This window comes from Chenopodium album, chromosome 18 (genome assembly GCF_948465745.1).
Source record: "Chenopodium album chromosome 18, dcCheAlbu1.1, whole genome shotgun sequence".
NCBI lineage: Eukaryota > Viridiplantae > Streptophyta > Magnoliopsida > Caryophyllales > Amaranthaceae > Chenopodium > Chenopodium album.
This window is the reverse complement of record NC_137851.1, coordinates 20,475,180-20,547,268: the sequence shown is the minus strand read 5'-3', so window position 1 is coordinate 20,547,268 and position 72,089 is coordinate 20,475,180. Positions and strand designations below refer to the sequence as shown.

General features: G+C 36.6%; 1 protein-coding gene and 1 long non-coding RNA gene across 2 annotated transcripts; both read right to left on the bottom strand.

The window, feature by feature from the left end:
* Nucleotides 1-39,905: 39,905 nt before the first annotated feature.
* On the bottom strand, nucleotides 39,906-41,511 carry LOC145590724 (uncharacterized). The gene is made up of 4 exons (XR_014102132.1): nucleotides 41,042-41,511; nucleotides 40,932-40,950; nucleotides 40,503-40,757; nucleotides 39,906-40,005 (listed from the first exon to the last, which is right to left on the bottom strand). It is a non-coding gene; the product is annotated as an uncharacterized LOC145590724 (long non-coding RNA).
* Nucleotides 41,512-61,868: 20,357 nt separating this feature from the next.
* On the bottom strand, nucleotides 61,869-69,281 carry LOC145591608 (putative serine/threonine-protein kinase At1g01540). The gene is made up of 7 exons (XM_081648118.1): nucleotides 68,378-69,281; nucleotides 65,181-65,285; nucleotides 64,852-64,974; nucleotides 64,592-64,762; nucleotides 64,356-64,485; nucleotides 63,361-63,570; nucleotides 61,869-62,278 (listed from the first exon to the last, which is right to left on the bottom strand). Exons 1-7 carry the CDS (start codon nucleotides 69,040-69,042, stop codon nucleotides 62,114-62,116), a joined length of 1,569 nt encoding a protein of 522 aa, XP_081504244.1. The 5' UTR covers nucleotides 69,043-69,281; the 3' UTR covers nucleotides 61,869-62,113.
* Between the last annotated feature and the right edge of the window lie 2,808 nt (nucleotides 69,282-72,089).

Here is a 72,089-nt window from a genome sequence, read left to right as displayed (position 1 = left end):
AATGAAAGTCAAAGACATTCAAACAAAGCTTTTTGAATCAAAGGAATGTCAAACACGTTAAAACAAAGCATTTTCAATCAAATTAAAGTCAAACACATTCAAATAAAGGTTTTTCAATCAAATGATAGTCAAACACATTCAAACAAAGTTTTGTAAACCAAACGAAAGTTAAATGCATTCAACAAAGCTAAATTAATCAAATGAAAGTCAAACACATTCAAACAAAGCTTTTGGAATCAAATGAAATCAAAACGCATTTAACAAAGCTAATTGAAACATATGAAAGGCATACATGTTCAAACAAAGTTTTTTAGATAAAATGAAAGTAAAAAACACATTCAAACAAATCTTTTCGAAACAAATGAAAGTCAAACACATTCAAACATGGCATTTTGAATCAAATGATAGTAAAACACATCAAATAAAGCTTTTTGAATTAAATTAAATTCAAATGCGTTCACCAAAGATCGATGAATCAAAAGAAGGTCAAAAACAATAATAGAAATATTTTTGAATAAAACGAAAGTCAAATGCAGTCAAGAAAGCTAATGGAATCAAATGAAAGTCAAACACATCCAATAAAGTTTTTAAATCAAATGAAAGTCAAACACATTCAATAATAGCCTTTTGAATTAAATGAAAGTTAACAAAGCTAATTAAATCAAATGAAAGTCAAACTCCTTCAAAAAAAGCTTTTTGATTCAAATTAAATCAAAATACATCCAACAACGCTAATTAAATCAAAACAAAGTCAAACACATTCAAATAAAACTTTTTGAATCAGTGAATATCAAATGAATTCAACAAAGCTAAATTAATCAAATGAAACTCAAACATATTCAAACAAAGCTTTTTGAATAACATGAAAGTCAAATGCATTCAACAAAACTAATAAAATCAAGTGAAAGTGATAAACATTTAAACATAGCCTTTTGAATCAAATGAGAGTTAAGCACATTCAAACAAACCATTTGTAAGTCAAACACGTTTAAATAATGTTTTGTGAATAAATTGAATGTCAAATGCATTCAACAAAGCTAATTAAATTAAATGAAAATTAAACACATTCAAACAAAGCTTTTTGAGTCAAATGAAAGTCAAACACATTCAAACAAACTTTTTGAATCAAATGAAAGTTAAATTCATTCAACAAAGCTAATTGAATCAAATGAAAGTCAAACACATTCAAACAAAGCCTTTGGAATCAAATAAGATCAAAATGCATTCAACAAATCTAATTGAATCATATGAAAGTCAAACACAGTCAAATTAAGTTTTACGAGTAAAATGAAAGTAAAACACATTCAAACAAAGCTTTTTGAATATAATGAATGTCAAAAACGTTGAAACAAAGCAATTGCAATCAAATTAAAGTCAAACACATTCAAATAAAGCATTTTGAATCAAATAAAAGTCAAACACATTCAAATAAAGCTTTTTAATTAAATTAAAGTCAAATGCATTAAACAAAGATAATTGTATTAAAATAAAATTAAACACATTAAAACAAAGGTTTTTGAATCATATGAAAGTCAAATGCATTCAACAAAGGGAAATGAATCAAATGAAAGTCAAACACATTCAAACAAAGCTTTAAATATCAAATCAAAGTCAAATGCATTCAACAAAGCTAATTGAATAAAATGAAAGTCAAACACATTCAAACATAGCCTTTTGAATCAAATGAAAGTTAAACACGTTCAAACAAACCAGTTGAAAGTTAATTACATTCAAATAACGTTTTTTGATGAAATGAAAGTCAAATGCGTTTAACAAAGCTAATTGAATGAAATGAAAGTTAAACACATTCAACCAAAGCTTTTTGAATCAAATGAAAGTCAAAGACATTCAAACATGCTATATGAATCAAATGAAAGTTAAATGCATTCAACAAAGCCAAATAAATCAAATGAAAGTCAAACACATTCAAACAAAGCTTTTGGAATCGAGTGAAATCAAAATACATTCAACAAAGCTAATTGAAACATATAAATGTCAAACACATTCAAATAAACCTTTTTAGATAAAACGAAAGTAAAACACATTCAAACAACGCTTTTCGAATAAAATGAAAGTCAAACACATTGAAACAAATCATTTTGAATCAAATGAAATTCAAACACATTCAAATAATGCTTTTTGAAGCAAATTGAAGTCAAATGCATTCAAAAAGCTAATTGAATCAAAGGAAAGTCAAACTCATTCAAACAAAGCCTTTTGATTCAAAAGAAATCAAAATGCATTCAACAAAGCTAATTAAATCAAAAGAAAGTCAAACACGTTCAAACAAAACTATTTGCATCAAATGGAAATCAAATGAACTCAACAAAACTAAATTAATCAAAAGAAAGTCAAACATATTGAAACAAAGCTTTTTGAATTAAATGAAATTTAAATGCATTCAACAAAGCTAATTGAATAAAGTGAAAGTCATACACATTTAAACATAGCCTTTTGAATCAAATGAAAGTTAAGCACATTCAAACAAACCATTTGTAAGTCAAACGCATTTAAATAAAGTTTTCTGAGTCAATTGAATGTCAAATGCCTTCAACAAAGCTAATTGAAGTAAATGAAAATAAAATATATTCAAACAAAGCTTTTTGAGTCAAATAAAAGTCAAACACATTTAAATAAAGCTTTATGAATCAAATGATAGTTAAATTCTTTCTACAAAGCTAATTGAATCAAATGAGAGTCAAAATACATTCAAAACAAAGCTTTTGGAACCAAATGAAATCAAAATGCATTCAACAAATCTAATTGAATCATATGAAATTCAAACACAGTCAATTAATTTTTTCGAATAAAATGAAAGTAAAACACATTCAAACAAAGTTTTTTGAATCAAAGGAATGTCAAACACGTTAAAACAAAGCATTTTCAATCAAATTAAAGTTAAAGACATACAAATAAAGGTTTTTCAATCAAATGATAGTCAAACACATTCAAACAAAGCTTTTTAAACCAAACGAAAGTTAAATGCATTCAACAAAGCTAAATTAATCAAATGAAGGTCAAAAACATTCAAACAAAGCTTTTGGAATAAAATGAAATCAAAAGGCATTTAACAAAGCTAATTAAAACATAAGAAAGGCAAACATATTCAAACAAAGGTTTTTAGATAAAATGAAAGTAAAACACATTCAAACAAAGCTTTTCGAATCTAATGAAAGTCAAACACATTGAAACATAGCATTTTGAATCAAATGATAGTCAAACACATCAAATAAAGCTTTTTGAATTAAATTAAAGTCAAATGCGTTCACCAAAGATCGATGAATCAAAAGAAGGTCAAACACAATAATAGAAAGATTTTTGAATAAAACGAAAGTCAAATGCATTCAACAAAGCTAATTGAATCAAATGAAAGTCAAACACATCCAATTAAAGCTTTTAAATCAAATGAAAGTAAAACACATTCAATAATTGCTTTTTGAATCAAATGAAAGTCAAATGCATTCAACAAAGTTAATTGAATAAAATGAAAGTCAAACTCCTTCAAACAAAGCTTTTAGATTCAAATTAAATCAAAATGCATCCAACAAATCTAATTAAATCAAAACAAAGTCAAACACATTCATAGAAAACTTTTTGAATCAAGTGAATATCAAATGAATTTAACAAAGCTAAATTAATCAAATGAAAGTCAAACATGTTCCAACAAAGCTTTTTGAATAAAATTAAAGTCAAATGCATTCAACAAAAATAATAAAATCAATTTAAAGTCATACACATTTAAGCATAGCCTTTTGAATCAAATGAAAGTTAAGCACATTCAAATAAACCATTTGTAAGTCAAACATATTTAAATAAAGTTTTTGAATCAATAAACAGGGAAATGCATTCAACAAAGCAAATTGAATTAAATGAAAATTAAACACATTCAAACAAAGCTTTTTGAGTCAAGTGAAAGTCAAACACATTCAAACAAAGCTTTTTGAGTCAAATGAAAGTCAAACACATTCAAAAAACCTTTTTGAATCAAATGAAAGTTAAATTCATTCAACAAAGCTAATTGAATCAAATGAAAGTCATACACATTCAATCAAATCCTTTGGATTCAAATGAGATCAAAATGCTTTCAACAAATCTAATTGAATCATATGAAAGTCAAACACAGTCAAATTAAGCTTTTCGAATAAAATGAAAGTAAAACATATTCAAACAAAGCTTTTTGAGTCAAATGAATGTCAAACATGTTAAAACAAAGCATTTTCAATCAAATTAAAGTCAAACACATTCAAATAAAGGTTTGTCAATCAAATGAAAGTCAAACACATTCAAACAAAGCTTTTTATACCAAACGAAAGTTAAATGCATTCAACAAAGCTAAATTATTCAAATGAAAGTCAAACACATTCAAACAAAGCTTTTGGAATCAAATGAAATCAAAACGCATTTAACAAAGCTAATTGAAACATATGAAAGGCATACATATTCAAACAAAGGTTTTTAGATAAAATGAAAGTAAAAAACACATTTAAACAAAGCTTTTTGAATCAAATGAAAGTCAAACACATTGAAACATAGCATTTTGAATCAAATGATAGTCAAACACATCAAATAAAGCTTTTTGAATTAAATTAAAGGCAAATGCGTTCAACAAAGATAGATGAATCAAAAGAAAGTCAAACACAATAATAGAAATATTTTTGAATTAAACGAAAGTCAAATGCATTCAACAAAGCTAATTGAATCAAATGAAAGTCAAACACATCCAATTAAAGCTTTTAAATCAAATGAATAACCCGTGTTTTCCAGCTTTCATTTTGTTTTCTTTTTAGAATAGATTTTCTCTTATGGAAATGTTTGTGTGCCTTTTGCTAGGTAAATGAATTTATATACTTTGGTGCATTTGTTTGAATTAAGAATCGAGGATGATTGACTCTTATTCTGCTAGCATATGGAAAATAAGATTCAATTTTAAAGGAACTTGGCTTTGAAAGGTTAAATTGGGTCATTTGCGGGTATTTACACCCACCAACATCCGGTAATATCTTTCCTTGCTCTTTCTCTAATGGTTGATGACTTTTTGGATGTGAGTTGGTTTGTTGGATTGATTACTTCCTTTTTCACCTCCCATGGATTATTTTATTTATGTTTGCGCATGTTATCTCATTCAAGCTTGGGAGAGGGTATTCTATCATGTTTGGTCGGATGTTCATTCATATATGCCATGCACATTTGTATATGCATTTCCGTGTACTTTTGTTTTGAAAAAATTCCAAAAAGATTTTTGTTTCTATCAAGGCAAATTTGCAATGTGTTTTATTTTGTTCTTGCTTTGGACATAATATTTTTGGACTTGTATAGTTGAATGCTTTTCTTCTTAAATGGTAATGGTGTGCATAGTTTGAGAGTATGTTTGGTTGATTCTAAGATAGAGTATGCTAAGGTAGTGTGTTTAGAACTTTTGGGACCTTGAAGCCGGATTCTAATTGTTTGTGGTACGAAGGTGTTGCTCCCTTTGGTGAATTTTAAACTAATAGTGAGTTATTGCTACAACCATGTGAGGTTTCATTCTTTTCTAGCCTTCTACATATTTTGCATGAGTGGAACATGGATCCTTGACTATTGCATGCTTTATCTAGAACTTGACTTATATCTCCCGAGATCGCGACTGAACCATTTAGGAAGGACAAAGGCATCTTTTCGAGGTGGTGATTTTTACTTTTCTAGGATAGATTTCATTTCTTTATTACATTTGCCTACTTTCTAACCATTTGAGCCATAACCTTCTTTTTAAGCAATATCTTTAGATTTTGAGCCTTTTGTTTCATTCTTGTTTCCATTCTTGGTTTTTGTGAAGCAATTTATCATTATTGTTGGAGATTTTGGTGGATGAGTTTGAGTATTGGTTCTTATAATGTAAGCAAGTTATTTTTGTGTATATTTTGTGAATAAAGGCAAATGCCAAGTTGAAAAAGTCGTCCATAGTTAAAAGAGGTAAGGACAATGCAATAAAGTGAAAAAAAAATGAAAAATGAAAAAATGAGAAAAGCAAAGCATATTCGAATGCTTTGTAAAAAGTGAAGAAATGAGAACAATGAAAGGCTCAAAAATATTTTGATGTAAGTGTATTTCTCCCTAGTTAGAGCATTGAGGACAATGCTCCATTTAAGCTTGGGGGGAAGCGTTCTTACGCTTTTTGTTTATATGTTTGTGATTTTGGCTTTGAATAAGCCTGGGGGTGTTGGTTTTTTTGTTTGGTGATTGCTTGATTATGGTGTTAAGGATTGATCACCCTTTGCTTCACAATTTAAGTATACCATCAAATTTCAAATTTTAGCCTACCTTCACCCTTTTCGCCCATACATTACAAGCCTTTCCAAGACCTTTCAACCTTTTTGGTTGAGTCACAAGTCGGTGGAGGGAGATGTGAGTCAAGCCTGTAGAGCGGTGTGCATAGTCAAGATGTCAAGTAGCCCTAAAATCTCTTCTTTTTCGGTTCCTTTGAGGTATCATTGAGATGCTCACTAGAGATCGATTTGAAACTAGTAGGGAGAACGTGCTAAGATTGTTTGAGATGAAGGTGAATTGTGTCTCATTAGTTCTCTATGCTTATCATATTTTGATGTTTCAATCAACCTTGGATAACTTAAAACGTGCACTCCCTTACTTGTTTAGAAAGAATTGCATTCCTTTGTGTTTGTTCATTTGCAAAAGTCCATTAATGAACATTTGTTTTCTTTTCTTTTCTTTTGGTTTCTTTTTCATGATTTTCCTTTTTAGTTTGGTTTGAGAGAGTTGTGGGTTAACCTCTTAGGAAACCGTCACGAGACCTCACTCGTCCTCATTGGCGACTTTGGGATTTTAAGGACTTGTTGTAGCTAAAAAAAATCTTGATTCTTACGAAAGTGAGTTAGTGTATATTCCTGTCTCCTCTCTTTTTCTTTTGTTTGTTTAAATAAGCTCATCATTTTTCCCTTGTTTTGGTTTTGCTCGAGGATGAGCAAAAGTTAAGCTTGGGGGCATTTGATGAGTATTTAGCTTGTTTTTACCTTATTTTCATAGATTTATTTCTTAATGAACGCTTATTTTTATGCATTTTCTCTTTATTTCCCTTTTCTCTCTTATTTTGTGTTTTTATGGTTTTCTTGTGTTTTCTCCTTTATTTCTCCTATTTTCGTGGTTATAGGTATTGTACGAGGTTCGGATCTCGATATTGGTGGTTTTCTAAGTTGGAAGATGCTTTTGGGGTAAGCTCATAGCATTGGGAAAGCCCAAGATGCAAGTGGATGCTCCAAGTTCTAGCTCTTGCGCTCTCAAGTCGTGCTCCCATGAAGATGAGGTGTTGAACCCACCGTGGAGATCCTTAGAAACTGTCACCCCCAACATGTATCAAGTGGAGCACATGAGACCCATTTGCGACCGCATGAAGCGGCGAAGAAGTCGAAGAAACCCAGAAGAGCGCAGGCGTGCTCCTCCCTGTTTTCGGCTTCGCTCGATTTCGTTTTCCGCACCTTTTATAAATACCTCTTTAACCCGATTTTTTTAGGGAAGTTTTAGACATAATTTTGATAATAATTTTAGGTTAGTTGAGAGTTTCTCTCTCTAGTTTTAGAAGTAGATTTAGAGAGAGAAAGTGAGAGATTTCATTGGGGATTTGAGAGATTGAAGATCCAAGGTGACAATTGTATTGAAGATCTCCATAATCAATCAGTGAGGGTTTCTAACTCTATCCCATTTTATTGCTTTGTTTAATTTCATGTTTGTTTAATTTTATTTTGATGTTTGATTCGTGATTAGTGTAATTGTTCTTCATATTTTGTTGATTCTTGATTTCTTTAGTTTCTTGTTGATTAGATAATGATTCTTAAGTATATGTTTTTCTAGGGATTGGGTGAAACCTGTATGATTGATTGATTGTGATTAATTTGGGAATTATGTTGATTAATTGTTGAGATTAAAGTGAGTAATGTAAGTTTGCATGTGTATAATTTGATTAGGCCTTAAGAATTATGCTAGATTGCATTGTGATTTCTAATGACACGACCCATTGATTTAGGAATTGCAATTATCGATTGGTTTGGATTGTGATTCTCCTAGTTTGTTATTCGTAGAGACCACTAGCTTAAGGTTAGGAGATAGCTCTTTGATTCCAATTGATAGCTTTTATCATTAGTCTTCGCAACCATTGATTGGCATGTTCTATCTTTAATATGATTGAAAATAAGAAAGTGATTGGAAGTCTCTATGATCAAAAGTTGATCAAAGGACATTATTCTTCATCTATTTCATGTAGAGTTAAATAGTTGATTAAACTCAAATATGAATAATGATTGAATAAGACTTAGCAAAATCATGAAATGTGCTCAAAGTAGTTAAGCAAAGCATCATTTTGAACCTAAGAGAAATGTTCTAAGTGGCTCAAATGGGAAAGGTTTAAGAATATATAAGGATTGCATTAAGAAGTTATAGGCCAAGAAATGCAAACAAGTTGTTCTTTCTCAAACCTAGAATTACTTACATGCTAAAAGTTGTTATGAACAACAAATGTTTCCAATTAAATGAACCAATTCCAATTAATTAGAAACAACCTTATACAGTTGGAAGGTAAAAGAATGGAAGTGTTCCAATTAAAGAAGTATATTATTAGAAATTGATTTAGCATATCACTACTTCTTAGACATGTGATGTCGTGTTTAGTTCACTCTCATTGAGAATGAGGTTGAACTAAATGAAGAAGTTACGAATAAGGGAGAAAATCTACAAGTTTATAAGCAAATGTTGCTACTTCACAAGTAGAATCTACAAGTCTAGAAGCAAAAGTTGCAGCTTTACAAGTAGAAGCTTATTTTCACCTTACCTAGTTATTGGCTAGAATTAAATAAATGTTATTTATTCTTGCCATTTTCGAATTACCACTCAATGTTAGTAATGACTAAGCATTGAAGACTCAAAAACATGGATTAAATGTTATTCTATGCTTTATTGAGTCACAATGTGTTTTGAAAAGCTAAATAGGTTTAAAGTTCTATATGATAGAAATAATTAAACCATTTCTATATATATGAATTGTCTCTATATGTCAAATGATTCGAATGAAAAATGAACATTGTATGCGGAAGATCCAAAAGGATGGACTTTTAATATCATTAGATTATGAATCTATTGATATATGTGAACTTCATTCTAATTTGAAAATTTTGACAAAGTCACCATTTAGGGAAATGATGATGCAAACTCGAGGTCGAATACATATTGACGTAAGAAAACCTGAGGTTCAAAGGCTGGAGACAGACTATGAAACTTCATTTGTGATATGATCACTGGTGCTTAGTTGAAGCTAAAGCGTAAAAGTTTTAAAAAGTTTAAAAGGTTCAGTATGAAGTTTAGTATCAACTTGACAAGATAATGATTACACTAAAATATGATTGTAATTGTGTCAGTTTAAGTCAAGATTTACTTGGCAATATATATTCAAAATATTGCGATATAATCGTAATAATGAGAATTTGAGCCAAAACCTTGATAAACATCCAAGAGTTGTGAAATCGTTTTACAACAAACTCCAAAGGAAAACCTTATGAAGTGTTTATGTAAAGGAGCTATTAATCTATATAAGATATATTTTGATAATGGATGAAAAATACCTATCTTCCAACCATTATTCAAGAGATATAATTTTAAGATAAGCTACAAAACTAAACAAAACTACATATGTCAAATCAAAATGTAGCAAAGACTTCTTATGATATGGATAAGAAAAGTTCTTATAAAGTCTTTCTATAAACCAAGGAATGAAAGATGTATTAAATCATTTAATGCACGTACAATTCCTATACAGAGCACGGGGTACTACTACACAACACATACTTAGCACAAAATGTTTGTTGCTCAAGTAGATGCCTTTATGGAAAACATGTCATTCCAAAAGGTCAAGTGGGAGTAGTATAAATCTCGAAGAGTTCGAGAAAAGCAATAAACAAACATGGTTCAAACCATGGTTGGTTCACCCTATGCTAAATGTGCCTCTTCAAAAGGCAAGTGGGAGTATATGAATCTCGAAAGAGTTCGAAAGTCTTAAAAGAGTTCAAGAAAAGTTAATTCGAAAATCTTGAAGAAATTCGAGAAATAATCGAATAAAAGCAACAATATGAGCATGGTTCACCTCATGTCAGAAATGACAACGCGTGGTCTCATTAAGTGTAATGGGAATAATAACCATGTGTCAAAGGTAGTACATTCCAAGTGCACATCCTCCATTGTCGTTTCTAATTGAAAACTAAGCAAAGCTGTTGTATAAGTTTCAATTGTTGTATCGAAACCCATTATGATGACTAGCATGTGTAAAACTTAGCCAAAGAAATATGATTTCATATTGACTAAGATTTCTAAAATAATTATTTTGGAACATGATGATTATGCAAGTAATAAAGATGATTTGACAAGTTATAACTCCAAGTGGTTTAAAAACCATGAAAATCTTAAATAGATTCTAAGTCTGCAAGTAAGTGTATCACACTTGATTTATTTGCCTATGTGGATAAGATTCATTATAAGCAAAACAGACAAGAAAGAAAAATGTTTTCTAACCAAAGCAAAGACTTATTAAAGGATTCAACTAATTCATAGTATGACTATGATTACGATGAAAACTCTATATTAGTTATGTTGCTAAGAACTATTAAAGATATTTTAGTGATTTCTACCTTATGGGATTTGGTAGATGGATTTCAAAACACTTCCTTGAAATTGTTCATGAAAGAAGATTTGTATAAGATACAATCACAATAGCTTTGAAAATCTAAAAATCCTAAGGATGTGTAAGAGGTTTATTTATGGATCAAAGTAAGCATCATGGAGTTAGAGTCTTCAGTTTAATGATTTAATCAAATCAATTGATATTCTCATAAAATGAAGATGTTATGTATACATGATGTTTAGTGGGAGCTATGAAGTCTTCTTGGTCTAGTATAAAGAGCAATTATTCATTGCTTTATGAGTCAAGTAATGGCTAATGCATTTTGTATAAAAACCCTTGAAGAGGAAGATGAGTGCAGTTGGGAGTCAAGATTATTGAGATAGTTTTTGAAGGATGTTTGAGTTTGGTTAAGAAGCTTATATTGATAAGGTTCTTATCAGGTTCAACATTATATTGAAAAGTGTTTCAATCCCATGTAACATGGCACATTGCTTAAAGATTCAATGCTTTGAGAAAGGTTGATAAAATTAAGGTTTTGAGTGATTCTCCTTATGCAATTTGCAAAGGAAGCATCATGCATTTCATGGATTGTACTCGTCTATTTGATTCACATGTTTTAAGAACAAGTGATGATAGATTTCAATCGAAATCCAATGTAACATTGGAATGCAACTAGAAATTTCTGATTCCTAGTAAAAGGATGAAGGAAAGTTCTTAGTGTATGGAGATGAATAATATTATTAAAATTTAGAAGTTGCAAAATTCATATTTATGAGAATGTCTCATGAATTATACCTACTAAACCCCTTCCATAACCAAGGTATGAGAGTCATATTAAGGTTCTTGGATTGAAGCAAGTTGTGTAATTTAAGTTGTGTATGTTTTGAGAAAGCATATTACATAAGTAATACATTAACTTGCAGAATTATGTTTATCAATTGAAACAAAGTTTCAATCTTATTTAATTATGGCTTTTGAAATTAAATAAAATGTCCAAAATAATTATGAATTGATGGGCTCATCAGGTTGATAACCTGGTGAATGAAACCCCACAGATGAACTGAAGTCATACATTATTTAAGTTCCTAGTTAGAAATCATTAAAGTGGACATAAATGATTTCAATGAATGGACTATCATGTAATATTGATTGGATATCGTAGTTTTATGGGCTATAGGGCCATAGTGATTCTCGGTCAATCACATGGATATGCATGAATGATGCATGATCGAACTATTGACCTACTTTGAAGTTCAAGTATAGAGCTTCCGGATATATTAGTGGATTCCTTTGACATGAGTGGAACATTGATCTCATTCAATGATTTGTTTGACTGTGGTGCACTCAAACGTCTACCCGTAACCGGAGATTATAAAGGGTGTTTCCTGGTTATTTAAATAGTTGAGTGGGAGCTTTGGTTGCCACAAGACTGGATTGAGTCTACCTATTTAATTAGGAGTGTGTCATCGCGACTTGAAGAGGGAGAATTCAGTAAATGCGTGGCTGCGCTCAAATGTATTACTCAGTAATCATTTCTTTTGTAATTCTAACTCAGTTTTCAAGAAAAGATTTGTAGATTAATATGATCACGACATGAGATGCAATCATATTATCAAATCGACACACATTGACTTAAGGAATTGAATATTGCACATTTGTCTCAGACAAGTGGGAGATTGAAGGATTTATGTCTTCGTCAAGTGCAATTACTAGATATATAATGGATCAAATTATGGAGATAATTAAGTTCGTTCTTTTAAGTCGTCATTATCTGTTGCTAGACGTGATCAATGATCTTTGGGCTAGTCAAATAGTCCAAAGCCCAATAGAATGGATCCTATAAGGTCACACAAAAGGGTGATGGATTGAACAAAAGAAAGAAACCCATTATTGGGCCTCATGGAGTGGCCAACCATATGGGATTGAAGAGGAAATATTGTGGGCTTGGTTTTGGGCTCTAATTATACATATGATGTACAAATAGAGGCCTTGCCTAGGGTTTGATAATACAACACAATTAGCAGCCAATTGAGAATAGACTTGCTAGCAACCAAACTCTAGCCTGACGCACATACTCTCTGCTCTTCCCTCATGACTGTACATGCCGGTGGTGCATGTGGTGCACGGTGGTGGTCGTGGTTGTTCGTGGCTCGGTTTTCTCCTCCCCTCTCCGTAGAAGGTGGCTTGAAGTGTTCGTGCCCAACTACTTAGCAGTAGTGGAGGTTCAATCCTATCCCGTGGACTAAGTAGAGGAGCAACGCTTGGGGCTCTCTATTATCTCCCTAATTGTCAGTCAATTGCTTGTGGAAATCACGTGTCAAAGGTATGTATTATGTGATTCTTTATGTGTTATGCTTGTAGATCCTGTTTAGGTGCAAACGAATATGATTTGTGAAATTCCGCATTAAAGTACCTAAAACCCTACATCTCCGTCCTCTTCCCATTTTTTCCTCTCCTCCACTTCACTGTCCTCAAGCGGGGAAAGGGGGCCATCGCTGCTATCTTCGGAGCTAGACCCAAAGGCGGTGCTTCCCTTGTCTCTCTCTCTTGAAAGATCTCAACACCACCAGACCTAGAGGCAGAGGCGGCCTATTCCCCGTCTCCATTTTCGGGCTCCATCTCTTAAGAGCTATCATTAGAGACGGCCTCTTTACCGTCTCTATTCTCGAACTCTACTAGGATCCCGCTACTTAGGGTACTAGGGATCCTAGAAGGGAAGCCATCCCCCTCAACTGGCGAGACCTCGTCAGACAGAACCTAGAATGTACCGTCTCTTCTTCGCCATCTGGTGGCTGTTTGTTTAGTTCGAGCCATTGTGTCCTACACAGACACAAAGACGGTCGGTTTTGGGGATGTACAAGGCTGCTCCATACACCTAGAGCCGGCACCCCTAGTCCTAGACTCAGCCGTACCAGGAGAACGGCTAACTACTAACCTAGGCTGTGCCGTGTGAGTTATTGAAGAATCCATTTATTGAATATAAATGCGCAAACAGAAAAAATATGAATGAGCTAAAAGGGGTAGAGAAGGTACCTTACGATTAAACTCTGAAGAGGGTCAAGCGTTGACCTGATAGGAATGGTGTCCTTCAAACAAGTGTATAATGCCGATAGAGGGTTCAGAATTATTAGAAAGCTAATCATTCAGTGAGGTCAAGTGATTGGAGTGCCTAGTTGGAAGCCGCTTTCGATTAGTAATATTAATTCATAATTAATATTACAGCTTAATTTTGACTTAACCCTTGGAGTCACACCCAAGCAACTAACGATCCGATACGACGAATTAATCTGGAAGGAATTAATGAGTCGCTCGAGTTTATATATTTAGACATCGAAAATCGAGCTAGGAGCGTCGAGATCGAGCGTCGCAAGTCGAGTCGAATTAATAGAAGACGAGACGATAAAATCAAATTAATTAATCAACAATTACAAAAACACCCCTAGCATCCGAATGCCCCGAGAAAACCGAGTGCTAGGGGCAAATGGTGCTAGCATGCGCACCGCACCAAGGAAATGGTGCTGGGTGCGCATGGCTACCATGCTACTGGGATATTGCTAGCAATGCTAGCAGCACCAGCCGCGCACAAGCAATAGCAACAGCCCTCATTGCATGCGTGGCTTGCTACGCGCATGTGCGAGCTGGTGCGAGGCTAGCACTGCTGGTGCCAAGCATGCAGCAACCCGCTAGCAAGCATGGCATGCTTGCTGGGCTGCGCTTGCTAGCATGAGCAGCACCAGGCCTTGGCCAGCAGCCCGCGTTTGCGCGTGGCTTGGTGGGCATAGGCAACATGCTTCCCCGCACTAAGGCAAGCACGGGCAGGCCCAGCCAAGCCCAAGGCCGCCAGCTGGGCGTGCCTTGGTGCCTAAGGCTGGAGCCACGTGGCGCGCGGGGATTGGCACGTGTGGCATGAGAAGGATGGCTATGGGGAAGCTTAGGGAGGAAGGAAATGGTCCTTTCCCCTTGTGGTCCTCACCTACCTTCTCCCTCCATGTTGCCACTTGTTGATTAATTATTTGTTTTGGATTTCTTTTTATTTTTGATTTAAAAATTAAATGAGAAAATTGATTTTACCAACTCTCCCACATTAATGGAGAATGGAATTCTCATATGACATTCTCTATAAATACCCTCCTTGGGAATTGGAGAAAATCACTTGAGTAGGAACTCAAAAAGGCATCTCCACTTGAGAGAAAACCTTTAAGTTCATATGATACTCGAGTAGTGTTTTGGTATGACTCGACTAAAATACGAGTAAGAGACCGATTGGGTCGAGTTGCGGGTGGATAACGTAGGAGGTCTTTGCACTTGAAAGACTTGGCTTTTCAAGTAAGAGCTCCGGGGTGTGAGCGAAGCACGCGACAAGGGTAAGATCATCTTTTCTCTCTTTCTTAATAATTATGTCATTTAGTTATATTAATTGTGAGCTAGTCTTGGGGTCAGGTTTTGTTTCGTGGAAAGTCGGACTTTCCAAAACCCAACAGTGGTATCGGAGCCTTGCTCATTTATTTTCAAGGTGTTGAAAATGGATTTAATTTTTGGTTTTTGTTCCTAATTAGATTAGTAGCTCGATTTTATTAATTTTAATCTCGGTTTATTTTGAATTTTAGCTCCAAAACCCAGATTTTCGCCAACACTAGTGAATTTTTGTGGAATCGATATTTTGGAAACAGTCTGATTCTTTCAGGGTTGCGAAAAAGCCAAATTCTGCCCATAAATGCCCGTTTCGAGGGATTTTTCGTTTTAAAGAAAAAATTTAAATTCTTTTAAACCTTTAATCTTAATGGCATATTAATTGTAATTATGCATTTGGTTATTTCCTTTATGCTTCTTCAATTTTAGACCACTTTTGAGCATAATTACTTGGTAGTAATTGGTGCTAAATAGTTGGCTCCAATTTTCACATAATTGCAAATAAATTGCTTTAAGTATGAAAAGTTTGTATCTTAAGGCTCTTAAGTACTAAAGATTTAATCTTTAATTATTTTAATGATTGGAACTTTGTGTAACAAAATTCCATGTATGTTTATTGAACTTATTTTATTTAATCATTTATTAAGTTGATTGGAATCATAAAGTTTCAAACTTGTGATAGAATTTTAATTAATCTTCATATTGGGGAATGTAATTTTTCAAGGATTCATAAGTTAAAGTTGGAATCTTTATTTGAATATTTATGTTCATAATTCCAACTCTCTTGTAATTTTTTCAAATGTCATAATTAATTTATGTTGGTTAAATTAATAGTGAGAATAACCCTTTTTCATTTTTGTTGCATTAAGTTGAACCAAATTTCAATAGAGAATAGTTCTTGTAATTAATTAGGTTTTTTGCACTTGAATGAATTTATTAAGTTGGACTTGTTATAATTTTCATTTTGATCATTAAATTGATTCTAAAATTGATTTAGAATTAATTACATAACTCACGTGCAAAATTCGAGAATTAATCCCGAGGCACTAGCACGCAATCCAAGGCAATAGCCACCCTCGGCTAGCCGGGCTGCATAACAGCCCGCATGTGGCTGCCGAGGTGTGTGGATGTGCGTTGGTGCGAGCACTGCACCATATGCATGGGCTGTGCGCGTAAGGCAGCACCATGGCGTAGTAGCAGCCTCAAGTTGTGCGTGCCATGCGTGCTGCGTGTGCGACTAAGGTGGGCTGTGTGTGTGCAATGTTTGGTGCGGCTGGGTGGGGTGTGTGTGTGTGTGCAGTGTGCTGTTGGAAGGCGGCATGGGGCGCGCACAACAGGAAGCCCAGGTGGCCTTCATTCCCATGATGTTGCGATCACGCCTCGTAGGGAGTGTAAGGAGGGTATTCCCATCGTAGGGGATCTTTCTCCTTAAATGCCCATGGCCCTTAAAAAGCCTAAGATTTTACACTTGTTAGGGAGCATTACGATTTGAATTCCTAACTTCTTGGGGGACCTTGAATTAGAAATGATCCTCTCATCACGCTTTTTTGTAAGAAACAAGTAGGAGTCGCCAATGAGGTTTAGGAAAACTCATAAACCTCATTCATGCGTTTCTCCCAAGTAGAGTTCAAGGGATAATTAGCACGAATCATAAGTTTACACATGCCCAAATTGATCTACGTGTACCAGAAATGAGTTCGGGAGCGAGGGTACTAAAATAACGTTCCTTTTAGGGAGGAATGGCAATTCTAGACCTAGTTATGGCCTCTACTAGCTTTCCTTTTTCACAATTTCATCACCAACCAATATATGCAACGCGATACCTAAAACTAAGTTAGTTGATTTTATTTACACGCATTGATCACGTAGGAATTACATTGCAAAGTCGTTATTCTTTATTTAATTCAAATTTGTGAAAATAACAAAATAAACAAGATTCGCCTTGGCTTATGTGATCAATCAACAATTAATTATTCAATTCTATTCTTATTTAACGGAAGATACTATGTGCAATTGATTAATTAGAAATCCGTTTAAATTGATCAAATAACACTAATTAATTAATTAATTAAAGTTGTTTTAAACAATAAAATAAAGGTGATTGGTCTAAGTGCTCGAGAATTTACCACTTCTCTTTGCTAGATCTTTGTTTAGAACACTTATGGACTCCTTCTTGCTCGGGAACCTCCACCGTAGTAACAAATATTAAAGGGGGGGAGTGTTTAGGACAAGAGGGTTTGGTAGCACACAAGTTCACAAATTTTCTGCTAGAGTTTTAGGTTACTTTTTGTCTATTTGAGCCTCGTATTAAGCCCCTATTTATAGGGAATGGGAACAATTAGGGTTTTAAGCATTCTGCCGCAGCAGGTGTCATGCGCATCTGAATGGGTTGCGTGCGACATCCTTGCGCAATTGAATTAGTTGCGCTGCTATAGGCAGCAGAACTGATTGTCTTGCTCGCTGTATTATGGTAAGATTCGATTTCATATTTTTATGAAATTCTGAATCTTTCGCAAGCGCATCACTGGCAGTTGCGCTGGGTGTTGTGCGCAACCTTGTGAGTTGCGTGCGCCAGACCAACGCAACCCATTAAGATGTGCGCGGATATATCCGCAGCAGCATTAATTTTAACCTAAGCGCCTCTAAATCCGTCATTTTTAGGGTTTAAGCTCGGGCTTAAGCCTAATTATGATCGGACTTAGTTGATTGGATCTTAATTCTTTTGTTTTTGGGTTAGGCTAGTTTTTTTTATGTTCTTGCAATTCAATCAGTTATCCATAAGTGTTCTTCACGTTAATCCGACACGAAGATGGTTTTATTTATCGCCGTTGCACTTCCTGTCGGGACAAGAGGCAAAAAGTAGATGTCTACAGTTAGCCCCCACTCTGATTGAGTCTAGAATAGACTAGGATCAAAGTAGTCAAGGAAATAGATCCGAGACTTTTTCTGCGAAGTCCTCAAAGAATAGAGAATCTTTCAGAAATGTTTAAGGATGTCGAAACGGTCCTTGATTCGCTAAGTGCTTGAGACAAATAGCTATTAAGGTCAGAAAAAAGTATTTTCTAGTCTTAACGCGCTAAATAATCTAGATTGATCCTTTGCAATTGTAGAACACTTTTACAAGTAAAGGTGTTCTGGATGATGTCACGTCATGAGAAGAAATTGGTTTAAAAAGGATTAAAGGGGATGATATCCTCTCAGTCATGTCATCGTTGGTCTAAAGTCCCTCGATATGTAATTGAAACTTTAGCCTAATTTTAACAAGTTGTAAAGATGATAAAAAGAGTGTTTCGGCTTTTGCAACCTAACATGTGAATAAAGCTCTTGACAATTCGCTTGTCAAAACGCAATACTCGGTGTCACAAGATAGAAATACATGTCTTAGGACTGGAGGCATATATACAAATCTAGTGAGAGAGAAGAAAATCGGCTACTCTCTCAGCAGTTTTGTCAACAAGATGAGAACACGTGTCTCAGGACTGGGCACACGTGCCTACATAGATGCGACATCGCATATCGCTCTTTATATAGGGGGCGGACGACATCCTAACTGTCCGGTAAGCCAGTAAGCTCACTAACTACCGTTTTTGCTTCCAATCAAGAAGTGTCTGTTCTCGAATGGTTTGGCGCGCCTGTCGACTCGTGAGCTAACACCTAAAGTAAAGAAATTCTATCTTTTAACTACGAGAGGTAGATCTTGTTAAGCTAAGAAGAGGTGAAATTTTACACAACACCTACGCCATATATTTTTACTCCGCATGAACGTCGTCCTTTTTGCTGTGCACTCCAAAAAGATAGAAAAGAATGTGACATTTCTAAAGTCAGTATCGTAAAATGACAAACCTGTCTATGGGAGCTTTTGCGTAAACCACCACTACAGAACGTCTTAAGACACTCTTACGAAAAACGTCCAAAACGTATGCTTGGGGAAGGCACAAAGCACGGTGTGTATGAAGGATGATGCAAAAAACTATCAAAGAAGAAAACAAATCACAAAATGCAAAGCAATTAAAAGAAATCTCGATAATTTGTGCACCATTACGTCTAACAACGAGAAAAAACCGTTAAAAGTTAATCAAACGGATCGAAATTCAAACACTGGTCTTTTAGGTGACCAGTATCCGCGCGCAACTCAGTGGGTCGCGTTTACCAAGTGCGCACATCGTTTTGAGTTGAGCTGGATTATCACGCGCAACTGATTCAATTGCGCGCGACATTTAAATCAGCAAAAAGAAATCGCGGAGCGCGATTTTCATTTTACTCTTTCTCTCTCCTTCCTTCGCCATTTTCGATCCTTTCTCTCTCTTAAAACCTAGGATTTTCTTGTTTTTCGAAGCTAAAGGAAGTAGATCTCGTCCTCTATTCACATTTGTCATAATCTAATGTAAGTTTTTTGCTAAATTTTGTTTATTTTTTGCTTAATTCGGACGATTTTTGAACCACAAAACCCCAAGTTTCGAATTCGGAGTTTTTTTATTCGGTCCATTATTCTTGAAATTGTTTGTTCCGTGTTATTATACTATGTTTAAGGAGTGTTCTACAACAAATTTCATGAAAAATAATTAAGTATTGAACCTTGTATGAGCATTTCCTCGTTTAAGTGCGTTCTTGCAATTTTCCTTCGAAATTTAGCTCGAATTTGTCGTTTTGCTTGCTCATTTTGGTTTAAATTGTTGATTATGAAATAAATTATAGGATTAGAACTAGTATTACTTTCATGAATCATGTTTTGAAAATTTTGAATCCGGAAAATGGCGCGAAGTATATTCTTAGCTTGTTTTTGCCATGTTCGAACTTCAAGATTGTTTGGTAGACGATAACTATGTTTGTGTTACTATTGTTCTCCTAAAAGTAGTTTATTCTTTGAGATTTAGGAATATAATCTCTTGAATGCTTTAGTTGAAACTAGTATAGGATGGCTCCTCCCAACTGGGACCCTCGGGTCCTTAAGTGGGACCCAGACCATCACGTTTCGATCAGGAGTTAGCGTGGCATAGTGAGTTCTTTTACGTCTCCGTTTTTTTGTTTCTCTCTCCTTAAAACAAGCCATAACCGTATTATTTTTCATATGTTTTTTTTAGAGTGAGCCTGACATGCGTTTGTACCGCTCGGGTGACTTAAGGGGCAATTTTGAGAGTTTACCCGACGTGGTAAAGGAGGTAGTGGAGCTTTTGGGGATCAGCCCCCAGCTGGCGGCTCTTCGGGATTTATCGAGTTAGCCTGCGTCGTCAGTTTTCCTTCCTGGGTTGCTGGAGTTTTAGTGGGATTCCACCAACACTTTCCACTTCCCATGGGGAGAGATGACGGTTACCCCTTACAATTTCTCTTTAATTACGGGCTTTCTTTTTGGAGGTGAGCCTGTAGCCATGGAAGTCATTAAAGGGTCAGACGAGAGACTGCGTGACCTTGTGGGGGACCGCCTTGCAGCAGCCCTCTACTTGTATGTGCAGTCTTGTCCGTACTCAGTTCTTGCCGACGAGTTGTCAGTTGATGAGGTTGATCGATAGTGTACACCTGAGAAGCTGGCTCGGATATACATGGCTCACGTTCTTTCTGTCCCTATCTTGAGTGATCGGGGGGAGCATTTCGCCATTAGGTTACTTCAGGTGGGCGGAGGTGTCGTATGTCTGTATGCTTACAGCTATGGGCAAGGCAACCCGAGTGATAGATTCTACGGCGGCTATTGAAGTGCCTCGGATCTCCATTTCATGGCATGGTCGTATCCTCGAGGTGCGTGTTTATTTTTTACTAGGTTATCTTTTTTAGTCACCATTTTCGCCTTTTGATCTCATTTTCTTTCTTTTAGGCTTGGGGTACTCGTACCTGCCTTTCTTAGCCCCTAGGATGCTTGAGGCGGCTCGCTTTCCTATCGGCCATCGTCTGGTCACGATTAAGAAAAAGCGAGCGACTTTCGCCAGAGGATTCTTTCGGCGACTCGTGCGTCGATGAGTATTTTAACAACACATGTATATATTTATTGTTATTGTTATATTTTTTGATGATTTTTCATGTGGTTGAGTAGATCGAGCTCCGTCCTTGGAGTTTAATCGTCGGAGTCCTTGAGGATGTCTGGTCTGGCATGGTTCATTGTCGTTTCCGGGCCCTTTATTAGGGACTTCCGGTGCTTCAGAGGACAGACGCTTGGTTTTTAAGCGAGCGTGTTCTCCGGCAGTCTTCGTCCGAGGAGCCTTTGGTTCCTGCGGACCCTCTGATCCGGATGCTGCGTCCGGACTTGCTGTCTACCGAGGATCGAGCTAAGGCAATCCTTGGTTATCCAGCTGAGCATCTTGTGCTGTCGGATGCATCTTACCTGACATTTGTTGTATCCAGGCTGACTCCTTTTTCAGCTTTTGTTCCGGGTAGTATTTTTACTATCTTTTTTTATTTTTTATTTTTTTTTATTTTCGGAACATTGACTCTTTAATTGTATTTTCAGCGAGCCGAGCTAGGCGGTTGGGTGCATCTACGGCGTAGATCACGTATACCGATGCTTTTGGGTCGGTAATTCGTGAGATTCTCCTAGCAGCGGAGGATGAGGACATACCGTTTGTTCCTGAGTCGGTATGTTTATTTTGTATATGTATTTATTATTTTTTCTTTCACATACATTTGTTTGATAACTATCCTTGTATTTAGGGAGTCGCCGAGCAGCCTGACTTCCTTTTGTATTTTTTTTTATTATGGAAAACAGATGTATATATATTATTTTTTTGTACATATGACACACATATTTTGTATATATATCATTTTTTTTTTTGAAAAGAAAAAATTTCCGAGGGAGGGAAAGGGTTCCCGACTTACCCCCCTCGAAAAAATAACAAAAAACCAAAAGAGAATGGAAAAAAGGAAAAGGAAAGGAAAAATATAGAGAAAGGAAAAAAGAAAGAGGAAAAGGAAAAAAGAAAGGTGAAAAGAGAAAAGGAAATAAAGAAAAATAAAAATAATAATAAAAAAAAAAAAAGTTATAAAGAAAATAATAAAAAAAAAAAAGACACAAAGAAAGAGGGAAAAGAAAAGGAAATAAATGTTAACAAAGTCAAGCGTATGATTAGTCATAAGATTTCGTTAATATTCCGATATTTTGTAGTTCAAAATACGGAAATAAGCCTAAGAACATGTCGCGCCAGTCAAATCGCGCGCAACTGGATGGGTTGCGAGCGGCTGTCGCGTACATGTGAATTAGATGCGCACGCAACTCATGAGATGCGCGCGCCGCCTACGGGTAAACTTTCCTTCGAGCGAAAATTGCCGAAAATTTGCCCTTCTTATGTCTATTTAAAAGTGGTTTCATATAGGCTTTTGATCATCTCGCATTCATTCGTTAGTAGTACTATAAAGAAAAAAAATTAATCTCTCTACTTTCTCTCTTTTTTGATTTGTTTTGAACAATGGTAAAAACCTTCAACGTTTGAAACAATGGGTCACTACCATTTCAATTGAGGATAAATTAGCTTTCAAAATATACCACCTTTACCCTCTATTGAACTTTATGCAATTAGTTATAAATTTTGACTTCCTTCATGCTATTGCTAATCATTGGGATTCGAATCACCATCTTTTCCTCTTAAAGGGGATGAAATTGTCCCATTACCTGGCGAGTTTGAGGCTCTACTAGGTTTCCCTGCAAATAATCTCCCCGTGACATATACTCCTAACTTGTCGGATTCCAAACCTATATTTCAAAGATTTTTTGGTTTAAATGACAATAATATGGCCAATATGGGAACTGAAGAAGGCGTGAATTTAGTTCAATTTATTGAACACATTGTCTCCCCTCGTGACAACTTGACTAAACCACGTTTTAAAATTCGTGCTTTATGTTTTTGTCTTGTTGTCAATTGTTTTCTTAGGACATGTAAAGAGTATGGAGATTATTCTATGGTGTCCATAATGGAGCAAATAGAGGGGTGTCACTCATTGGCCCCTTTGGCTCTAACAGAAACTTTTCTTTGCTTGAATCGCCTTAGAGGAGACCCTAACGAGAACAGTTTCACGGGAAGTCCACTCCTATTACACGTTTTTTTTTTCTTCGTGTTTTCAACGCAAGTAATAAAGTTGCGCTGGTCATACCAGCGCAATCTTCTGGGATGCGCGCGAGTGGTGCGCGCAACTAGATTTGATGCGCGCGCCACCTGCTTATGTAACGTCGCAATAATTTTTTCTCTTCTTTTTTTTCAGATTTAGCTCATGGAGCGTTTGTGAATCGTTGATCAGCCACAAAATCTTGAGGCTAACGGAGGGAGAACATTCCCCGGACGTCGAATTCTCTACAAGCATAAGAATGAAGAAGAATGGACGTCGTTTTTCTGTCATGGGGTTCCTGACATACACTTAGTGATTCCTTGGTGGAACATAAGTAGTATGATTGGGAATAGTTTCTATTATCCCTACATTAGGCTTTAAGCCTTTCTAGTACTACTTACATCTTTCCTTGCAGGGTGATGAGACAATATGGGATGAAACAGATTATTCCCCCACAAGATTGTGATGCCCCTAAGGATGTGATCTTTAAACCCAAACGAATTCCTCGTTGGATGGAATATTGGTCAATTCTTTCTAGTGGGTAGTGTAAAATCCCACAACGAGCATTGTACTATCTTCTTTTTACAAAGCTTGGATGAATGCGGTGGACATGGGAGAGCTAAATAAGGCTCGATCACAAAATTAAGCTGCTTTGTTCCACAATCAACCCAAGCCTTTGATGCATTCGACCACTACTACTACTTCTAATGGCCAAAACAAAGGAGTGAGAAGAAGGTTAGACTTCTCCTCATCACCTATGGCTCGTTCAAGGGAACCAAAAAGAAAGGCTCCTCCTAAACGTGCGCAAAAGGGTGTGAACATTAAGGAACCTTCACTAAATCCTCGAAAAAAGGCTCCAACGAATGACAAAGGAAAAGGGGAAAGAATTGAAAAATCTTTTATTCCAAGGTTGAAGAAGAACGTTTGGGTTAAGAAAAAGAGCGAAGGGTGAAGCTCTAAGGTTGCTAAAAGCACTACAATGGAAACTACTCCTCCTTCCACTATGACGATTGAGGATATAGTAAAACCTTAGAGTGTTACACAATTATCAATAGTTTAAATTCGAATAAAGTGTAATCACTACTATGTTTTTTTTTTTAATTATTATCTAGTTCAATGATGCTTTATGTGTTTAAATTTTGAATGGAATAAAAATGAGCTGTATTTTTTTATATGACCGAATCATAAAGATTGCCTACGTATTCGTATCGCGAAATCAGGTTTTTGCATAGTTCTTGCAAAATTATTATATATATATTTTTTTTTATTAAAAATTTCTCTTTAATTCCCTTTGTAGAAATTAAATGAAAAATTGATCAAACTTTGTTCAATAATTTTAAATCAAAGTTTAATTTTTGTTTTCCGAGTATGCAATGTTTTGAGACACGCCCTCTTTTTTATCGCTAGTAAAAATCGTAATTTTACTCAAGCGTAAAATTTTGGGTTCGTAGTTCGTCATCATGTGGTGCGCGCAACATCCAAGGTTGCGCGTGCCTGCCGCGTGTGCAACTGATTTAGTTGCGCGTGACATCCGCGCGCAACTGTTTTAGTTGCGCGCGACACTTGTGCTACAAGTGTTAATTTTTTATAGTCGTATTATTACCCCCCAAGTGTGAAGAGTTTTTCGTGATGTTCGAAAAACTTTGAACACTTTGAATGGTATATGCTTTTTTTTAATTACCCCCCTCCCAAGTGTTATGAACTTTACCGTGGTATTCGATAAAGTGCATAACACTTAGAATCTTTATTTGAATGCTAAAAAAAATTATTGTTTAATGAATGAACGAGTTTATCCGGATTTCATATGTAATATTTTTAAGTCGATCAATGTTTATTAATTGGCGAATTTCATCACCCCCAATATCCATTAATCTGACAGCTCCTCCTGATAGAATTTCAATAACGTGGTAAGGTCCTATCCAATTAGGTTTGAACTTCCCTCTTGGATCGGTTGGTGGACCCCTAACCTCTTTTAGTACAAAGTCACCTTCATTAATATTTCGGGTCGTACCCTTTTGTTAAAATGTCGCGCAATGCGTCGTTGGTAGACTTGTACATGATGTAAAGCTCTTAATCGTCGTTCGTCGAGAAATAAAAGCTCTCCATACCTCGCTCTTACCCATTCAGCTTCAGGTAGCTTAATTTCGAGTACGATGCATAGGGATGATATTTCCAGTTCAACCGGTTGAACCGCGTCCATTCCGAAAACTATGGAGTATAGAGTTACTCCTATTGATGTTCGTATGGATGTTCTATAACCCCATAGAGTGAAGTGTAGTTTATTCGGCCAATCTTTATAAATTTCTGTCATTTTCTTAATGATGACTGCTATGTTTTTATTTGCTGATTCTACAGCTCCGTTCTTTTGAGGCATGTATGGAGATGAGTGATGATGTTTTACTTTATAACGAGCTAAGAGGGTCTCAACTTCTGCTTTGAATTGAGATCCCTGATCACTAATTAGTTCGTGTGGAACTCCATATCTACAAAATATGTTTTGTTCGAGAAACTTTGAGACATGTTTAGAAGTGATATTTACGTAAGAAGCAGCCTCTATCCAGTTAGTAAAGTAATCGATGGCTACTAGTATGTACTCGTGTCCTCCTGAACCTGTCGGAGAAATTTTAGCAATTATGTCAATTCCCCAAGTTGAGAAGGGCCAAGGAAAAGTGAGGTTGTACAGTTCGGATGGTGGGAGATGTTGTAAGTTAGCGAACATTTGGCACTTTAGACATTTCTTGACATATTGTATGCAATCATGTTCCATAATGGACCAATAGTACCCTTGTCGTGAGATTATTTTAGCAAGTAGTTTTCCGTTCATGTGAGGTCCACAAACACCATTGTGAGTGTCTTCTATAAGGCCTTTGGATTCTGGTTGGTCTATACACAATAAGCTTTGACCATTAGGCCCCTTTTTGCATAATAGACCATATTGGGCTGCGAGTGTTCTCAAGGCTCGTTGGTCTTTCGATGAAGTATTTTCAGGATATGTGCCATGAGTAATATATTGGAGGATATGATCATACCAAGGATTGTCTCCTTCGATGTCATTTATTTCCTCTACTGCGTTGCAATACGCTGGTTCTTCTCTTCTATTAACGCATAATGGCATCATATTTAAGTGATCCGGAATGTTGATCATTGAGGCTAATTTTGCTAGCGCATCGGAAAATTGATTATCATCCCTTAGGAGATATTTGAAGTCAATATGTTCAAAATGCTCGATGAGCTGCTCTAGGTGTGCTTGGTATAATATCATTGTGGAGTTCTTTATTTTCCATTTTTTAAGTATATGATTTATTATCAAACTAGAATCTCCATATACCTCTAATTTTTGCACACCTATGGTAGCTGCTGCTTCTAGTCCAATAATGCACATTCACATTCTACAACATTATTAGTAACCTCAAAGTCTAGTTTAACAGAGATTGGAGTATGTGCTCCCTCTAGACTTATGAGTAACACTCCCACACCACATCCTTTTTGATTGGATGCATTGTCGAAGTACATTACCCATTTGTCATCTTGCGTCATGAGAATCTCTTCATCCGAAAGATGAGTAGATTCTGCATGACTTGTTTGAATAGGATGTTGGGCCAGAAAATCGGATATGAATTTCCCTTTTATTGATTTTTCAGTGATATATTTTAGTTCGAATTCGGCCAACATTACCAACCACTTGGATATTCTTCCTTGTATGGGTGGTTGTTCAAACAAATACTTTATCGGATTTTGTTGTGAAATCACATGAGTAGTGTGTGGTAGCATATAATGTCGTAATTTTTTAGTTTCCCACATTAATCCTAAACTTGTTTTTTCCGAGGTGCTATATTTTGTTTCATATTAAATGAACTTTTTAATTATGTAATATATTGCTCAACTTTTTCTACCTCTTGTGCTAACATGGCCCCGTAGGCCGTGTCTGTGAATGTGATGTATAGCTTAAGAGGTAGTTTGGGAACTGGTGGTGCTAAGACTGGTGGAATTTTGAGATAATCTTTGATTTTCTCAAAAGCCTTTTGGCATTAATCGTCCTATTCATGCTTTTCCTCTTTTTTCAATTTTTGTAATTATTGGCTCACAAGTCATTGTCAATTTAATTGATAAATCGACTTATGTACTGTAGTTTACCAAGGAATCCCCTAATTTCTTTTTCCGTTTGAGGGGGAGGCATATCAACAATTGCCTTAATTTTAGAGGGATCGATCTCAATACCGCGTGTGCTTACTACGTATCCGAGTAACTTGCCAGAAGTTACTCCGAAGGCGCATTTTTGTGGATTCAATCGCATTTTATATTCTTTTATGCGAGTGAAGAATTTGCGTAAAGCTTTTGATGTGTCCCATTCTATCTTTGGACTTTACAATCACATCATCCACATACACTTCTATTTCTTTATACATCATATCATGTAAGAGAGTCATAGTTGTTCTTTGGTACGTAACTCCTACATTTTTTAGACCAAATGGAATGACTATATAGCAATATGTACCCCAAGGGGTGATAAAGCATGTCTTTTCTTCGTCTTCTTTTTCCATTAGAATTTGGTTGTAACCTGCGTATCCATCCATAAAGGATAACATCGCATGTTCACCCGTGTAATCTACCAATATGTCAATATGAGGTAGAGGAAAATCGTCTTTAGGGCTAGCCTTGTTGAGGTCCCTAAAGTCGACACACATGCGAACTCGTCCATCCTTTTTAGGGACTGGGACGATGTTCGCTACCCATTCTCGGTAATTACATATGCGAATGAAACCTGTGTCTAATTGCTTTTGTACTTCTTCTTTTATTTTCAGAGCGACATCAGGTTTCATTCGTCGAAGTTTTTGTTTTACTGGTTTAGAAGTAGGGTTCAAGGGAATGGTATGTTCCGCAATTTCCCTATCTATTCCAGGCATGTCCTTGTATGGCCAAGCGAACACGTCTTCGAATTCTTTGAGCGTTGATATGAGGATCGATTGCTCTTCCGGATTTAAAGTTAAGCCAATTTTGACTTCCCTTTTGTTCTCATTAGTTCCTATATTAATTGTTTCAATTTCTTCAATTATAGGGTTCTTTTGTTCTCATTCATTCATTAATTCAACCAATTTCTTAATATTATCATCTTCATTAAATTGATTATTATAGCATTCAAAAGATTCAAGAGAAGGCATATACTCGGAATTAGAGCTCATATTATTGAAATCAAAAGAAAGTACATCAAGAGAAGAATCCTTTTTGGGATCTTCGTCCTTAGAACTAGAAAATAAACACTCGGTAATGGCCATAAGGCCTAAATTTTCAGCTTCCTTGAAATCTAAAGTGGACTCAACGTCAGATTTTTTAAACATCTACATTCGCCAGTGATGATTTCCAGTTTATCACCTTTATGATTGGTCCATTTGAATGCTTTCCTCCACCCATGCTCAAAGGTCTCATTAGAAGGGGTGATCAACGAGGTTGGGTCAAAAGCTTCATCTTGGATGGCGTTTTGATTTGTAGCAACATGGTTTTGCTCTAGTCCAAATAGCAAGTTGAATGCTTGCCTATCATAGCACCCTGGAGTTGGGTGTTTTGATTGAACGATTTCGAAATCGTCGTTCAAGAAGTAGCAATCGTTGAATATTTCGAATCCAGGCTTCTTGATACCTTCTAGAACTAGTGGTTCTGGAAAGTCATAGCATGGGTAATCTTCTCCCTCCCTAATGAATTGTCCATTGAGGGTTTGATTGTAGGATGGGATTAAAGTGATTATCCCTTTCTTATTGTTGTCTCTACGTGCTTTGATTTTAGCATCATGAGATCCTAGTTCTTCTTTGGTTGGTTTGTATCCCAATCCAAAAGAGAAGCTTTTCTTTGGGATAGGAAGTAAGAGAGACTTCTTCAATCCTATTCCCAAGGGCATCCCTGGAAAGTAACTACTCTTAAATAAGATGTTGTTTACTATTGGGGTGGAGTATCGATAAAGCTTGAATGGTTCTTCAAGGCTTTCTTCCATTTCTAGTGTGCAAATTGCCTCTGCGGCGAATCCCCACATGTCCTCTTCATCATTATCATGGTTTATTTCTAGAAGTGATTGATCGTTTATTGCTATTTTGAGAGGAGAAGCATGTATAGTCATAGGAAGACCTTGATAGTTCCACCTAATTATTTGATGAAGTGAGGATGGTATTGCACCAAGCTCATGTATCCAAGGACATCGAAGAAGAAGATTGAATGTAGGTTTAATGTCCATGAAATGAAATTCAACCATCTTTTGAATTGGGCCTGTGGTAATTGGTAGCTTAACAGTTCCACACACCGTTCTCCTCGAGTTGTCATAGGCCCTAATGCTTTGTGTTGTCGATTGGAAGTCTTTTTCTGGATTAAGGCCTAGATATTTTTACAGTCCGTAATGGGAATACATTTACAGCTAACCCATTGTCCACCAAATTAAGAGGGATCTTGTATCTCTTGCACCCCACAGTTAAGTATAATGCATTGTTGTAAGTAGTGTTTTTTTAAGGCAAATCATCACTAGTAAAAATGAATGATTTGTCGGATTCTCGCTAGTAAGCAAGCTAACGAGATCCTAGGGAGTTATGTCTGTACTTACAAACAAAGCCGTTAGAGCGTTCATAAGAGAATTCCTATGTTCTTTAGAAGTACTTAGGAGTTCCCAAATGCTAACATTCACCTTGGATTAGCGAAGTTGTTTGACCAATGGATCTTCCACCTCAAGTGGAGGTGGTATTGAATTTTGAGCTTGACCTTGAGTTTTATTTTGAGTGGTCGAAGATCCATTTGGTGGTGCGTGATAAACTCGCCCAGATCGAGTTAGATGATCTATCTCATATGGGTTAGTTGTAGGACTCGTGAACCAACTTTCTTCTAGAGGCTTTGAGTGTGCCTCCATTTCAAGATGTTCCATGAGTTGTGCTTGATGCCATTGTTCATCCAAGGAGAGATTTGATAAATCTTGTGATTTCCCCAAGAAATGATCCCAATCAAGCGCTCCACTTGTCTCATTTTGTAGATAATGTGGAGGTGGGACGGCGGCGTACTTAATTAGAGACATATAAGTCTTGAAAGTCGTCATCCCATTATCCACACACTTCGTTAGTTGCCCCTACGAGTGTTGTGGTTAGAGGCTTCCCTATAGGTGTGATATAGTACGTCCAAAGGATTGAACGTATTACTTCCCATATGTTCTTTATCAATGTAAAATGCCCCTATTGGGGATACATTATTGTTGGGCTTAGGCTTGGGAATTCTCCCATCGTCTACTAGATCTTGCACCTTGTGCTTTAGGACATAGCAACGTTTAGTATCATGCCTAAAACCTATATGATAAGTATAATAAGCATTGCCATCCCATTGGGCGTATCATTTTTCTGGTGGAATGGGTGGCGTTGGCCCTATTGTTGCAAGTAAACCCTTTTCGCTTAATTTTTCTAGCAACTCTTTGTAACTCACAGGGAATTGTGTAAATTTTCTTTCATTTGTCCATCTTATTCGAGGATCATTACTGTGATATTGAGTCGTGCTATTGTATTGCGTAGAACTCGTAAATACATCAATAGAGGATGAAGTGTTATCATTCCCCTTTTTGTAGTTATTCTTAGTTTGATGATGATGAGGCTTATTTGCTTTTTCTTTAGCACGATCAACTTCAATCCTAGTAGCCACATAATAGACCTTTTGAAAAGTATCTAAACCAAGGTAGCGTAGATCTTTGTTGTACTTTTCATGACAATTGTCAATGAACTTTTGTACTAACTCGAGTTCAGGTGGCCTTTGGGCAAGGTGAGCCGTCTTTTCTCGCCATCTGCCACAGAAAGCAAGGAAACCTTCATCGTCGCCTTACTGAAGCATTTCAACTTCACGTAGAGTCGATTTGAACTCTACGTTATTCTCATATTGGGTAATGAAAGCTGAGACTACATCTTCCCATGTTGTTTTGAATTTTTGATCTAGCCATAGTACTACTCTCTTGGGGTTGGGTCTAGAGATAAAGGAAAAGTCAAAGAATAAAGCTTAGGATCAACTCCCTTTAGTGCCATAGTGCCAGTAAAACACATTAAATGGTTTTGTGGATTATTAGTCACCTTGAATATTGGCAAATCCGTAGCTACGAACTTTTCTGGTAAAGTAAGTCCTGTAGGAGGAGAAAACTTTTCTGCGTCGAAGTACTTTTTCCCCATTATAGAACGAAGAACAAGCTTCTCCAATGACTTTTCTTTGATGGATAGTTGTTCCATCTTTTGTTGCAAGGCTAAAGTTTCGGCATTTTTCTTTTCAGCCTTTTCAAGTTTCTTAGTTCTTCTCTCCTCGACCTCTTGAGCCTTTTCTTCTCTCAAACGAGCAATCTCTTCTTGAAGTTGCTCTATAGTTGACATTGTTGTTGGACTAGAACTAGTTGTTGAGGGAAGGTGGTTTGAAAGGGGTGGATTGTTTGATGGTAAACGTAGAATGTAAGCGCTCGGGAGACTTCATTCCCAAGCTTGAAAACCGGCCCTAAAAGAAGTACGAAAGGATAAGTAACTCGATACGCTTGTTTAGGAGACAAAAGAAGAAGAAAGAACGCAAGATATATTCGAACGGATAACATCACCTTTAAATAATTCTTCAATGAAGATATTGTTTAAACGAGCCAATTTGTTTTTCGAAAAATCAAAAAGGCTCGTAACAGTAGGCGCGCTCAAGTAACCAGGTTGCGCGGGGAAGGCACGCGCATCCCTGGCTCTTGCGCTGGACGTGGTCGCACAACTCAACGAGTTGCGTGCGCCACCTGCTCGTGTAACTTTTTTAATTCGAGCAGTTCTTTTTTGTTTTGTATTTCATCATTTTTTATTTGTTTTTATGTTACCCCTCGAATACAACTCAAAATTACGAAGGGACAACTTCATAATTGCGAACCTAAACCAAGTTAAAAGAAAGAAAAAAGCTATCCTAAACACGTCACACATAGTCATATAATCACATAAGCATACAATAAGCCAAAGTTCACACAATGCCATTCTAAGGTCATAAGCTTGGGTGTCCAAAGGTACCATATCTTAAGGAACGATGCACAAATCAATCACTCAACGTGTTGACTCATGACATAGCCCTCCCAACATTTTGTTGGCAATATGGGTGGGATGATTGTTATTGATTTCGGGATAGAAGCCTAGTGTTGGAAACCCCTAGTCAATGAGCTAATCCCCAAAGGTTTAAGTGTGCTATGATTATGCATGATGCAATGTTGCCTGTTTGGCTTTTACTTTTGTGAAAAAGGAAGATATTATGTGTTCGAGTCTCGCTCTCTAACTAGAGATTATCCAAGTTAATTCTCCTTACAACCCATAGGTAACCTAGTGTTGGAAACCTTAGACCATAACTAAGAACTAATCTTGTAACCTCTAAGTCCCCAGTGGAGTCGCCACTGTAAGGAGGGTGTTCCCATCGTAGGGGATCTTTCTCCTTAAATGCCCATGGCCCTTTAAAAGCCTAGTATTTTACACTTGTTATGGTGCATTAGGATTTGAATTCCTGATTGTTTGGGGGACCTTGAATTAGAAATGATCCTCTCATCACGCTTTTTTGTAAGAAACAAGTAGGAGTCGCCAATGAGTTTTAGGAAAACTCATAAACCTCGTTCATGCCTTTCTCCCAAGTAGAGTTCAAGGGATAATTAGCACGAATCATAAGTTTACCCATGCCCATTGGTCTACGTGTACCAGAAATGAGTTCGGGAGCGAGGGTACTAAAATAACGTTCCTTTTAGGGAGGAATCGCTATTTTAGTCCTAGTTACGGCCTCTACTAGCTCTTCCTTTTTCACAATTTCATCACCAAACAATATATGCAACGCGATACCTAAAACTAAGTTAGTTGATTTTATTTACACGCATTGATCACGTAGGAATTACATTGCAAAGTCGTTATTCTTTATTTAATTCAAATTCGTGAAAAGAACAAAATAAACAAGATTCGCCTTGGCTTAAGTGATCAATCAACAATTAATTATTCAATTCTATTCTTATTTAATGCAAGATACTATGTGGAATTGATTAACTAGAAATCCGTAAAGTGATCAAACACCACTAATTAATTAATTAAAGTTGTTTAAAACAATAAAATAAAGGTGATTGGTCTAAGTGCTCGAGAATTTTCCACTTCTCTTTGCTAGATCTTCGTTTAGAACACTTATGGACTCCCTCTTGTTCGGGAACCTCCACCGTAGTAACAAATATTAAAGGAGGCGAGTGTTTAGGAGAAGAGGGTTTGGTAGTACACAAGTTCACAAAGTTTCTGCCAGAGTTTTTGGTTGATTTCTATTTGTTTGAGCCTCGTATTAGGCCCCTATTTATAGGGAATGGGTACGATTAGGGTTTTGAGCATTCTGCCGCAACAGGTGCCGCGCGCATCATAATGGGTTGCGCGACATCCTAGCGCAAGTGAATTAGTTGCCCTGCTATAGGCAGCGCAACTAATTGTCTTGCGCGCGGTATTATGGTAAGATTCGATTTCATATTTTTATGAAATTCTGAATATTCCGCAAGCACATCACTAGCAGTTGCGCTGGGTGTTGCGTGCAACCTTGTGAGTTGCACGTGCCAGACCAGCGCGACTCATTGAGATGCACGCGGATTTATTTGTGGCAGTATTAATTTTAGCCTAGGCGCCCCTAAATCCGTCATTTTTAAGGTTTAAGCTTGGGCTTAAGCCTAATTATGATCGGGCTTAGTTGATTGGACCTTAATGCTTCTATTTTTGGGTAAGGCTAGTTTATTTTTATGTTCTTGCAATTCAATCAGTTATCCATAAGTGTTCTTCACGTTAATCCAACACGAAGATGGTTTTATTTATCGTCATTGCACTTCCTGCCGGGACAGGAGGCCAAAAGTAGATGTCTATAGGGAGCATAACGCGCTTTGCGGTGCTTTAGGCTACGGGTGTGACACTTGGCATGGGCCACGGCTATGCGTGCGACCCTTCACTAGGGACCTATGCCCCGGTGCCTAGCACACCAAGCCGAGAGGTTTGATTTTAGGCACTTTGGGGTTTTGGGGCAATGTTATTTTGCGCTTTTTGCCGATTTTATATTAATTAATTTAATTAAGTTTGTTTATTTTAATTATTTTGAGGCTAGGCCTCGGTTTTGAGCAGCACTTGTAAAATTTTATTTTGGCAAAATTTTGGGTTTACCGGCTTAATTAATTGGGTTAATTAAGTTGGACGTGGAATTTAGTGGGAGCTTCAATTTTTAATTGCACTTAACCACATAATCGGTTAAACAAGTTTGACTAATTTTAATTAGGCGCATTAATCGGATTAACCACCTAAATCAGCTACTAGTTTACGCGTGTTGATGTATTGTTACTTGTTTATCGTTATATAATGCATGGACCATTCACATATAGTGAATGGATGAATGGAATGTATATTCTCTCACAGGTTTTAAGAAATGGCAACTAGTAGGGCCTAATTAGGATAGAAAATATGGACTGCGTTCCGTGCTGTATTTTTTTAAATCTAAATATGGTTTGCAAACCGTTGCATATATTTGTATTTTGTTATTTAGATTAGTCCTAATCGTAGATACTAGTAGTTACATAATTTTGGTTATGTCTTGAAGACGAAGGTTCTTGGAAGGCAAAGCCATGAAGTTGCAAATCAAGACCCTTGAAGACTTGAAGACTCAAGGGGTCATGCTAGTTGTCAAATGCATCATTTACTTATGTTTTTGATATGTATATATTTATGCTTATATATATGAATGATATGTTAGATGCATGTCTAGAATTTCGAATGTTGTGATGATTAATTAAGTTCACTTAAATCAACCAACATAGAAATCCTGGGTCCCTAAAATATTGAGTAAAACTTGCCATTCCAAAACAACACTTATTGACTTAATGAGAGTAGTGATAGGCTACGCCAAAGCAAGGCATCACTATTATTCCTAGGAACGTAAGGCGTACCGGGTATGAATATTTGTTTTGGTTAGACTCAACGATATGATTGATGAAACTTTGTTATACGGCGCACTAGATGCTTAATTATTCCTAACAAAGTACATAGGTCAAAACACTTAAAGAAACAGTTCTTAAAGATTATGAGATGAAGTATGATAATAAATATAGGATTCGAGGAACAAAGAAAAGGAATAAATTTCATTTCTACCAAGAGTTCATGTTATTGTACTAAACTTAGCAACTCATCATCTTAACAATTATCGGATGCTGCTTGAGTGTTCCACTTTGAAAATGACCTCAAATCATTGAAATAAAGTTAAGCTATTAACTTACAAGCTTAGAATGAAGCAAGAAGTGGTACATCAGTTGTAAGGTCGTATGCTTTGTTTAAAGACCTTTTAAGCTAAGGCTGGAACAAATAAATGGATATTATGTTCCATAATCAGCAAACAATCCGTTTACACACGGAAAAGACTCACATTCGCAGTAAAGAGCAATAGTTGCGAATTTATTTGAATGGCATGGTTATCCAAGCCATGAGTCAAGAATGCTTGATTATAAACAAACATTTCCCTAACATGAAAACTCACAAAGTTAAAATCATGGGCATGATTTGTGTTTCGAACATCTTTAGCAATGTCACATTAACAAGAACGTACTCAAGGCTATATAGGCTCTTGATTGTTAATCGATTCGGAATCGTTCTAAGACAAGCAAGTCTTACTTGTTAAACACCGACAAATTAAAGAGCTACTGTTCTTGGCATAGACAATTCACTCCAAACGCTAAAGAAGATTCAATTACTTCAACATTTCACAAAGAATTTGAAAGAATATGGCTATATTCATTTAATGTGAACAAAGTTGACCTTGAGTAGCTCAGAAGTTCAGTGAAGTATAGAATCGAATTGGCATGATATCAAAAACATCTAAATTAGATCGAGCGATATTTGCTTAAGCCAAGTGTGACCATCTCAAAGTTATGAAATTGAAATTTTCATAAATAACTCCACAAAGAACATAGTGTGTCTTCACGAAGACCTCGATGCCATTTAAAAATGACTCGAACGATGATGGATCACATCCCTTCCTATAAAACACTTAAATATTTGCACAAATGACTAATGTTACACTAAACAAAATGTCGATGCTAAGAAAGGACACCATATTCAGTTATAGATAGAATTAACTTATAAACGTCTTTTCAAGTATATGTCTAAGGCTCTTAGCCTTATTGGGAGCTCACTTGCTCAGAGGGAGCTAAGTGGCTCAGTGGGAGCTCACCGGCTTAACAAGAGCTAAATGGCTCAGTGGGAACTTAATGGCTCAATAATGGCTAAGATAGCTCAAGAGAGAGCCAACTATTTGTTTCCCAACCAACTTTTACCTAAAGACAATATACATGTCTCTTTGTAAGCATACAAGCGAGACTATAGGAATTAACTCCAAAACCTAATTGAGAACATAATGTTTGTTGCTCTACGTGGTGTCTTTCTGGAAAGTAACACATTTCAAAAATGCCAAGTGGGAGGAAAATGAACTCGATGACCATCAAGATTAGCAACAAACTAGAACTGAGAATCTCGGAAGACTCAAAAAGGCTTCATGAGAATGATTAATCAAGAATACTTAAAGGACTTTACACGTGCCTTCAAAGAGAATTCATTTCTCACAAAACATCAGAAATGATGGAGTAAGATCAACATAATCAAAGGGCTTTGAAAGCGCCTTGAAGCTCAGTTTTTGATGCAATTACCCCTTATAGGTATAGAATTCCAAAAAAGGCTTGGATTGAATCCTATAAATTTTCTATTAAGTTAGAAATAAACCTAAGACTACAAGCATACTATTTACTATTAGATGGTAAGGGAATAGTGTCTTGTAAATTAGCTACGACAAATCCAAATTCCGAATAATGGTTAGAGGCCATAAAATCCGAAATAGACTCCATGTTTGAAAATCATGTTTAAAGCTTGATTAATTTGCATGAAGGGTGAAAGACCCATCGATTGCAACTAAATTTTCACGAAGAAAACTAAAAAATGTGGAAATGTATATGCATACATAGCTAGATTGGTTGAAAAGGATAAAATTAAATTCATGAAGTTGATTTTAATAAAAAAAACCTATTCACTAATCGGAATGCTAAAGTCTTTTCGTGATTATTCTAGCAAAATTGCACACGTGAAATATGTCAAAATAGATACCAAACCCGCCTTCCTAAAATACGATTTTGGAAGTGACTATGAAAATACTGTAAGGGTTTTGAAAATATAAATAATGCTAGATTTGAGAGCAAGTTAAGGAAATCCATTATGGGATTGAAGGAAGTATTGCATAAAGGAATTGGAACGTGTTTTCTCATAAAGTTAATAAAAGGATTGGCATATGAAGAAATATAAAAATTCTTATGGATAAGAAGTTTAGTGGGAGTAAGAGTCAATTTTGTAAGGTCCAACAAGAAGTTTATGAACTCTGTTGTAAATTAACTATCAAATGTTAAATTCTTAAATTTGAAAGTATTTTCGACAATAGACCAAGCTAAAGGCGACGACACTTAGTACATATTGGGAATTAAGATTTATTGTATAGACTTAATAAAATGTTTGAACAAATAAAGGAATTTACCGTGGTAAATATGAATTGAAGGACTTTGAAAGGCCTTCGACCCATATGTATAAAACTAAGTAACTGTTTGAACTAAGTATGAGCTATGCTAAATACTAATTCAAACAAGAAATACTCTAGTGGAGACTTTCAACCGTATTACATAGCAAACAGTTTAGCAAGACTCGATGAAATTGGATGAGCTAAAAGGTCACATAATTGGAATAAAATTGAGAATAATTTTGCAATTCAAACCATCATGTATGCTATGGAATCGTCACACAATTCATATGTTTAGAGCATGAAAAAATAAAGTACTAATCAAAATAAATCTAAGTCATGGATCATTAGATTATGATCAAGAACATCCAAATTACTTGAATAAGTAAAAGGGATGGGTTCTTAATGCATGGAAACAAATGTAATTTGAGAATTGGTGTTGCAAGCTAAGCACATCCTTAGCAAGGATCAAGATCCTTAACGAGGAAGCCATTTATAAGAACGAGCTAAAATGCGCTGTGGCTTGAGAATGGTATTATAGACGTGCATCTATGTGTAATTAATGTGCGGAAATTTAAGGTAAATTTCCATGATCACAAGTGACTAGGGTATCCTAAATTACTGTGACTTGTTTGGAATAAAATCCAAGCAAAGCACCATTAGGAAGTCTACTGAAATATATGTTGAGAATATTGTTGTTTCCTTAGAAAGCTGTTCAATGGAAAGTTCGTTATTGAACGTTAATGATTGTAGGTTGTCAAGTTGAAGATCTCAAATCATGAAAATGAGTAGGAGCCATAACTTGGACAATAAATCCTAAATCACATATAATCCATAACACTCTCAAATCTTATCATCTTATTATGAAAGTGATCGATAATGAAAATGCTGGGATTTGCAAAGTAATTATAACTAAACCTATGCAATAAGTGAACGACAACATTCACAATTGCACGAAAGAAATCAAGCATATTAAATATGGGTGTGATTTCTATAAATGTTTTATAAAGAGTATTACTCTTAAAACATTTGGGAAAACCATTTATCATAAGATGAAACAATGTAAAGTTTCGTAGTGGAATAAAAATTTTCTAATTATTCCACAAAACTATTTAATTGTGGTTTAGAATTAAATTATGAGTCCATTTGATTTTGAGAATATTCAAAATAGGGTGTCAAGACCAGTCTTGGATAAAGAAACACCTATTAAGTGAATATTGAATATTGTAATCGAAACTTATCCCTAATCGAGGTCATTTAAAAGATGGACGATTAATGACCACTTGAGATTCGTGTGTAGTTTGATTTATAGCACTGTTTCTTTGTGCTACAAGGACATGATTGCCATAAATCATTTGCACAAGTATTAGTTTTGAACTATATCGGATCGACCTATGAGAATACTTTAAGAGATTTAAAAATCGTCATAAGTATACTTCTCATCATGGCTAACAGAACCTTTTTTCCTCGACCATGAGTATTGTGAGTTCTCTTGTTTGAGTACTAGTCCATTTTGATGTTCGTCAAACGTCTGCCGTACATGGGGATTATAACGGCAACACTCAGGCGGCTAAGTCCTCTTAGTAAGAGAAGCTAACAGTACAAGGCTGGGAATGTCACCCTATTAACAATAGGGAACATGTCTTTGTTGTTTACAAGGCCTCTAGAAGAGCGAGACTGTGAAAATGCATGGCCGTGCTCAGATTGATTTTAAGAAATCATCTGCTAATTGACAGTCGAACTCAGATTTCAAGAAACACATCTAGACGTAGTAAGGATCACGAATAATCTTACATTAAAGTTCATGAGGAGACATTAAGTGACATAGGAAATAGCACTAGTAGAAAAAAGAAGATTGACATCGGTTCAAAACCCCTCAATGCCACCGATTTTGAACCGTTGAGTATTTGAGGGATGCCAATTCTTTAATAAAAAGCCACCGGTTCAAAACCGATGCCATTACATGTATTTTGTTTCCTGCAATAATAATAATAATAATAATAATAATAATAATAATAATAATAATAATAATAATAAACCATGTATATCGGATATTAATTCTGCCATTATATAATTATTATTAATAATTATATTTAATAGTAATTATAATAAGAATAATTTTTAAATTTAAATAATAACAATAATACATAAATATATATATATATATATTTATTTATTAATAATCCCAAATGCAACACAATAAATAAAAAGTGTCATATACATATATACAAATAATACTAATTATTTAATAATGTAGTTAAAAAGTTAACAAATATAAATTCAAATAGAAGTGACATTTACAAATTAAAGGTGATGAAAGATGCTAACATGTCTTGAACTTCATTAAGTTCCTTGCTTGTCAATGGACCTTCCTTTTGTACCTTGCAAAACTTGGAATACATAAAAATTATGTTAGAATTATTTAATTAGGTTAAACATTATGTACGAACTATTTGTTTCTTATAACATGTCAATGTTACCTAGTCTTAGGTGTCTAAGGCTTGAAATCACATCAAAAGAGCATTTGACTAAGTTTTAAGACGCATTTTATCAAAAATGGCCCAAGTATGGCCTATATGACTTCTACTTTGCCCATTTTCTACATTTCTTATCAAATGAACTATTTTTTTCTCATAACATGTCAATTTTACCTAGTTTTAGGTGTCTAAGGCTTGAAATCACATCAAAAGAGCATTTTATTAAGGTTTAGGACGCATTTTATCTAAAATGGCCCAACTAAGGCCTATATGACTTCAAATTTGCCCATTTTCTACATTTCTTATAAAATGAACTATTTTTTTCTCATAACATGTCATTATTACCTAGTCTTAGGTGTCTAAGGCTTGAATCACATCAAAAGTGCATTTTACAAAGTTTTAGGACGTACCTTATCAAGCTGTAGATTGTCCGTACAATGAGTCACTATGTCAAGCATGAATCTCATCACATACAGGACACAATCAACACCATTATCTTGTTGTGAACATTAGCATACGAACAAATCACATGAGTCAAACATGCATAGCAAATTAGCTATAATTTACCCAATGTTTATAAGATAATCACAATATCGTGTGGCATTACCATCGGTGATTTCCATGTAGGACCCTGAGGAGCACGACAATATAGCTTCTTCACAACACTGTATGAAAGTAAATTCAAATTTCATTAGTCGTCTGATGTCTAAATGATTTGGGTAATGATAATCAACACTAAGTAGCTATATTTATTTTTACAGTATAGCCTTCACGAACAACTTCTTTGTTGATCGAGCTGAATTAAGGTGAAAGATTGTGTTATGGGAAAAACAAATTACCATGAGGGTCCAATGCATCCTACATAAATTCACAATACACAAACAAATCAATAATTAGGAGTCAACATATAATATGGGGAAGCAATTGAATTTGACATGGTTAGACATACTCATCATAACATGGGGCGAATATGAACTTGTCTCCCGCACGCACTGATTCCTTGATACTATGTTCAACATAATACATCACGTCAAGTTTGTTGCCTAAGATTCTAGTAGTGGATATCTGCACGAGGCATAACCACCCAACTTTACAAGGAGAATTAGTGTCACTTAATTTCTCCTGCAGTGCTCTGCGTGCATGAACATTGAAAAATTAATGGAAATATGAAGGATAATCACCACTAATCTGAATAACATAATTTTCTTGGTCGTTTATGTCATTTTCTAAAACAGGTCTAAGAACACTAAAAGGTGCTGAATCGTCAAACGTATCATATTCGTCCTCATCCTCAACATCTCCAATGCCTAGGATTCTTCTTTTGCTAGCTAGCACAATAGATCATTTTGAATCGACTGGGTCAGTTACATAAAACACTTGCTTAGCTTGAGACGCTAGGATGAATGGGACTAGACTATTTGCCTGCTCTCCGTGATCTTCGTGCGATCGGGACTTTTGATTGGGCAGCTTCGCCAATGCTGACTTCCTGCTGGGGTTGCAACTCGCCTGTCATCAGCGTATCTTTGATAAGGAGGTCACACTCTCTACCTTCTGGAGGGTTGTAAAGGTATACTCCATTCCTCTTGGCAATAGGTTTCTTTTGATTTTAGCTTTTGCCGATATTTTGGTGTCGTTACAGGTGTGGTTCTACGAGTATATGCCATCTTTGGTGCCAGCCAGGCCTTCACCTTGAGGGCTTCCGATTGCTGCCAGCTGGGGTGGCTGTTATACCGACCAGACTGATGATGTCTTTGTTCGAGAGTCGCTTCTCTCGGCATGCATTACTCGCCATTTTTGTTCACTCTTCTGAATAGGATTCCTACTCATGAGTGTTTGTCTTGCAGGGACCTAAGGTTAACTTCCGTGAATGAGTTGATTTTATCGTCCCCGCGCTAGCTGTTCAGTACACAGCTCAATGACGCTACTTTTAGGAGACGTATGATGTTGTAGTGTATTTGGACGAGAGAGTTGCGATTCAACACTTTTCGGAGTGTTTTGTCGTTCCTACCCGTCCTCCAAGGCATATGATGGATCAAACGGATTTGAGAGTTTTTATGGGTAGGTCTCCAGCTGGTACGGAGTGGCAGCGTCATAGCCATCCGAACCGGAGTTATGGTGAGAGACTTGTGCCGTGGTTGGCCCTACCACCTTACCCGTCAGAGGAGGCGGAGGTATGTTTTGCATCATTTAATTTATTTCCTTTGGTAGCCACCAGGAAATTCTAATCATTTAGATTTTATTCTTACAAGCTGCGGCGACGGCTGCGCATTTTGTACCTCCACTAGTGTCTATTACTTATCAGGGGTATTTCGGCCCGGTTGAGGATATGTTTCCTTTGGCCCCTGAGGCGCGACGCTTTGTGGAAAGGTCGATACCTTGCCACCAGACCTAGGTGAGTAATCCATTATCATTTTGTTTGTATGCATGTTCTTTGACTATTTCTGACTTTTATTGCTGGATAGTTTTCCCGCGAGTTGATGACGAGTATGGCGAGAGGCATGGACGCCTTTCGTTATCAGCTCGTGAAATTGTGTCACCGAGCTAGCTGTCGTCGTGTGAGCGACGGCATGGAGGTATTTCTTTTTTACTCTTATTTTATTTATTTTACTCATTTTTCTTGCATTTTGACTCGGCTTATTTTTCTATTTCAACATGTTCCTCCATCACGTACTCGTACGAGACCCGAAGATCGGACTGAGAGATTCGAGTCTGGCTCGAGGCGTCGTCGCACTTCAACTGGGAACCAGGGTGGTCGAGCGGAGTCGGATCAGACAGTGGTAGTGGAGGGTTTCGAGTCTTCTTCCGAGGGTGCATCGAGGAGGCCGACTAGCCAGGGAGGCGCAACATCAACTCCTTTCGTGGGTGGTGGGACGGACGACGTTGGCTCGTCGTCGCAGCAGCCACGGCAGCCGAGACCTCAACAGGGTGAGCCATAATGGGCTGGCCCTACTCTTTTGCTCCCGACCACTAGTGATCCTGATGCTGGTGAGGGATTGACTCCGCGTACTGTGCAGTTTTTGGATACATTTGGTGTTCCTCCGCAATTGCGTTCTCCGACGCTGTAGTTGTACCTGTATTTTTTATTTGACTTTGTACGACTTTGCTTAATTTGACACTTATGTTAGATATGTTGTATATACATCCTATGATTACTATGTTATTTATCTTTTTATATTTTTATTTTTCATTTTATGTGCATATAAGTGAGTGCTAAAATTATGATTAATTTTTACGCAAAAAAAAATTCCGTCATTTTTATTACTAATGGAGGGTATCCAACTTCCTCCCCCAAAAAGAAAATGAAAAATAAAATTGGGTACGATAAAAAATAAGCTTAAAATTAATTAAACTTAAAATAATCAAAAGGGGATAAGTGTTTGAAAGAAAATTGCCAAAAGTAAGTTTGGATAAGGCTTTGAAAAGAATCAAAACCGTAAAGTCAAAGTACAAATCCGAGTCAAAGTCATATAACACACGGTCAGCTTAGCACGCTATTCTGACGCGGCAAAAATCGAACCATCGCGGCACGGCACCCTTGTCGCAGCACGATAGTCTTATTTCTCTGAATTCTCCTGGGATTCGGTTTTCGTCAGGTTCTGTTTATAAAAAACCCCCAAATTCGTCGATTACAGCATAATTCGAGCAGATTCAAAATATTTAGCTCATTAATTTTCACTCAAAATAGCCATGTCTAAGACTTTTATTGATTTTACTCGTGAGTGGTGTCTGTCTTTGACTGCCAAAGAGAAGAAAGAGTTTGACTTTTTCCACTTGGGGGGTTTATATGGTATTAAGGGGGTAGATCTTGACATCGATTTTATTTATACCACCTTAGAATATTGGGATTCAAGTACCCATTGGTTTAAATTTGGTTATGATGAAATGTGCCCTTTACTGGAAGAATTTGATGTCATTTTTGGCTTCCCATCTTTAGATCTTGTGGTAATTCCTAAGGTGAGTGAATATTATTATAAGGATTTAGAGCGTTTCCTTAACCTTAGAGATAGGGATTTAAAAGATATAGTGCATGGGAATGTAATAAATTTGAAAGAATTTGCACACTTTTATTTTGATAGAGCACGCTCTGAGTCTTTTCATGTCTATAGGAGAAGGGCTTTCCTCTTTTGCATGTTTAGCCAATATCTCCTTAATAGTGGAAACATTCATGAGGGTCAAGCAATTTTAATATCTGTCATGGAGCAAATTGAATTAGGGAGAAATCCAATGCCATTAATTGTTGGAGAGACTATGCTTAGTTTAGATGAACTAAAAAAAGAGATCCGCAAGCATCTCTTAGAAGTTCTCCAATTTTATTTCGGGTAGAAAATCAATACTTTTAATTATAGAAATAAAAATATTTAATCTTGTATAGTAATACTAATTTTTTGCATTGAATATTTGTAGATTTGGCTAATGAAAAGGTTTGAATTAATTAGCCCTCCTGACAAATATCGAAAAGTATACACCAAATTGGTTTTTAAGAAGGAAGAAACGCTTCTTCATAAAAATGGGCCGCCGGGAGTGGAGCAGAATCTTTGAAACTCGCGACTTTGCCATTAAATGGGTTGTTCCATGGTGGAAAATTGAGAAGATGGTTGGTGTCAATAAACAACCTTTTTGCCGTCTTCCAAGTTTGTCTAAATTGACCTTTTACTACCCTTCTAGAGTAAAAAGACAATATGGCCTTGCTCAAACCGTTCTTTTCGGGGATCTTAGTCGCCCTTATGCATTTCCTGTTTCACAAGATATAGAAAGATTTGATTACTATTGGTGTGCCAGACCTTTCTGGGAAGTTGTTACCCAAAAAGTTCATCCTTCTTTGTCTAGAGATGTGAAGCACTGGTTACTTGATAGATCTCAAAAGGACAAGAACAAAGTGCGAAACATGTACAAGACTAGTGTTAAAGATCGTCTAGGAGATAAGAAAATTACTCCTAAAGATCGTCTAGGTGCAAGAATTGAATTCAAAACCCCTATTATGCCTAAGAAGAAAAATACTACTAAGGGCAAGGAGAAAAAAAAAAACTGACTCCACAAAAAAGAAAGTATGGGTTGAAAAGAAACATGGTGTAATGGATATAGGAGAAATTATTGATACTAAGATTGTGTGTAGAACTTCTAAGGAATCCCTATTGGTGAAAGAGATGGATGATGAAGAAGAGGCGGAGAAGAATTGAAAAGGGCCAGAAAAGAGAAAACAGATTACAGCATTGCTTTTACTAACAATTTATTATTCAATTTTTATTTTCAAGTCAATTTTATTTTTAAGCCTTTGTTTTAATTCCATCAATAATGTAATTTTACTTTTATTAATGCAATTTTCAGCTTTTTAAATTAAATTGACCTTTTTATATTGAATATTTTTGTTAAAGCAGTGAAAACAACTTGAATTAATTTCGAAAATTATTCGAGTACGTAAGTCGAAATTTCCCGAAATACACCGAAATTTGCCCAGATTGACGAAAACGAATTGGCGTCAGAATTTTTAATTCATCGCGGCGCGGCAAACCGGTCGCGGCGCAGTGGCTTTGTCGCTATGCGACAGATCCTGTCGCGGCATGCTAGATTGGAATTTCGTGCGTCGTTCGCACTGTGTTGTTGTGTCGACGAGGGAGTGCGAGGTTTGTAAAATTCAAAGTGGCCGCACCCTGTAAAGGGTTGCCTACGTATCCTTTCCTTAGCAATCACGCCAAACGTGGCTCTCTTGAGTATGTTACTCAAGTCATCATGGGTAGAATTTCTTAAGTTGGTCAAGATTTGTCATATTTGAGAATTCTTTACCATCCATATCAGTTAGTTTTGCGGCACCTCTTGATAGGATAGTTTTTACGATATATGGTTCGGACCACTTAGGCCGAAATTTGCCTCTTGGATTGATTTTAACACTAAGTCTCCTATTTTGAGTTTTCTTGTCTTGACCTTTTTATTAAAGTGTCTAGCCATGCGAGTTTGGTAGCATTGAGTATGATGCAAAGATTCTAGTCGTTTTTCATCGAGTAGAATTAGCTCTTCATATCTTACTCTACTCCATTCGACTTCATCGAGTTTATTCTCCAACGCGATGTGTAGGGAAGGTATTTTTAATTCCACATGTTGTACGGCATCCATTTCATAGAGTAAGGAAAATGGTGTATTTCCAGTGGATGAACAAATTGACGTGTGATAACCCCAAACAGCGAAATGGAGTTTGTCAGGCCAATCCTTATAAATTTCAGTCATTTTTCGATAATATTCTTTAAATTCTTATTGGCTTTCTCTATTGCGTCATTTGCTTAAGGCTTGTATGGAGAAGAGTGATGATGTTGAATGCTATATTTTTAAAGCAATTCTTCACATTCCGTTTTAAAGTGAGTTCCATTATCATTTATCATTTCATGTGGGACTCCATATTGACATATAATGTTTCTTTCGATGAATAGTGTTACATGTTTTGCGGTGAATTTTGCATATGATGCCGAGTTTTACATATTTTAAGGCTTGCTTAAGTCTTGCTTGGATGCCGGTACCGGAGGCCCCATCATGAACAACACGGAAAAGGAAGTGGTGGATGTCATTGAAGATGTGGTGAGACACTACATGGATTGGCAATAAGGTAAAAGAGAGTTGACAAGCAAAGGTGGTGTTTCGGTGTATTCGGTAATCACATCAATGCCATAAACAACTTGTCTTTGCAAATCTCGAAATTAGGAAAGGAAATGATCACAATCAAGGCCAAGCTTGAGATTGATTCTTCTATTGTGCCGGTTCATCCCTCCCAAAATAAGGGGAGAGGTACATTTCCTAAGTCAAATCCCCTTCCCTCTTCTAGCAACATGTATAGTGGTTGTGTGTATTGTGATTTGTGTGAATCATATGACCATGATGCTTCAAATTGTCCTAATGTTTCTTTTGATGGATGTGATGATTATGTTGGCAATGAGAATAAACATGTGAACTTTGTGTCTAATAACAATGTTGGACCAAAATTTGATGGTCAAAGCTACAATGGGAATAGGAACTATCATAATGAGAATTTTGACAATTATAACCTCAATGGAGGTTATAGAAACCAAGGTATTGAACACTTACATGTCATCTAATGATAAGAAGTTTAATGACATGATTGCTCATAGTAATATGTTAGAGAACCAAATTTCTCAATTGACAAATGGTTTGAAAGTGCATGTTAGCCCTTCTTCCCTATCATCTCAAGGTGTAGATTCTAAAATACCAATTAATGCCATAGTGACAAGGAGTGGTAGGGTTCTTAAGAGTGTAGAGCCTAGAAAAAGTGAGGCTAATGAGAGTCCTAAGTAGGTTTTGGTTGAAAATGAGGAAGAAAAAAGCTCTTTGAAAGAGGATGAGGTTGAAAAACCAATTGAGAAAGAAAAAGAGAACGTGAGAAAAGTTATCAAGCCTAAGCTCCCATACCCCCAAAAGTTTAATAGGCACAAATTAGATGAACAATTTGTCAAATTTATAGAGATTCTTAGGCAACTTCATCTTACCCTTCCATTTACCGATGTCATTGATCAAATGTTGAATTATGCAAAATTCCTTGAGGATATCTTGAGTGGGAGGAGAACTTGTGATATGGCGGAAACGGTTAGTTTGACCGAGAATTATAGTCCCGTCATTATGAACAAGATGCCGCCTAAGTTGAGGGACCCTGGGATCTTTTCTATCCCTTGTGCTATTTACAAGACACAAATTGATAATGCCTTGTGTGACCTAGGGACTAGTGTTAGCCTTATACCATACTCGGTCTATCAAAGACTTGAGTTAGGAGAACTTTCACCTACCAACATTACCATACAATCAGCCGATAGGTCCATTAAGATCCCAAAAGATAAGGTAGAGGATGTTCCCTTGAGGGTAGGGAAGTTCGTGATCCCGATAGATTTTGTTGTGCTTGAGATGGACGAAGATTCCAATATCTCCATCATTATTGGTAGACCCTTCCTTGCAACGTCGGGTGCTATAATTGATGTCAAGAGTGCTAAAATTTATCTAGATTGAGTTTGATTTGAATGAAATTATACAATATCCTTCTTCTTCAAAATTTTAGATGATATTGTGAATTCCATGCATGAGCACTTGCTCACCTCAAATGATCCTCTTGAGTGTGTTTTGTTGAACAAATAAAAGATAGGTGAGCATGTCAAGGAAATGGATTTCTTTGAAAGAGTCATTGATGAGAGTATGGAGGAAGCTGATGATCACATTTGCATGGGAATTTCAAGCCAAAATGCATTGCAAGTAGCCTCAACCAAGGAAGGTAAAGGTGTGCCGATTGTAGAGCTTAAACATCTACCATCACACCTTGGGTATGAATTCTTAGGTCCTAATTCTACTTATCCCGTCATTATTAATTCCTCTTTGAGTGAGAGTCAAACTCAAAAGTTATGTGGTGTGTTGAGAAAGTATCAAGGTGCTTTGGGCTAACAATTGATGATCTCAAAGGTATAAGATCGGCTTTATATTCACACCACATTACTCTTGAGGAGGGCGCCTCACCTAACATTGAAAGACAACGGAAGCTACACCCTCAAATGGGGGAGGTAGTTAAGAAGGAAATCACTGAGCTATTGGATGCGGGAATCATATCCCCCATCTCTAACTTTAGATGGGTTTCCCCGGTTCATGTTGTCCCAAAGAAAAGAGGAATGACCGTTGTAAAGAATGAGAAAGGTGAGTTCATCCCTACAAGGACGGTCACGGGATGGCGAATGTGTATAGACTATCAACGTCTAAACACATCCACCAAAAAGGATCAGTTTCCCCTTCCCTTTATTGATCAAATGCTTGAAAGACTAACAAGGCATAAGTATTATTGCTTTCTTGATGGATATTCCGGGTTTTTCCAGATTCCTATTCACCCAGATTACCAAGAGAAAACAACTTTTACTTGTCCATATGAAACTTTTGCCTATACGAGAATGTCATTTTGGCTTTACAACGCCCCCGCTACTTTCCAACGATTTATGATGAGCATATTTGGAGATATGTTGGAAGAAGAAATGAAGGTGTTTATGGATGATTTTTCAGTGGGTGGAGTTTCAATTGAGGCGTGCCTTGAAAATTTTGAGAAATGCTTGGTTAGAAGTGAGAAGGTGAATTTGGTTTTAAATTGGGAGAAATGTCATTTCATGGTTAAGGGGGTATTGTCCTTGGTCACAAGATATCCCACAAAGGTATAGAGGTGGACAAATCAAAGATTGAATTGATTGAGAAGCTTCCACCACCGGTTAATGTGAAAAGAGTAAGATCTTTCTTGGGACATGTCAGGTTCTATAGAAGGTTCATCAAAGATTTCTCTCTTATTGCGAAACCTCTCAATGATCTTTTTCAAAAAGATGTCATGTTTGTGTTTGATGATAGATGCTTGGAAGCTTTTAACAAATTGAAAAAAGATTTGATCTCTACTCCCATTATCCAATCCCCGAGGTGGGATTTGCCTTTTGAATTAATGTGTGATGCTAGTGACACGACCATATGGAGGAGTTTTAGGTCAAAGGGTGGAAAAAAAGTTTCATATCATCTACTATATGTCAAAGACCCTTGATGGAGCTCAAAGGAAGTATACAACGGAGAAGGAGTTCTTGGCAATAATATATTCTTTTGAGTAGTTCCGTTGTTACTTATTAGGTTATAAGACTATTGTTTTCACGGATTACGCAGCTCTCAAATATCACTTTGCCAAGAAGGAATCAAAGCCAAGGTTGATATGTTGGGTGCTCGAAATTCAAAATTTTGACGTTGAGATTAAAAATAAAAAAGGAGTGGAAAATGTTGTGGCGGATCATATTTCTCGCCTTGATAATTCTCAAGTTCAAAATGATGGTTCCGCAATTAAAGATAGGATGATTGATGAATCCTTGTATGCCGTTAATGTGAAAGAACTCCCATGCTTTGCCGACTTGGTGAACTATCTTGCATGTGGGGAGTTCCTGCCTTCTTCCTCCAAAAATCAAAAGAATAAACTCATGAGAGAGACTAGGCAATATTTGTGGGATGATCCCATCTTGTACAAAAGAAGCATCGATGGTTTGCTTAGACGCTGTGTTCCGAATGAATAGGTGCTAAGTGTGTTGAAAATGTGTCATTCGGATCCTAGTGGTGGTCATATGAGTGACCTTATCTTTTTAAGGACACATGGGGTTTTGTTAAGACATGTGATCTATGTCAACGCACCGGGAATATCTCAAGACGCAATGAAATGCCTCAACAACCGATCTTTGAGTTGAAAGTATTTGATGTTTGGGGAATTGATTTTATGGGACCATTCCCTTTTTCCTATGGAAACAAATACATCCTTGTGGCGGTGGATTATGTGTCAAAATGGGTGAGGCCGTTGCCTCCCCAACAAATGACCACAAGGTGGTGATGAAATTATTTAAAAAGATCATCTTTTCAAGGTTCGGTGTTCCTAAGGCGGTGATTAGTGATAATAGCTTACATTTTGTGTATAATGCTTTTTGAAAAATGTTGAAAAAGCATGGAGTTTATCAACGTTTTGGCCTCCCTTATCATCCTCAAACAAGCGGTCAAGTTGAGGTGTCAAATCGTCAAATCAAGTTGATTATTGAGAAGACGGTTGCTAGAAATAGAAAGGATTGGACGGACAAAGTTGATGATGCTTTGTGGGCATATCGAACGGCATTTAAGACACCTATTGACACCACCCCATATCGTCATATTTATGGAAAATCTTGCCATCTTCCGATAGAACTTGAACATCGTGCTCTTTGGGTAATAAAGAAAATCAAGTTTGACTTGACAAGTGCGGGAGAGCAACGGTGGTTAGATCTCAATGAGTTGGAGGAGCTTCGCCTTGATGCATATGATTGTGCTAGCACCTACAAAGCACGTTTTAAGGAAGCTCATGACAAGCTTATAGAGAAAAAGGAGTTTTGTGTTGGTGACAAGGTACTGCTTTACAATTCCAAGATGAAGTTGTTCCCCAAAAAGCTCATATCTAGATGGAGTGGTCCTTTCATGGTGCAAGAAGTCTTTCCTAATGGAGTTGTGGAAATTTTTTCAATGGATTCATCACCCTCTTTTAAAGTAAATGGCCACCGGCTCAAAAAGTATTATGATGGTGTTTTTGTTGGCCCTATTCTTAGTATGACTCTCTTGAGGAGGGGTGGAGAACGTCAAGCTAATGACGTTAAAGCAACCCGACTTTCTAATACTCTTGTACTAACCTCCATTTTTTTGTTATTTGTGATCTTAGTTAGAACGTCAAGCAACCTGACTTTCTAACTTTCTTTCCATTTCCCTTTTGATTTTATCTTTCTTTTTAATACTCTTGTACTAACCTCTTTTTTTTGTTATTTGTGATCTTAGGTAGCTTTGAGAAGATGGAGGATGGTTTCCAAGTAATGTTGGTAACAAATTTTGAAAATTGAAGTCTCCTTGTACTTGTTGGAAGGTTTGAGAAAAATAGAGGTTTGGTGGGTTCAAGTTGGCGAGCACATGATTTTTGGATGTTGAACCCACTGAAAATGGGTTTAGTTACTGCCCAAGTTAATGTTGATCATCATCATGGGTATTGTGTCCAATTGTTGATCGAGCTCAAGGCAACCCAAAAGAACACGGCCGCCCGCGTGACTGGCGAGGGCACTCTAGGGGATTGCGCGGGTGCGCCACCCTGCTGCGTTCCCCTACTTCATTTTGCTTCAAATTTTCTTAGTAGTGTTCAAACATTTTCCATTTTGGTTGCTTTATTTCATCATTTAATCATCATTTTTCAACTTTATTTGTTGATAATTACTTTAAATTCTCACTTTTAAGTTTTGAAATTATTTTCTCTCTTCAAAATTATTATTAATTGGGGTTCTTGAGCATTGCAAGTTTGGAGTTATTTAGTTGAAATTTTGCTTAGTTCTCCATTTCATTTGAATTAGAGCTTCACTCAAGGTATGAATTGTCTGTTCTATTTGAAATTCATGTTAAATTTCACACCTTGTTTTGTGTGGTTGAATTTGAATGTCATGAAATACTCATTAATGGTGGTTCAATTCTTCCTATTATATAATCCCATAATTTGCATTCATGATGATTATTGGTGAATTTGTGAGCTTGTTTTGCTATAATTTTGCTTGATATTGCTACTACTGTGCTATCACCATTATTAGTCCTCACCCTCTTTGATGAGCTCATAGGGCTCATGAATGTGGAGTGTCCTCTTTGTATGATGTTGTTGCTTACCCTTTATTTTAATTGGTTTGTGAATCCTTGCTTAAATTGTGCTTTGAGTGTATTTACATGATTTATTTGTAACTTGTTTTTCATTATAGCTTAATGTTTGTAAGGATTCATTGATTTGGTTTATGCAACTTATTGTGAGGACTATTTCTTTCCCACCTTTGATATATTGCCTTGGTTTGTTTGTATATGGCTCCTCTTTGTCGTCCCAAGCGAGCCCGTGGCTCTAATTCACGTATGGTGGTGCCTCCACCACCGAACGTGAGTGAAACCTACGGCATTGAATTCTCAAAGGAGGAGCATTGGGATAATTTTGTTCATCTATCTTCTCGAAAGCTTCTTTGCACTAGATTCTATGATCGTTCGACGACCTCACTTCTCGGCATTGATGAAGATGTAAGGAGATTGGCTAGAAATTTTGGGTTAGAGGAATTTATTAGCTTGAATGCTCCGACTTATGCTCGCCTCACAATCGAATTTCTTGCTTCTCTTAAGTTACATGAAGAAGAAGTGGATGGTGAGACTATTACGACTTTGACATTTCAATTGTTCAACAATAACAATTCCATTCCTCTCTCCTTTTTCAATGAGGTTTTCAAGCTTCCTTCTCCTTCGGATGATAATGACTTTATCTATCCGGCCTTTGAAGAGTTGCAAAATAATCATGGTTACAATGAAGCTCAATGGTGGCGGGAGATCTCTGTTGAGAATTCTTACCAACCTCAATACTCCAAAGCGGCCTCGATAATTAATCCGGCCTTGAGATACTTTAATCGATTACTCACATATGCCTTTTTCTCAAAAGAGTCTCTTGGTGCTATTTCAAGAGAAGAGCTAAGTTGGTTATGGCTAGCGTCTCATCCGGATGACGAAATTCAAGTTATTGATTTTGGGACTCAGTTGATAGATCGGTTCATAGATATTAGTGATGGTGTTTTCCTCTCGGGGAGCATCCAAATGGGTGGTTCAATCACCATCATTGCCCTTTCTCTTAACAAGAAATATGAAAAATTGATCTTGTCCCTTGAGCCTATTAGGGACTGAAGAGAGAAGTCCCCATCCAACCTCCTCAACATTTATGCTTTAATCAATCAAAAGTTCTTGAAGCGAACTACTAAGGACAATTTGTTCATTTGGAAGGTTTCTCGAACGATTGATTGGTGCCCCATTCCTCACCCGGAGGCCTTTGCTACATGCTCCGCCGTTCTCTCTTGGCGGCCTAGCAAGTGGCCCATTGACCCCACTCTCAAGCGAGCTCCTCGGCCCAATCTCCGAGCTACTTCTTGTGTTTCTATCCATACTCTCCCTCCGGACTTGCCCCCGTGTCACGGGGAGGTACACCTTTGATTCCTTCCTCTTCACCTTCTTTCTCTACTTGTGACTTGTATATTTTGCATGCAAAGATTGATTCCATTGTTAATGTTTTGAATTATTCACCTCTAGGAAATGACTTTGTTTTAGACTATGATTTTCATGCTATACAAGTATATGATATGCATGTGATGAGTGGGGAAATTGAGCCTTATGTTAACTATCCTTACCTCCCGGTTTAACAGGGACGCATACCTCAATGGGCCCCGTATGACCCTATCCATGGACCTAGATTGTGCTATCCCTATTAAGAGGGGCCCCATGTGCCCCCCTCCCCATACGATTCAGGGGACCTCTCCGACCTCTTACGACTATAGGAGGCCCGAGGGATGTGACTTTACTTATGACCCGACTGACCCAAACCCATTCCCTAATCCTGAGACTTTTGGCCGATGGGGGCTCTCGGGTGAGCCGGTTTTAGATGATTGGTCCCACTATTTTGCTAGGGATAAGGTCATGAGGGAGAGTCGGTTGAAGGGTAAGGGTGCAATGGAGGTGGATGATGTCGTCAACTATGCTTCTTCTGAGGTTGGTGAGGGGAGTACCCATTCTACCCTTTACCATAGTGCCGAGTGATGCCATTTTGGCTACCCTCCCTTTTATGCTTGTTTGCATTAGTGTTGTTCTTTTGCCTGCTTGTTGCTAGGTTTTGGCTTGGGGGGAGGGTACCTCATTATAGAATTGGGGGAGTATTCTTATGTTTGTGGTGTTGCATTGTTTTCCCCCTTGCTTTTATGGTTCACTACGGCTCTGTTATCGATCTTGTGTCTCTTTCTACTGATGATTTATGACGGTTATGTTTGCTGTGATTGTTTTCTGATGATGATGATATGATGTTGATTTGTCGATTGATCCTTGATTCTTTGTTGGTTGTCTGCTTTCTTGATGGACGAGTTTTCTCTCTGCTATATGATTTCACTTCTCAGGTTCTATGATCATGTTATTCTTTTAGTTGTTTCGAGTTTTTGCCTGGAAGTTACTAACTATTTGTTTTTGTATATAGCTTTCTATCTCTCACTTGGGTTTTTATCCTTGTTTTTGCTTATGAGGTATCTTGACGGTTTATGTTTGTTCTCATTTCTCCTCTTTTGCTTAGCTTGGAGTACCCGGTGAGATCTTTCTATCTCTTCTATTTCTATTTCTTTCTTGATTGCTTAGAATAGGTTTAGTCTAGGATGAGTTGATTGTTCGAGGATGTTTGCCTTGTAACATCTTAGCGTGTTTGGGGTCATTGGCGATGATGTCGAATGACCACTTGTATGACGATTGGGTTTTACTTGTCTTGCTTGCATTCTTGTGCTTTTATTTTCCTTTTCCTTTCTTTTCTTTTTCTTTCTTTTTCTTTTTCCTTTTTCTTACATCTATGACAACAAAACAAAACAAAAAGATTTTGAGGCTTTATTTTCTTTTTACTTACTTAGCTTTTGTATTTGGACATAATACCATCCGAACTTTTGCATTTGAATGAATGACTTCATATGTCTTATCGGTGTGCATGCTTTGAGAGTATCCATGGTTGCCTCTAGGATAGGGAATGCTAAGGTAGCGGTTTAGACCTTTTGAGGCCTTGAAGCCAAATTCTATCGGTTAGTGGTAAGATGGAGTTGCTTCCTTTGGTGGATTTGAAGCCAATAGTGGGTTTTTGCTACAACCATGTGAGGATTTATTTCTTCTTACTTTCAACATTTATTGATTGAGCAGCGCATGAATCCTTGACTATTGTTTACTTTATCTAAAATTTGACTTTCATCTCCCGAGATCGCGACCGAGCCACTTAGGAAGGACAAAGGCATCTTTTTGGGTGGTAATTTTACTTTTGTAGGATACTTTTCTATTTCTTTATTTTGGATTTTCATTTGTCTACTTGCTAACCATTTGAGCCATATTCCTTCTTTTCGAACCATATCTTTAGATGTTGGGCCTTTTGTTTCATTCTTGTTCCCATCATTGGTTTTTGTAAAGCAGTTAATCTCTATTGTCGGAGTTTTGGTGTATGGAAGGGATTGTTTGGTTCTTATAATGAAAGCAAGTTTGTGTTGTACATATTTTGTGAATAAAAAGCAAATCGAGTAGAAAAAGTCGTCCATAGTTAAAAGAGACGAGGATAATAAAGTGAAAAAACTCGAAAATGTTGAATAAATGAGAATAAGCAGAGCTAATTTAAATAAGCTTTGGCAAAAGTGGTAAAAATTGCAAAATAAAAATTTCAAAAATATTTTGATATGTGTGACCTTCTTCCTAAGCATTGAGGACAATGCTTTATTTTGACTTGGGGGAAGCGTTCTTACGCTTTTTGTATATATGATTGTGATTTGATTTTGGCTTCGAAATAAGCTTGGGGGTGTAGGTGTTTTTGTTTGGTGATTACTTGGTTTTGGTGTTAAGATTTGGCCAATCTTTCACCAAATTTCAAATTTTAGCCTACCCTTACCTTTCTCGCCTTTACATTACAACCCTTTTTAAGACCTTTTGACCTTTGTGGTTAAATCACAACTCGGTGGAGGGAGATGTAGGTCAAGCTTATAGCGCGGTATGCAATAGTCGAGATGTCGAGTAGCCTCAAACTTCTTTCTTTTCCGGTTCCTTCGAGGAACCATTGAGACACTCACTAAAGGTAGATTTGAAGCTATTGGGAGAACGCGGTAAGAATGGTTGGGATGAAGGTAGATTGTGCCTCATTAGTTCTCTACGCTTAGCATTTCTTATGTTTCAATCAACCTTATATATCTTGGAGCATGCATACCCCTATCATATAGAAAATTGTTTATTCACTTGTATTTGATCATTTGCAAAAGTCCATGTCAAAAGCTATTTGTTTGAATTTTTTATTTTACTTTTCTTTATTTGATTTTGCCTCATTTTACTTCCAAAAGTTATGGATCAATCACTTAGGAAACCCTTACGAGAGCATCACTCGTCCTCTACAGCGATCTAGAGGTTTAAATGGCTTGTCTTTAGTTGCTAAAATTGACCGTGATTCTTACGAAAGTAAGTCTTAGTGTATATTCTTGTCTCTTTCTTTCTTTTTCCTTTGTTTGAATAAAGTCTTTCATTCTATTTCTTCTTGCTTTGTTTTGCTCGAGAACGAGCAAAAATTTAGTTTGGGGGAGTTTGATGAGTGTCATTTATAACACTCATTTGGCTTCTTTTAGGATGATTTTTACGACTTCTGTATTCCTTTTACTCCATTTTCTTTAGTCTTGCTTACATTTTCCTTACTTGCATTTTCCTTATATGTTTTCTTATTTTCTTGCTTTTCTAGTGTATTTTGCATTTTCTCGTTTACTTGTTTGATTTTCTTTGTTTATAGGAAGTTGGCGATGTTCGAGAGCCTAAAGTGTGTCCTCCTTGGACTTTTCAAGCCAAAGAGATGTCCCGTTTCTCCATTTCAAGCCCAGGAGCAAAGAGTTCAAGAGCATGGTCATCAAGGTTGCGCCCCCACGCCGTGTGGGCATGAAAGAGTGGTTTCGAACGCACCAAAAGTGCTCTAACTTATTGCCTTTATCATCATGGCTCATCCGAAACTCACGAGGACAAGCTTGGCCGCACTTGGAGGGTTCCCCTTCTCTAACTGCGCAGGCGCTCACGAGAGAGGAGCGGCCCCGCCAAGCTTCTGCGCGGCCGCGCGCGACTCTGGAGCGACCGCGCCTTCTTCTTCTCCCTGTTATGTACCCTTTTTGTAGCGGCCGCGCTCTTTGAGGTCCTTTTTGGAACGTCTAACTAACTTCCCTTTAGTTAGTTATACTATATATAGTTTTCCTAAATTTATTTTTAAAAAAAAAATATAGAATTAAAACTAGATATTGATAAAGTTTTAGAGAGAGAAGCTCAAGATTTTGATGATTGTTCTTAGATTTTAGAGAGAGAAACTTCATGATGTTGATGAATGATATTTCCAATCTTCTACCCCTTTCATTTTGATCAAAGTTTTGTAAGAATTCTTTACTTTTAATGCTATTTAATGTTGATTCTTGAATTTAGTTGAATTACTTGTTATTTAGTTAATTTAATTTTGATAAGTTTGAGCATATTTTTTATTACCTTGATAATGGTGAAATTTGTGATTGACTTAGTTTTGTTGCTTGGATTTGCAATGAGTAGTGAGTAGTTTACTTGTTAAGGATAGGGTGAATCATGAACAAGTGATAATTCATGATTAATTGGGGGAATTTGATTAATCATCATTGTGATTAAAATGGTTAGTGAAATTTGTGCATGTGTTTGATAACTTGAGGAGTGATCAACCTCAACTATTGTGCTAGATTGCATATTAGTATGTAATTTTTCTTAATGGTTTCTTTTGTCCTTGATTATTCATAGCTAGGACCTCGTTCAGATTAAAGGTGCTAACATTGTTTGAGTGGGTAGATTTGGAAGAAGAAGGATTGTCGTTCTTTTTTCCTTTTCAGCTATTGTTGGAAGTGTTAGCATCTTTTTGTTTTGCAAGGTCGTCCTCAATGTTGATTCCTATGTCATAGACGGCCTTGAAAGTACTCAAATTGCTTTGGTATTTGAGATGCTTAGAGTGTTTTTCTTTGAGGTTCTTGATGAACATCCTTACAGATTCTTTTTCAGTGGGAACCTCAACCATTTTGGCAGAAGTTTCCCTCCAGTTATTAAAGGAAGTGAATCCTTCATTCTCCTTTTGCTTCAACATCTCAAGCTCTCTATGGTCATTTTCAACTTGAATGTTGCATTTGTATCTATCTATTAAAGCGTTTGTTATTAAATCCCAAGAAGAGATCTTCTCTTTATCAAGGGAAAAGAACCATTGTTGACAAACGATTTCTAAATATAGTGAAAACAATGAATGAAAAACCTTCTTATCAATCCCCTTAATATTCATTATTGTTTCAAAAACTCTTAAGTGGAAATATGGATTGTTAGTTGGCTTGAATCTTGGGATGTCATTGGCATTGAACTTCTGCGGAAGAAGTTCCTTGTCCACCGATACCCCTTGTGAGCTAATCCCCTGAAACTTATAGTCATTAAAGAGCTTGTTCAAGCTTTCTTCCATCCGTTCCATCTGTTGTTGTTTCGCATGGTCATTGACTTGAAGAGCAATGGTATTCATCATCTTAGTTAAATTAGCAAGATTCTGCCTAAGTTCATTGACTTCTTCCTGAGTTGCCATTTTCTTCTTAGCTTTTCTCTTTTGTCGAATCGGTTTATCAAAGAGTGAGACTTGGACGAAAGCGTTGTCCTTGATTAGTCGTCCTTCCTTTCTAACCCAAGAGCTGTAAATTAAACCATATTTGACTTAATGACTTGACTCAAATTGACTTTAACTTTATTGGTTTTAAAGGCAAAAAAGCAAAAATAAAGTGTATATTTTTGGTAATCAAGTATAGGTGGGAATCAAGTATGAGGTTTAAGCAACATGGTTTTGTTTAATTTGGAGGATTAATATCCGACTTACCCCCCTAAAGAAAACGACGGAAAACACGCGCACACAAGACTCTCTAGACATGGTCATGGTGAACGTATTTACAAGGTGTGTGTTTTTAAAAAAAAGTGAGTAAGAGTGACATGCTTTGACACTTGTGTAAGATCATGGGACTATGTGCCTAGACTCAAACAAGGAGTAAATACAACTTCTGCCGTTAATAAAAAGGTTAATTAGACTCAGCGTGAAGACTCGAGAAGAAAGATGGACCGTCGCTGAAGCAACAATACTGTCGCGAAACGCCAGAAGCCATCGCGACGCGATACCGCGATAAGGGTATCGCGTCGCGATGGACACCATCGTGTCGCGCCACAGGTCTGATCTTTGCGTCATTACTGATGCGTTGGTCTGGGCCTGTTTCCAGTGTTCTGCTTTAAAAGGACAAACCTAAATTGTACTAAGTCAGTTTAATCAATTTATTAAACTTTAATCATTCATATTAATTAATTAATTAAGTAAAGTCTTACATAGTCATTAATTAATTTATTTAAACTCTTAAACAAGTCAAACAAACGGTTAGTGTAAATATAAACAAGCAAAGATGCACAAGTAGTCATGATGCAATGAGTTTGCAACCTAACCATGGCTCTAGTTATCTAAAGTTCTAAGGGTTAGTCAAGGAGGGTCCATGGTTATGAGTCCAGATGCATCGCGCGGAAGCCTTACCTTTGGAAGGGTTGGCGCATATGGATGGGACCCCGCAAGTTAAACTTGCTTCCATGGTTTGGTGAATTCACAAACTCGGATGTAACCTTCGTTGCAATGAGCGTTTGATTGGGTAGATGGAGCGTGAATCCCCAGAGGGTTATGGCCATATGTAGAACACATATGGGTTTAAAAAAGAGAGAAAAACTCAATCAGGAAGTAAAATCGAGCAAACAGTACTAGAACCAGTCGAAACAAGAACGCAGATTTCTAGCTCGGTATTGGAAGAACTTGGCACAAGACAACAGGGACCATCGCAAGATAATAGCCCTGTCGCGCCGCGATATTGCTATCGCGAAGCGACAGAGCCATCGCACTGCGATGGGCACTATTTTCTCAACGCCAGTTCCAACATGCCTCAGCAGCTATCGTTGTTCTCAGAATTTCCCAGTTTTCGCAGCGTTTTTTTCAATTCTAGTTGTGAAAGATATTTCCCAAATTTCCTACATGTAAAAATCCTATGTTTTTGACGCATTACGGATGGTCTATCCAATGCGGATTTTTTTTTATGTTTATGCCAATAATGTCAATCAAAATTACGCACATGAAAACTTAGAACGTTTCGAGTCTCATCCACTCATTCTAAATCATTGCCAAAATAAATTTTAGCAATTAGAATAGAAATCCTCTCCATTGGAGTCGCCAAAACTGTAGGGAATATTTCAAGCATCCCACACTTGAGCCTCACTGTGATCATACACTTAAGTATGGTGGCGTCTAAAGGGAAGGAAGCTAGAGCAAAAAAGTCGCCAACAACTTTTAGGAACTTATAAACCATTCACAGGGTAAAGGTTACACCCCTTCACGATCCATGAGATCGCTAACTCCATAGTGGTCTGGAACCATGACTGGATATTCGGGGATGAAGGTACAAATCCAACCTAAAGGAGATTGAACTTGCCCTAAATAGGCATCTTCTTTATTCTTCTCATATTCATGTGCGCTTTCTGACTAACATACAATCAATATATTAATTCTAAACCTGTTTAATCTATGTTGGTTGAATGGCACAAACAAAACTATTATTGGCGATCACTTGAATTAAAATTACATTAACCTAAAACAAAATTATTAATTATCCTATTAAGCGTGATTACAAGTACAAATTCCCTTTAAACCTGCAAAAGAGGGCGTGATCAAGCAATAACAATAATATTAAGCAACATAATAATAACTAATACAACAAATCATCATCATCATCATAATAATCTCAACAAAACATAAAAATGGTAGCAAGATCCTAGGCATGATACTAACATGATAGAAAAAAATAGGAAACAACCTAAACATGATACTAGAAAGCAATAAAAGCATCCTAACATAATACTATGACTTAAAATAATCTAAACATGCTTTCTATTAGGCATTGGAATTTTGAGATGGAAGTGTGGTCGGGCTTTGCGAGTGTTTGCCTACAAAACAACCCATTAACATGGTTAAGAAGTCTTAGCACGGTGCTCGGCCAGCTAGGCCTCAACCCTAAAAATCTCACCTTACAAGTCAAGCTCCATTGCTGCAACCATCATCCAAGTAAGAGAGAGGAGGAGAATCTCAGCCTTCCGAAATTTGATACCTCTTGAGTTTTGATCATGCATTTCCAATTCAACTCTAAAGTCGGTTACTGATATTAATAGGTTGAATGGACCATAGACTACAAATCTAAATCGTGATTAGTAGAGAAGGGAATTGTACTCTTTAAAACAAATATTCATCAACATTATCCATCATTTTCTATGTTCGTCGTTGAAGATATGGTGCTGACATTGGAGAAGGTAAGATGATTTATTGATGTTGATAGTAGATATGGTGGACGAAGGATATGGTGGATGATGTTGACGAGGTAGATGGTGGTCAGAAGAGATGATGGCATGGTGTATGAGTTATGACTTGGTTAATGGTGTTCGATCACATTGTTCCCAAACCCCAAATAATAAAGGAAAACAAAGGTTAACCATCATCAATAATACTATGCTGCACTGTATAATAGTAGAAAATATATGGTTAGAAAAGAAAAAAAAAAAAAAAAAAACTTCCAACAAGAAATTCATTATTTCACCCAAAAGCAGATAAAAAACTTAGAAATATATTTTTCCCCCTTAATGTGATTTAAAAATAATAATAATTAAGTAAAGCAACCAAAGCAACAGAAAGTAAAGACCTGGAAACATACAGATTTTCCATTTTGATTTGCATACTTGCATACGGATCCTACGAGCATATGTACACGAGTCATGAGGTGAAAATTGGTGTGGAACTGCTGCATTAGTGGAAACCAAGCATCTAATAACTCGCTACACAAACCATACAAATTCAATGCTCTTCTACGGTTTCTTCCTTTCTCCATGGCAATCTAGGAATTGAAACACCACTTTCATATCCACTACTGTCTCCTGATTCAATTACTCGGTTATCCATCATCCTACCTCTTGTAGTACTGTGACTGGATATTCCATGCTCTCTTGAAGTTCTACGGTCCTGTATCAAAAATATGAAGATTATACACCTAGATAATAACTATTATGTTAGGTTTAACAGCTTAACAAGATAAAAAGTCCCTCTCTTGTATGCATTAAACGAAATGATGAAAATCTGAGAGCAGAATTTTGTATGAAAAATTGATAATTAGAGGAAACATTGAAACTAACAACTATATCTATAGGCCTATAGCTATCGATTCGAGAATTCAGGTAGGGTCTGATTCAGCCCAATCCAACCTCTAGGTCAGGTTCAGCTTAGTCAATTCATTTATTCTAGGAGGGCTGGTTTGGTTTGATTTGGTTCAGTTCAAGTCATATTTGGGTAGGATTCAATTGGGGTCCAGCTGTGTTGAATTGGGTTTGGGCAGAATTAAGGGAGATAGATTCAGGTTCGAGTTTAATTTGGGTCAGACACTCAAACAATTATCAGGTCATATAACTTGAAGTCGGGTCAAATTTGGGTACGATCAATATCACGTGTAGTCAGGTACAGGTAGGATCAGTATCAGTTGGGATCAAGTTAAACCAAGTATGCAATCCATATGTCAACCAAGTATTATAAAGATGCGCTTAAACCTACATAATTTCGAATAAGAATTACAAGATTTAAACTAAACGTAATAATATATACGAAGAATGTTAAAATACAAAACATACAAAAGCAATTAACAAAATTAAACTTAGTTACTATTCACAAAAAAGGGGGGGGGGGGGAAGGATAGGTATTGTTGGTTCAAGATGGGTTAACAAAGGGTCAGAAAACAAATTTGGGTTACGACTTAAGAGTAATAAGCATGGTTCAATAAATAGCTGTGTGGAGTTATAATCAGTTTTTAGATTATAATCGGGTCAGGACCCAATTCAGGTTTAGAATGTTGTTGGATCAGGTAAAATTGGTTGTATAGATTAATATTAGGTTGGGTGCACGTTTGGGTTTGGATCATAGTATCAGATCAAATAGGTTGTCGGTTAGTATCATGTTTGGTTTGGTGTCAATAGTTTTACCCATTAGTTTGGTACATATCAGATTCAGGGATAACTCTTTTAACAATAAGACAAGGTAAGGTACTGCAAACTCACTTCACGGAAAGGAAGCTCTTCAGCTTCCAGCATGTGCACTACATGACCCATCTTCGGACGCTTTTGAGCGTTTGGGTCTACACAACGTAAAGACACCAGCAGGACACGCTTCAATGCTCTTGAAGAAGGCTTCTCAGGTAATTTTGGATCCAACACACCCTCTGCATTTTGGTTTGAAACCATCTGCTTGAGCCAATCAACTAAGTTCACCTATAAGTTCAGCCAAAAACTAAAAGTGATTAATAAACAATTAAGCAGCTTGCTCTGAACCAACAGAGAGCATCTACACGTATGCAAGGTTATGAAAATACTACCTCCGTTCCCTCTTATTGAATGATTTAACATAAAGTGTGAGTTGAAAATGTATAATCGTTGCAATATGAAACAAAGGTAGTAATCAATTTCATTAAGATCTGAAGAAAATGATGTGGACTGTAATGGATTACTAATGCTACTGTAAATTTAAAGACAATAATCAAGGAAAGGTTGGCTATTCAATTGATGAATTCACGAAACAGGGGATACAATAGCAACTTTAGGCTGCCAATCTCTCTAGCAACTTGAGGTTGAAACTCTCAATGGTTTCTTTGCTAATTTCTGGATACGTGCTTTTACTGCCAATTACCATACTTATACTAAGGATTACTAGTGGTCTTAGTAGACCTTAGGGAGATTACATGTGATACATTACTAATATGGAAATACCATAAATGAACCAAGCTAAAGTTGATTGCCCTCTTTCCTTTCCTTCTTCTTAATTAAGTTTGTCAACTAGTAAGGGAATGCTTCCCCATGCTCCTTTGCTGTTGCTTTACCTTGGATGTTGTTGACTTCTTTCCCTCTCTTATTCCTCCTTGAGTACACCAAAAGAGGTGTTTGACCGGTTTGACTTCGGCTCATGAACCAGTCCATGACATGGACATCTTGAGGAATCCTAAAATTATATTGCTAATGCAATCAGTTAAAGCATGTTTGAAAAAAAAAATATTGCTAACCTCTCCCGGCGGACGGCTGTAATCCACAGGGTTTCTCCCAGATATTATCTCCATTAAGAGAATGCCAAAGCTATACACATCACTTCTTTCATTCAACATACCCGTACTGGCGTATTCTGGAGCAACATAGCTACAGACAATATTGAAATTTGGTTACTCCTGATTTTTAATGAATTATCATGGATGCCTGAAGTGACTGACAAGTTTAATTCACACTTCCTTATATAAGAACTAACCCGAAAGTCCCCATCACACGCGTTGTCACATAATTGCGTTCCGATCCCAGGAGCTTTGCTAGGCCAAAATCAGACACTTTCGGGTTCCATTGTTTATCAAGCAATATGTTACTTGACTTAATGTCCCGGTGAACAACTTTAGGCTCAAGGCCCTCATGTAAGTAAGTCAGTCTACAGTCATTCATTAGTTTCTGATCAAAATCAGCAGGAGACAAAACTGCAGCTTTCTGAGCAATATTGACAGCGTCTTAGTTACTTACCCTTTAGCTGTTCCAATCAGAACATTCATGCGAGCTTCCCATGTAAGAGGACTAAAAGGTCCCACATCTCCATGAAGCCATTGCTCCAAGTTTCCATTGTCGACATACTCGTATACGAGAATCCTATTAAAAAAAAAAGAAAAAAAATAGCCACAAAATATTACATTAATCAACATAGTACTGGAATAAACTAAATTTTAAAGAAATGAAATCAGTGCATCAGCAACTGAAGTAAAAAAGCTCGACTAAACTATGCATTAGGATATTAGGTTCATAAAAATCTGATCTGAAGGCTTATAACACACAATACGTGACCATAATATATGCACCTATGAGCTCCTTCAGCACAATAACCTAGCAATCTGACTAAATTCTTGTGACGAACACGTCCAATTGCTTCCACCTCAACTTTGAATTCCCTCTCTGCTTGACCTCTGAAAGAAACGCCATTGGGAAAGAATCTCAAGATTAAAAAGAATTGCAGTAATGTATATTAATAATATAAAACAAAAATAATAGAAAAATAGTAGATACATGATTTAACATACATTATACTAGCTCTAAACTGTTAATTCACAAAAATTTTCAGAGAAACTACAAATCTATACGGAAATAAAGGGTGTACAATATACACGTGTTAACTTATTTTATAACGATCTATATGCATTATCGGGTGGAATCTTGTGCAGTGTTAAGTAATATTTAATAAAAATAACAAACAAGTCTGCTTATCTTTAACAAATTACATAATTAACAAACAAGAGACCCTAACTGAATAAGGAAACAACATAGCATACCAGTATACCACTAATTTGTAATACAAAAACATTTGAGTGCACCGGGTGTACATTAATTTTACTGTAGAATGTCTAGTTTTGGAATAACTTTTAATCAGTTTAGGTAAATATATAAGCTCCTTTGGGAGTTTGGGTAGTCTTTATGTTTATTACCTTTTTTTTTTTTTTAACATTAAAAGGTGGGGGCATTTGTATTTCAGGAGGAATACTCACTGGAAGAGTTGGGATTATCTCTGTTCACCGAAGTGATTAGGAGGGATGGGGTTCCGGGATATGGAGGTCTTCAATTTGGCTCTATTGGGAAGGCAGGCCTGGAGGCTTTTCTCAGCTCCTACTTCCTTGTTAGCTCGCAGTTTTCAGGCTAAGTATTATCCCAGGTCTGATTTTTTGGAGTCATCCTTGGGGCCGGTTAGTAGTCATTCCTGGCGTGGGATATGGGCGGCAAAAGCACTGCTAAAAGAGGGCTTGATTTGGAGAGTGGGTACTGGTTACAACAAAAGTATATGGGATGATCCCTGGGTAGCAGATGAGAACGGGAAATTCATCACTTCTGCCAGAATTGAGCATTTAGAGAAGGTCTGTGATATGATGGTTGAAGGAAAAGGGGATTGGAATTATGACATTATACAGGAGAACTTCAATGAGCGTGATTCAAGGTGTATTTTATCAATCCCGGTTAGTGAGAGGCAGCCAAGGGATGTTCTTACATGGCCTTTCTCAAATGATGGTCTCTATTCGGTGAAATTAGCATACATGCTCGGTAAATCATGCAACCTGGAAGCCTTTCATCAAGCCTGGGTGGATATTTGGAAGCTGAAGGTCACTCCTAAGGCCTATCATTTCACCTGGAGAGTATGCACAAACACTTTGCCTGCGTACTATGCTTAAATACAGACATATGACTGAAGAAGCCTGCTTTCCGTGGTGTCCTGATGAAGATGAAACTGTTAGTCATGCTCTTTTCTTGTGCAGAAGTGTTCGGGATCTGTGGGTTGAATGTGGGTGCGAGGGAATGCTCAAAGACTGATACTCTCTCCTTCAAGGACCTTGTCGTTATTGGAAAAGCATAGATGAGAAGGTGTAGCAGAAGGGAGTTTTTCTTATGCGGAACATTTGGAACCGTCGAAATGACATGATTTGTAACAGCAGGGACACACCTCATAAAATCATTGTGGATTGAGTTAACTGTCTGACTGAGGACTTCAATAAATATAGCAGCAAGATCTATGGCTCAAGGATGGGGAAGACAGACAGCAGTCCTAAAATTTGGCAGCTACAACCCCCTGGGATCGTGAAGGTCAACTGTGATGCTGCAGTAGGTGGAGGTGGGGGTGGATAAGGCTGGGTACAGCAGATAGGAATGAAAGGGGAGACGTGATTTTTGTTGCTGCAAGGTGACTCAGGGGCTAGTTTGATCCCGGAATAGCTGAATGCAAGGCTTTGGTGTGGGCTGTTCAGTTGGCTTATAGGTTCAGGATCAAAGTCATGCTCGAGACAGATTGCAAGTCAGTGGTTACTAAACTCTCCAAAGGACTTCTTTCTCTCTGATTTATATTCTATTTAGAAGATGTTATGAGTAATGTATCTTGGTTCAATTTTGTTACTTGGTCTCATGTAAAGCGAGAAGGAAATTTTGCTGCTCACCATCTAGCTAGGATTGTTCCATTCAGTGATGAGCAAGTATGGGTTAAATCATAGTCCAGGTGAGATTTCCCCATACATTCTTATGGACAAAAGTTGGATCGATTAATATAAGCTCGCTTTTGTGGTTTCAATAAAAAAAAATACAAGTGGGTAATTTTTTATTTATACAGGGTAAATTATATTCATTTTAGAGTAACTTCAGACCTCATGCACTATACTTATTGTACAGCTATTCATATTTAAAAGTTTGTCTTTCCAAATTTATACTTCATACGTATGTTTTATATGCACCAAACCAAAATGTAGGGACTGACATTAAACCTATGCTTTACAGAATTACAGTGAAATAGATTCTAAGAAGACCCACAAGAAAGTATCAACATCACAATTCTGCTGCCGCACATCATACTGTTACCTGATATTGCATACCAACAACATAACATAACAGCATGTGTTGAATCCCACAAGCTATTTGTATGCAATGAACAAGGAGGCCGTTTCTTAATAGTAAACCATGACCACAAACAAAGAGAAGATAAATCAACAACAATATAAACGTATCAGTTGATGATATAATATTGTTTTTCTTATCTCCAATTCTTGAATTAAACAAGGTGCCAGACGCGACTACCATAAATTTTGTGGGGTATTAAGGGAACCCGAACATGTGACTAACTAATTAAATAGACCAACAACTCAAAATCCCTTATAAAATATTCGCAACTTATGATAATGTAGACAAGATTCAAACCCAATATAAGGTACCATGTTCAAGAGTTCAACCAACTAAATTATTTGGCATACATCATGTACAATCAAACTAACCAATTACTGCAACACTATCTCATGATAATTGATTGCGAGAGCATAAATTAAATAATGTGAGATGTTGTAAGTTTGTGACCCAAGACTTATTTCCAAAGATTGTACTGTTCAAAATTTCTAACCATATGAGTCTCTACTCTCTTACTCCATATACATAAACAAAGACATCATAAAATGCCAAAAAAGGACAAAAATAATTAATTATTTCTTAAACAAAATAAATAAATAAATAAATAAATAATTAATTATGCCAGAAAAACCTGTTATTGAGCAAATTTTTGACAGCCACATGACTATTATCATCCAAAATACCATGATAAACAATACCATAACCACCTTCACCAATCACATTCTCATCAGCAAAACCATTAGTAGATTCCTCCAACTCTCTCAATGTATACCAATGACCCCAACCCAAATGCGAAACCTCCGGACCCGACAACCCATTTTGCTCACCACTCCCATACATCGATGACCCGCCACCTCGGTCCGGGTACGATATCCTATGATCCTTCCCAATTTCAATGTGAATTCTTTGATGCCCAATTGGACCCTCCTCAATCTGCGAACGCACCACCAACCTTTGGTTCGAGTTCGACCCACCAGACTCCGGTGTAGGGTCTGGCAATGCAGCTCGTGCCGGGTTTTCGACTCGAATTTCGGTTATCTCTTTTGATATGCTTGGAATTGTGGGTTTGTAACTGACATTTTTACTGTTGCTGTTGCTGTTGCTTCTACTACTGCTGATTACATTAATTTGGGCGTTTTTTAGTTTATTGCTGTTGCGCCTTGAGAAGAACCAAAGAGATACAAAGAAGAGAAAGAGGACAATTCCAGCTCCAATACAAATGCCTAACACAACCCATAATCTTAACCCGAAAATTGATGTTTTTTTGGAAAGTTCATTGTTTAGAAATGAACTCATTATTGTTTACAAAGCTTCACAACTTACTTCCACTTTTTGTTTGAGTTTTTTTTTTTTTTGTAATTTTGCATGTCTAATGGAGACTCAAAGTGTAGTAAGAAAGAGGACGGAGAATCATAAGAAGTTAAATGTAGTGAGAAAGTGGAGTAGAGAAATTCAGTAAACAAACAGAGAAGAGTGCAAAATTTGGGGTTGAGTAGAGAGAGAGAGTGGGAGTAGTAGCTGGTTTGATGGGACAGATGAAATTAGAGATACCTCCACTTTGTTTCGTCTGTCTTTTTTTTTAGTGTTGTCCCACTAAAATTGCGCTCCTAGTAGTATAGAAACGGGCTGACCACGGATTCACATAGTGTCATGTGTACTCATGCTAATAAAATTCTCGAAATGTAGATGTTCGTTGCTTATAAAGGAAAGATGATAAATGCACTCTTAGGTTGTGTACTCTTTCAGTCTTTTTGTTTGAAATTAAATGAATTATTGACATCGTATGTAGTTTTGTTAGAATTTAGTTTTGTATTGGCAATTGGTTGTTTGATGTTAAGTGTTGGGTTTATTACTCGGATGTTTTGACTGATTGTTAGCATTGGATATTTCTACACCCGCACTAGTGGTGTGGCTTGCTATTAAAAAATAATTGTTGAAATCACGAAAAACATTTAGACAATTAAGCACTTTCTTGGAACGATTATCATAAAACTCCTTTGGTTGTCCCGTGGTTTAAGACTTATTGTCTTGAAAGCGAAATACATCATCACCGGTACAGGTTTTCTAGTGTGCTCAATGACCCCTAAGGTTTGCACAACGAACTCTGTAATCTGGGTACCCAAACTCAAAGGTTAGAATTGCTCAAGAACTGCTTAAATCTCAAAGAATATGTTTGTGTTTATGTTCAAGGTTCATGAGTAACAAAGAATAATAATGAGGAGGATCATATTTCAATGCATTGAAAAGAGAAGATCAAAACACACAAATCAAATGTCTCGAAACGATAGGGAGCCAACACTTTGTTTATTGATACGAGTATTAATTAATACTAATGATCACATTGAATATTACATGTAAAATGATACATCACTTTTTATCACCATTGTGTATAAGTTTTTTACCAAATTGGCATTGTGGGTTGAATTATAAGCCCCTAAAAAAGGCATGAAGAGATTTTGACGTCTCATAAGGAAACAAACTAAAGGTGTGTTTGGATTGAAGTAAATCTAAATGCCTCCACATATTTTCGTCTGTTTTTTTTTTATTTTTTATTTATTTCTAAGGTCATCACCATAGAATATTCTATGTGGCACTTTTTTTAAAAAAAAAAAATGGCCCTCTTTTTATTTTTGGCAAAAATCATTAAGTTGATTTTCTAAATTATCAGATATGTTTTAAAATAACAAAATGAATAAAAAATAAAAAAAAAGAAAAACCAATCAACCCTCCACCGGCAACCTAGCTCCGTCGGCGAACACTAAACACCAACCCACCCACGCTGGTGACCTAATCCCCACTCTTGGCGTCGATTTAGCCCAACTCCGTCCAGAGGCTCTCCCTTCCCCCGACCGGCAATACCCAAACTAAACCCTAACCACTAACCCGAAACCCCACCACCTTTATTTCCCACCAAGAAACCAACCCTCCCTCTTTTTCCCTGTAATACCCCTTGTTTTTATATTATTTTATATATATAAATTATATATTTTATTTATAAATTGAAATTATTTATTTTATTTTAATAAAATTAATTATTTAATTATTAAATAAGTGTGTAAAAAATAATATGTGGAATTAATTGGGGCAACTAAGTATTTTAAATTGTGTTGAAATGGTTTAAAACATTGGACTACTTGATTAGGTAGGAGGGAGTTTTAAAAACCCAACAAACTTACGCATGAGAGAACTTGAAAGGAAATAGAAGTTTAGTAATGACAAGTTGTAAATAAATTATTTTAGGCCTTAAAAGGGGATATGAATACCCTAAAAGCTCAAAGATTTTCCACTCATGTTTAATTTGTCAGACTTCATAAAACCCCAAACAATTTCTCCTCTCTTTTCTCTCTCTTATTTTCTCCTCTTTTTCCCCCTCTTTCCCACACACACACACACTCTCTCTCCTCCACATACCACCGCCAGCCAACAGCCACCAGCGACCAAAAAACAATTTTAAAATATATCTTTCAAACTTATCATTTCATTGAATTTATCTTTTAAGCAAAAATACAACATTTGAGTGTACTAAAAATATCTCCATATGTATTCATTTAAAAGTGAGGCTTATGAAGTGAAGTGGACATGCTTAATAGTTTCATCCTTCACCATGAAGCTTAGTGTAGACACCTGATTGTGTCTCCCTAAAAAACCAAATCCAGTGATGAATATCTTTCACGTAATTGATTATCGAACAAGGTGAAATGTGAAAGAGTCTCGTGATGCACTTGTTTTTAATAAAAATACTTCTTTCTGTTTTCCAAAATATTTCTTTTCGTACCCTATTTATGAAAATATCCAATCCAGTTTAGTCTGGTCTATGATATGGGTCTAATAATAGTGTAGTTGGATGGGTCTCGAAAAGAGCTTTTCAACGATATATTATAAGCCCAATTCCGATGAATAATGAGGAAATTATGGCCAAAATACTAAACTGGGCCCAAAATGAATTTTATGTACGGTACAATGATCAAGTGGAAGGCCCATTAATTGTTATTCCTAAGTCATTAGGATCGACTTTAATCTTCTAGAATAATCTAGAAGGGTCTTTTAAGTTCTAGTGGAATTAGGATTAATAATTATATTTTTATTTTATTTAGAAAAGATAATGAATTTAATTTGGAATAAAACAAGTGTTTTAATGATAAAACAGATTTTTTTTAGATTGTGATAATTACGGAGTGTAATTACCTAATTATATTAGGAAAAGGACTCCGTACAGCATTTTTATCATATTTGCACCATCGCGCTGCGAGGAGTCTATCGCATTGCGATAGAGCCATCGCGTCGCGATAGCTCTGTCGCATCAAAATGGGAGCAGTTTTACTCTGAGTCGATTTCAGACTCTT

Bases quoted from the DNA above. Each gene is read 5' to 3' on its own strand.
- LOC145591608 (XM_081648118.1), bottom strand. From the start codon at position 69,042: ATGAGTTCATTTCTAAACAATGAACTTTCCAAAAAAACATCAATTTTC. The intron at 64,763-64,851 runs GTAAGTAACTAA...GAATGACTGTAG, and splicing joins CTGATTGGAACAGCTAAAGG to ACTGACTTACTTACATGAGG. The intron at 63,571-64,355 runs GTTAGCAATATT...CTGAACTTATAG, and splicing joins ACAGCCGTCCGCCGGGAGAG to GTGAACTTAGTTGATTGGCT.